Source organism: Canis lupus, chromosome 17 (genome assembly GCF_048164855.1).
Source record: "Canis lupus baileyi chromosome 17, mCanLup2.hap1, whole genome shotgun sequence".
Classification (NCBI taxonomy): domain Eukaryota; kingdom Metazoa; phylum Chordata; class Mammalia; order Carnivora; family Canidae; genus Canis; species Canis lupus.
This window is the reverse complement of record NC_132854.1, coordinates 24,648,148-24,720,236: the sequence shown is the minus strand read 5'-3', so window position 1 is coordinate 24,720,236 and position 72,089 is coordinate 24,648,148.

The window sequence follows — 72,089 nt, the reverse complement described above, 5'->3', positions numbered from 1 at the left end:
GATGACTTTATCTAATGTAAAATAGAAAACCCTAAAGACTCTACAAAAAAACTACAAGAACTGATAACTGAATTCATTAAGGTCGCAGGATAGAAAATCAACACACAGAAATCATTTGCATTTCTATATACTAATGTGAAGTAAGCAAAAAGAGAAATTAAGGAAACAGTCCCATTTACAATTGCACCAAAAATAAAATACCTAGAATAAATTTATCCAAAGAAGTGAAAGACCTGTACTCTGAAAGCTACAAAACATTAATGAAAGAAATTGAAGATAATATAAACAAATTGAAAGACATTCCGTCTTCCATGGATTGGAAGAACAAATATTGTTAAAATGTCCATACTACCCAAAGAAGATTTAATGCAATCTCTATCAAAATACTAATAGCATTTTTCACAGAACTAGAACAAACAATCCTAAAATTTGTATGGAACACAGAAGACCCTGAAGATCCAAACAATCTTGAAAAAGAAAAACAAAACTGGAGGCATCACAACTCCAGATTTCAAATTATACCATAAGGCTGTAGTAATTAAGGGGCAAATGGGTGGCTCAGCAGTTGAGTGTCTGCCTTTGGCTCAGGTCATGACCCCAGGGTCCTGGGACTGAGTCCCACATCGGGATCCCAGCAGAGAGCCTGATTCTCCCTTTGCCTATGTCTCTGCCTCTCTCTCTCTCATGAATAAATAAAATCTTAAAAAAAAAAGCTGCAGTAATTAAAACAGAGTGGTACTGACACAAAAATAGGTACATAGCTCAGTGGAACAGGATAGAAAGCCTGGAAACAAACCCATGATTATATGGTCAATTAATCTTTGATAAAAGAAGAAAGAATATGCGATGGGAAAAAGTCTCTTTAACAAATGGTTTTAGGAAAACTGGACAGCTACATGAAAAACAATGGAATTGTACCACTTCCTTATACCATGCACAAAAATAAACTCATAATGGATTAAAGATCCAACTGTGAGACCTGAAACCATAAAAATTCTGAAAGAGAGCACAAGTAGTAATTTTTTCTGACACTGGCCGTAGCAATATTTTACTAGTAGGTAAAACAGAAGCAAAAACAAACTATTGGGACTACATAAAATAAAACTTCTGCACAGCAAAAGAAATAGTCATCAAAACTAAAAGACAACCTACTGAATGGGGGACGGTATTTGCAAATGACATATCCAATAAAAGATTAGTACCCAAAATACATAAAGAACTGATACATCTCAACACCAAAAAACCCAGATAATCCAATTAAAAATGAACAGATGACATGAACTGACATTTCTCTAAAGAAGATGTACAAATGGCTAACAGACATGAAACGATGATGCTTAACATCAGTAATCATCAAGGAAATGCCAAATCAAAACTACAAGTTATAATCTCATACTTGTAAGAATGGCCACCTGAGTTGTGCATTTGGTTAAGCATCTGACTCTTGGTTTTGGCTCAGGTTATGATGTCAAAGTTCTGAGATAGAGCCCCATGTCAGGTCCATACTCAGTGCAGCTTCTGTTAAGTTTTTTACTTCCTGTCCCCCTAGCCCTCCCCCTCTGGTCACTCTCTCTCTTTCTCTCCAAAATAAATAAGTAAATAAATGTTAAAATAAAAGAATGGCTAAAATCCAAAACACAAACAAAAAGTGTTGGTGAGGATGTGGGAAAAAGGAGCCCTGATGCACTGTTGTTAGGAATGCAAACTGATGCAGCCACTGTGGAAAACACTATGGAGGTTCCTCAAATATTAAAACTAGAATCACATCATATGATTTAGTAATTACATTACTGGCCATTTACCCAGAGAATGAAAAAACACTAATTTGAAAGGATATATGCACTCTTATGTTTATTGCATTATTATTTACAATAGCCAAATTATGGAAGCAGCCCAAATGCCCATCAATAGATGAATGGATAACGAAAAGGTGGTATACACACACACACACACACACTCACTCACATATACAGAAAGGAATATTACTAAGCCATAAAAAGAATGAAAGCTTACCATTTGTAACAATTTGGCTGGATCTAGAGAGTATAATGCTAAGTTAAATAAGTCAGAGAAAGACAAACACATTATGATTTCCCTGATATGTGGAATTTAAGAAACACATGGACAAAGAAAAGGAGGACAAACAAAAATTCAGACTCTTAGCTATAGAGAACAAACTGATGGTTACCAGAGGACAGGTAGGGAGGGAGGTATGAGTGAAATAGATGGAGATTGAGTACACTTTCCATGACGAACACTGAGTAATGTACAGAATTACTGAACAAGTAATAGTTTCAGTACACCTGAAACTAAAATAGCACTGTCAGTTAACAACACTAGAATTAAAATTTATTTTTTTAAGTTTTTATTTAAATTCTAGTAAGTTAACATACAGTGTAATATTAGTTTTGGGTATACGATATAGTGATTCAACACTTCCATATAGTACCTGGTGTTCCTGACAAGTACACTCCTTAATAGTGGAATTAAAATTTAAAAAAATGTGTTTTATAAATCTTTGATGTTTTACTTTTTGTGTATTATTGATTGTAGCTTTCTTCCTTTCCAACTGAGTTTTTTCTTAATGATATATTATTTATGTATATTATGTATTACACTTTTGCCATTTTTTTACGTTACTGGGATTCAAGTTTTTTTTTTTAGGTTTAATATTTTAAAATTAAATTTCTATATTTCAATAAGCTTAGATTTAAAGAAAAGTACAGAATGTTCCTATGTAACCCTCATCCAGTCAACCCATTTTTAACATCTTACATTACTATAGTGTACTTGTCAAACTAGAAAACTAATATTTATGTATCACTATATCATACATTATTTGGAATTCACTAGTTTTTCTATGATTTGGATTTCACCAGTTTTTCCATCCATACCCTCTTTCTGCATCAAGATCCAATCCAGAGTACCACCTTTATATTTCATTGTATCTCCCCAGTCTCCTCTGGTCTGTGAAAGTTTCTGTCTTTCTTTTTAGCTTCTGACTTAAACAGTTTTGAGGAGAACTGATTAGGTATATGTAGAATGTTCCTCAATATTGGTTTGTCTGTTTTTCTCATGATTAGACTGAGTTATGGACTTTCACAAAGACATGAAGTACACTTCTCACCACAAGATATCAGGTATATATGATATCACATTATACGGGTGTTAACTATAGTAATTTGATTTAGTAGCATTTGCCAAATTCCTCCATTGCAGAGTTATTAATATTTCTTTTCCTTTAGCTATTCATATGGAAGTCATTAATCTAGTCTATCCTCAAGGAAGATGAGTGATTGGAAATTAAACTTCACCTCATACACAAGGGAGTACATATACATAATATTTGGAATTATTACCTTTCTCTTCATTTATTAGCTCAATTATTTATTTATATCATTATAGACATGCATATTTATTTTCTACTTTGGGTAATGATCTAACACTATGTTATTTTTTTAGTGTATGCAAGTTCTTCCAGCTTTGCCCACTGATAGCTTTTCCAAGTTGGTTCTTGTGTCTCTGGCATCATTACTTCTTCTCTGGCTTTTACAAGTTGGTTCCTTATGTCCCATGAACACTTCTCTAATGTCTGGTTTTACAAGATACTCCAAGGTGCCATTGTGTACCTTTCTTATTCCAGTACTAGATTCAGCTGTTTTCCAAGTTTTTTTTTTTTTACTAGAAATGGTATTTAGAAATAAAAAGCTTAATAATGTTGTGCTCATTTCCACTGCATTGCTTCTAGATCCTCTCAGCAGAATTAGTAATATATGTTTGTATACAATCCCATGAATATGCATTTGTATGTTTATTTCTTTAGCTATCTGTCTGTAAATGCATTTAGTTAGACATTTCAGATTTATTTCTCCAACCCAGTACCACAGGGATCATTCTAGAATGTCTCTCTTGTTTATCTAAATTCTCTCCCCAACAGTGAGAAATCTGATGCCAGAGATTAAATTTTACTTATTTCTAAAATGATAGCCAGCAGTTGCCATTATTTTCAAGTGTATTATATGCCAAGTTTCAATATATGATAGAGTCTGCTCCTAGACTCCCTATTTTATTCCTTTGGTTTGTTTGTCCTTTTGCCAATGCCACACTGTTTTGCTTACTATAACTTTATAAAATAACTATATAATATAATAATTTGTGACATCTTACATTGCAAAGTTTATGCTTTGCTATGCTTTTCTATAAATATCTAATCTTGGTCATTTGAAACTATGAATTTTATAAGTAGCTCATCTAGTTCTCTGAAAAAAATCTCCTCACAATTTGTATATTTGAATACAATGGAGATGCTTACTATATTGAGTTTTTCTATTCATAAATGTATCTCTCCTTTATTTGGGCATTCTTTAATCTTATTTAATATCATTACATTTATTCATAAATTGTATGCTTATCTATTGTTGGCTTTATTGCTAAGTACCCTATTTTGTGTGATAAATAACAACTACTTATGTATTTTCTAACTTTTGCTAGTTTATGACAAAGATTGATTTTTTAATCCATCATCATGCATCCAAAAACCTTGCTAAACTTTTTATTTTTTCTACATAGATTATTTTATATTATAAAATAGTATATTAAAATAGTAACTAGTTTGGATTATAATAATGGCTACAACTTTCAGTAGAATGTTGAACAGAAAATAATATAGAATGCTGGGTTTCATTTCTGGTTTTCTAAAGTATACTTGAAATGTCATCATTAAATATTAAAATAAGTGTGTGCATACATTTTTAATTCATGCATAGTGTAAAAACCCACAAGGATTATGCATATTCTTTATTAGATAACTGCATAGATAATATTAGATAACTGCATTATCTATATATTGTGTTTTGCTAATCAGCCTTTTAAAAAATAATGGTATTAATTTATATAGAAATATTATATTGACATGATCATATAGATTTTCTCCCTTACACTGTTGTTTTGAAAAATCACATATGCAGGTTTTATCATTATATTAATCAACTTTCTTCCATTACTGAAAAACTCACAACATATTTATAAAGCATAGTTATTTTATATAGTTGTGTATTCAGTTTGCTTATTTTTAGGACTTCTTATCTAAGCATATAACTTATATGGTAAAATTTATCTTGTACTCATTTTCTGATTTAAGTAATAAAAAATATATTCTAGTTTCAAAAATGCATTGTAAACTACTTCTTTTTGTTCTATTTTCTGAAATAATTTAAATTAAAAAAGTTATTCATGAGAGACACAGAGAGGCAGAAATATAGATAGAGGGAGAAGCAGGCTCCCTGCCCTTAGCCTGATACAGGACTCAATCTCAGGACCCCAGGATCACAATCTGAGTCAAAGGCAGATGCTCAACCACTGAGCCACCCAGGTGCCCCAATTTAAAAAATTTTAATCATTGTTACCCGTTTTTTGAATGTCTGATAAACTCTTAATAACATCTGTTCTCAGTGAATTTGATAGATGGATTTTAAACTAAAGATTAAATTTCTATGAATCACAAGACAATTTAGGGTTTCTATTTTTATACTATTATTAACTACTTACATTTTTCTAAAAGATGTTTGATTTTTCTTAATTTTCAAATGTATCATTTCATTGATTATATTTTAATATTTGTGTTATGTAATATTTAGGCTCCTATCTTAGTATTGTTGTTACTTATATTAATTTGTCTCAATATTCCTTTTTGTTTTTTAAAGATTTTATTTATTTGAGGGAAAGAGAGAGCAAGAGCACAAGCAGGGGGAGGAGTAAAGGGAAAGGAAGAAGCAGACTGCCTACTGAGCCAGGAGCCCAATGCAGGGCTCCATCCCAGGACCCTGCGATCATGACCCAAGCTGAAGGCAGCCGTTCAACTGACTGAGCCACCCAGGCACACCATATCTCAATTTCTTGATCAGTATTGCTGATGGTTTGTCTATTCAATTAGTTTTTTCCTCCAAAGGTCCAACTTTTTATGTTTTAACTTTCTATTTTCTTTGCATTATACTACAATTAGTATCTGCATTTTTAAAAGTACTCTTCTCCCCCATTTTGCATCTATTATGTAGAATCAACACAGACAAAAAAAAAAACAAAACCCTTACTCTTTAATAGTTAGCTGATTAATTTTATCCTTTCTCAAATGTTAGTAAAGATATCCTGATGATTTTAATCTCTTTCCTACTGCAATGTTGACCACATATTTTATGTTTGGTAATACTGTAAAACCTCTTATGCCTAGTGATTTTGATGAATAGCTTTTAAACTACTGTGTATATTGCATTATAATCTTTCCTAAATATTTAAGAAATCATTTATCATTTATTTTTTACTCACAAGCTATTTAAAAGTAAGTTTTTATATTTCTAAATATATTTGTTTGTATTTTTGTTGTCACCATTATGGTCTATTTATTTGCACTGTGAGAAAAAACAGTATGATTCTTTAAAATTTATTGAGACATGCCTAGTAAGTAGTTAATTCTTTTCATTTCAACCTCCATAGTGGAAATGGAAGTACTCTACATGCCTTCCAAACCAAGTTCTTTTCATTTGATTTTTCAAATCCTTTATGTATTCACTGGTTTTGTATCTGCTTGATCTCTAAATTACTCAGAAATATATTTTTAAAATTCCTAATAAGATTGTGACTATTAGAATTTCCACTTGTGTTAACCATCAGTTTTTGCTTTGTATATATTTTAATTTTCATTAGAGTAAAACAAAGTATATACTTCATATGTGTATACTTAATTAAATATGAAAAAGTTGTTAATCATAACCATAGAAAGGAATAGAATATACCATTACCACAGAAACCCACTCAGTCGTTTTAGAAAGTAACCACTATCCTTACTTCCATTCTCAGAGATTATTTTTATTTGTTTAATTAAAAGCATAGGTTATATGTTGTCTTCTGTTGCAATATAACATTGTTTGTGTGACTCATTCATGTAAGGTATACCAATAATTTATTTTAATTCTGCATATTATTCCAACAGTAAAACAGATTAATATATCACAGTGCATTTATCTATTCTTTTGTCGAGGATAACAGCTTTTGCCTTGTATATATTATAATGCTGCTATAAACATTTTAAGTGTCCTTTTGTGCACATATAAATACATTTCTGTTCAGTTTCTTTTTAGGTAGTTACTGGGGCATTGGTTATTAAAAAGTTAAAATTTAATAAATAGTGACAATCAGCTTCTGAAAGTGATTTTACCAAATTATATTCCTATCAGTAATATATGGGAATTCTCATTATTCTCCATCTTCACTGATAGTTGGCACCATCAATCTTTTAATTTCAACCTTTTGATGAGTGATTTTTGATTTCCTGTCATTTTTCTTCTTTATTTCCCTGAAGATTGATGATGATGAGCATTTTTCAAATACATATTAGCTTCTCATATATTACATTTAAATTTTTCTTTTATATTTCAATTTTTTCAATTTTCACTGATTTAAAGTTCTTGATATATTTTTATTAAAAATTTTTATTAAGTGTGCTACAAATAACATATTATTTCATGCCATTTTATGATGCTCTTAGTGAAATATTTGATGAATTAATATTTCAAATAATATTTTTCTATAGTGTCCCATATATTATAAATCAAGTTCCTTATGTTTGTGCTTTTGTTTCTGGAAACTAATCTGTATGCATTATTTAAAACTATGCTAAATGGTGCATATATGTTTGAAATTATCATTTTATAATAATGATAATATAATAAGAATTTAAAAAGTTATTTTAATAATTTTATGTTATTTCTTAACTTCTACTCTTATATCACAGCGCCCTTTACATTGCCATGAATATTTTGCCATGAGGGTATAGACATCTAGGTTAAAAAACACTTTAAAAATACTTCTATATTTTAAAAAATTGTTTAAAACATTTAGATGCACCTAACATAGGAATATCTAAATATATAAAGCAAATATTTACAGGCCTAAAAGGATAAATAGACAGTAACACAATAATAATAGGAGACTTCAAGACCCCACTTCCAATAATGAATAAGTCATCCAGACATGAAATCAATAAGAAAAAACTAGACATACCAGAACTTACAGTATGCAGCATGGCAGTTTTAATAGAAAAGTTTAGAGTGATAAACACTTGCATTAAGAAACTAGCAAGAGCTCAAATAGTTTAAGTTTGTTTTGTTCATTTATTTATTTGTTTGTTTGTTTATTTATTTATTTATTTATTTATTTATTTATTTATTTAACAGTTTAACTTTATACTTCAAGGAACTAGAAAAAGAATGACAAACAAAGCCAAAAGTTAGTAGGGGAAGGAAATGACAAAAACTAGAATGGAAATAATGAAATAATGACTAGAAAGACAATGGAAAAGATCAATAAAACTAAGAGCTCATTGTTTGAAAATATGATAAAAAACCAACAAATCTTTAACAAGAAAAAAAAAGAAATTCGAAATCATAAAGGAAAGGAGACATTATAATTGTATCATAGAAATACGAAGGAACATGAGATGTCTATGAACTATTATATGCCTACAAATTAGACAAGAAGAAAGGGATAAATTTCTAGAAAGATACAACCTACCAAGAGTTAATCATGAAGAAATAGCAAATATGTTCAAATTACTAGTAATGAGATGGAATTAGTAAACAATCACCTCTCATTTAATGAGGCCAGCATTACCTTAATCCTGCTACCAAAACCAGACAAAAAAACCGTACAAAAAGAAAATTAATTACAGGCCAATATTCCTGATGAACATAGATGCAAAAATCCTCAAAAAATATTAGCAAACTGAATTAAAAAATACATTTAAAGAATCATACACTATTATGAAGTGGGATTTATTCTAGGGATCAAAAAGTGGTTCAATATCCTCAAATCAACCAATGTGATACACTACATTAACAAAGTAAAATATAAAAATATGATCTATCAATAGCAAAAAAAAAAAAGTAATTGACAAAGTCAACATCCAGCCATAATAAAATCTCTGAATGAATGAATACAGAGGGAACACACTTCAAAATAATAAAGATCACATGATAAACCCAGAGTTAACATCATACTCAGTGGTGAAAAGAAGATAGTATATATATATTCTATAATCTATTATATATATATATATACACACACATACACACACATTTGTACATACATACACACACACAATGAAATATTGTTCAGCTATGAGAAAGGAAATCCTGCCATTTGGGACAACATGAATGGGACCTTGGGAGTCTTATGACTTCCAGCCATTTTGTATTTTATGTCTTTTTTTCTAAAACCAGTTTTTTTAAAATTCTTACTCTATTGATGATATATGATTTTAGTTAATTCATTATTTCTGAAAACACCTTTGTCTCACTCTCATACCTAAATGATTTTTAACCTAGGTGTAGAGTTTTAAGCTTATAGCTATTTTCTCTGAACACTTGGAAGATTTTATTTTAGCATTTTCTATTGATATTCCAAAGTCTCATGTTACAATAACTACTGTTCATTTGTATATAATGATTTCCCTGCTTTTAAGATGTTTATTTTTAATTCATTTTGTGCAGTTTTAAGATGCACTTTGTTGAAGATTTCTTTTTATATATTCTTCCTAGGTTTTTGTATGCTTTCTTAATGTGAGGATTAATGATTTATCAGTTGTGGAAAGTTCTTAGAAAGTTTCTCACTGACCATACTTCTCTATTTTCATCTATTCTCTGGCAATCAAATTAGACCCATGACAAATATTGTCATTTGGTACTCTATACTTCTTTATTCTTCTTAAATATTTTCCTTCTTTCTGTTTATTGAATTCCTAGTTGAATTTTTCGCGTTGGTCTTTTCTGTTGACTAGTTTTCTCTTTAGCTCTCTTTAGGTTGTATTAACTCCATCTGTTGAACTTTTCTTTCCCTTTTTTATCTCTCTCCCTCATACATAACAATTTGCAGAAACACCATGGTAATTTTATAAATCTTGTTTGATCCTGTTAATAGTCTTTTATCTCTGGATCTTATTTTTATATATTTTTTACATTTTATATATGAATATTTTAAAATCAATTTTTCACTAATTTCTCTGCAGCCCACTAGAATTTAATTTAATTTTTTGGAATTTTGAGGTGCTGGATTTAAGGCCAATTATTCTAGGCAGAATTTGTATTTGTTTTAGATAGCACTCTTAAGTTGTATCAGTCAAGGATTACTTTAAATTTATATTTATATTAAGGTATCTTGCCCAGGCACGTAGGCCGAATTTGTAGTTTGAGAACCTACTTACATTTACCAATTACAAGATAGAATTCTTTTATTCTATTTAGAATGTAAAACAATAATTTAACAGATTGGCTTTGTGTAGAGCTGATTTTTTTCTCTCCTCTAGCTTATAGTTTCACAGGTGACAGAAGTTCTACAAGGCTCTGGCTTTATGTGAAAATCTGGGTACCTGGTTCCTAGTTCCCTTTTGATAAGGCTTAATTCCTTTTCTGATACCCCCCACAGGACATAAAAATCCATGACTTTCAGTTTTACAATTATGGAATGTCCTTAGGGCAGCTCAGGATTTGTTCACACTTATCACAGTGATTTCCATTTTATTTGAGTCTGCACAAGATTTCCTTCATTTATTTATTTATTTTTTTAGACGTTTAGCCAGTATTTAAGGATATTTTCCCCTAGTGTGAATGATTATATTTGATAAAGCAGGAAAGCTGCTCATAACATTCTTACAATAATATTTCTATGTTCCAAAGATATTTTATATGTAGGAAATTTGTAATTTCATATGGTATTTTAGCTTAGGGAAAACATGGAGCTGGACTGGGAAGTAGTCATGTCTTTTCTGTCTCCTTGTTTAATTTTTTAAAACGTTTTATTTATTTGAGAAAGAGAGAAAGAGAGCACAGGGCAGGGTGGTGGTAAAGGACAAGCTTGGTGTTGAGCTTAAGGCCCAATGCAGGGCTGGATCCCATGAGACCATGACTCTAAGATCATGACCTGAGCCAAAATCAAGAGTCTGCCATTTAACTGACTGAGCCACCCGTGTGCCTCTTAATTTTTTATTATAAGAAAAAAACGTAAACATATATAAAAATAGGCAGAACTTTATTACAAATGTCTGTTTACCTGTTATCCAGTTGCAACAATTATCTTATTGCTAATTTTGTTTTCTCTACCCTCACCTAGTCCTACTGTGCTTAAGTATATGAAGGAAATCCACATATATTTCAGTATGCATCTCTATGAAAGAAGTATTCTCTTTAAAAAAGAAAACGCAAACATACACATAGTATCATTATGCACTCTTTGTAAACTGGAACTAGAGAGATTCAATCTGTATGCTGCAACATGGACCAAATAGCAATAATGATATATAATCAGATATGCCATGACTCTAAAGGAATATTTTCTCATAATTAGAATTTTTCCAGAATTAAATGTGCTACACTGTAAGTTTGTAGGTTTTTGATTATTGGATTTCCACCTGTCAGCATTACGTGAATAGCGATTAATTCTGTATCCAGTATTCTTTACTTGATACTCTACTGTCTTCACAGGGTAACCTAATGAGCCATGTTGATGATAAAGGTGAGATTATATACTCCACATGTGAAGAATGTTCTTGAAAATTTTAAACTAGAAATCATTTGTACCAATTTATAATATTTTCTGATTTTGACTTTTAGCTATTTCATGTAGGAATTAAAGGGTCATGGTTAGGATTTTGAATTTGAAAAATAACCCATAAGGATGTTCTTACATTCTACAATAAGCATATTCTAATTCCAAGAAATTAGTCCTATGCCCATGTATATCTGCTTTACTAACAATTGTCATGTGTAGTTTGGATGAAATCTTCTGCCCTGAGCAAATTTGCCTCAATTGGTGCTCTCAATTACTATATAAGTTTTAATGTAATTTATAACATCAAAACAGATTCTATCCTTCCCCCCATTTTAGTTCATTTTTTTGGTGACTATTCACTGTCTTTAAAGGAATGTCTGTTGAATGAGGAATGAGTGATATGTAATTACTCTATTATGCTGCTATGCCACAAAATTCATGTGATCTTTGTAAGTTTAACATTCTAAACACTAGTCCAGCAATCTAGCTTTATTATTATAAATGCATATCTATATAAGTAATATATAGATCCTGTTGCATCCTTCAGATGTCACATTTTGCTGAACAGTTACACCTTTTAGTAATTTTGTTCCATCCAAATTTCCCTTTCCTTAAGTATCAGGAGAGTCTCAATGCCTATCGTTTCAATCATTCCTCATCTTATTTGAGCATTTTAACTATTTACCATTTATAAAATGTCAAATTTATTACTATTTGCTATGTGTCACTAGCCATACTCAAAGCTCATCACTGACTCATGTAACTCCTAACCCAAATCTCATTCATATTCTACCTATCTTTCATTATCTGGGTATGGTCCCTTTTACTCCAAGAAATTGACATCTATCCATTCCCAAATCCCTATTTTCTGAATTCTTATTAGCTCTTTTTGAGCTTTCTATTATTTTTTAGATGATATATGTCTATATCTAAAACTTTTAAAGGAACTGTAAGCTTGTTAGAAAATATATTATCTGTTTTCTTACCTATACCTCCTACCAATATTCTTACAAGTGATTTGAAAGTGCTCTGTAAGATAGATAGTAATAAATACTTGTTGAATTACATTAGCCTAAGTGGTTAATACCTTTATCAATAATAAAACCATTTTTTACCAACTTAATTTTGTTGACACAGGTAAAGTTTTAGTTTTCCTATTTAGATAATGGAATTTTACTTGAATATATGCCAATTAACTTGCAGTGATCAATATAGATTTAATTGAAGTGAGAAAGGGAATTTGAAAAACAGAAATAACTAAATTGAATAAAATTTTTGGCAGTACTCCTAACAGTTGTTCCTCGTAATTCCCTTTAAAATTACTAAATTAGAATTTTTTTGTTACAGTAAACTTCACAGCATCCACAAACATTCAGAAATGTGTATTCTTATTTGAACCTGAAATTAAGCTAAACTCTTTACCATTTTGTATATGCAAAACACATATTGGACCCATTAAGATTAGTAATGAGAATTGATTTTACAGGGTATAATTTGAATTTTATGCATGTCATTCTAACTGGGCTAATGAAATTATTTTGGTTGCCAGAAGCATTTCAGTCTGGCTATCTAGAGTGCAGCATCTTACATGAGCTGCCAGAAATAAAAGCATTCATTTGCACTTCTAGACAGAAAATGTGGGTGTCTACAGGCTGCCATACAGAACTAGAGAAACCAATTGGACAATAAAAACCTTTAAAGTATCTCTCCAGATGGCTAAGCTGCTGTTCCTTCACGTGGAACTGCAACACCCTACTTTAGGTGATGGCATTTTTGCCTGTGCATGAAAATTATGAAGAAACGTTTAGAATTCAAAGAACTGTATCCAGCATTGCTGGTAATCAATATTTTTAGCATGATTTTTGGAGGTGTAATATTTATCATACCACTGATGATAGGAATATACAAGTTTCTTCAAATAACTGTGTAAACATGAGCTTTCTTTACAAACAGAAACAAGTATCAGTGTCACACAAAGGAAGAAAAATGGCAAAGAGACATTAACATTAACAAGCTTGATATTCTATTGAAAAACAGTCAATAGCTTTTTTTTTAACACAAGGAATGAATCAAAGGCACATCTCGTTTTGCATGATAAAAATCATTTGGATGTCATTATAGCTTTTATGAAAAATGACTAAATGTGTATACAAACGTTATTCTCAGAGACTGTTGTGAAATGGCAGCCAATAGCTTTTGGATATATTAGACTTTATTGGTATTGTACAGATGTGTATAATTACTGTTTTGCTTTCCTTGAATAGAAGCCATCTGTTTATCTTAAAATGATTAGAAAATTTAACATATTTAGTTAAATTAGTAGCAAAACTCTGAAGTGCATTTCATCTATCTTTCTCTCCATCCTTCCATCCATCCATCCATCCATCCATTTCATGATATTTAACAAACTCTATGAATGGTTGTCCCTGGACAACTAAACTGAAAAAGCTTGAACTATGCAGAATACTGACATTGATAGCCAAAATCCTTTTTCTAAAAAAAGGCTGCATTAAATCCATTTTGCTAACATTTTAGATTAGAAAGGAATTTCTTCTACTTATAAATTGAACAGATCAATTTATTCAAAGTTATTATACATTAATGGGTCATTTTACTGATTTTTTGGTATCTGTTGAGGCAAGAATTTGTCTTGTTTTAATATCTTAATACAGCAGGCTCCATTAGTCAATTTTTCCAATACTGATTCTTAAATTTGTAAAATATATGTGTATATTTACACTATATATAGTTTGATATATGCTTTCTATTTTTCATTTATTTTTTTTTCAAGATTTTATTTATTTATTCATGAGACACACACACACACACACACACAGAGAGAGAGAGAGAGAGAGAGAGGCAGAGACACAGGCAGAGGGAGAAGCAGGCTCCGTGCAGGGAGTGTGACGTGGGACTCGATCCTGCCTCTCCAGGATCAGGCCCTGAGCTGAAGACGGCACTAAACCACTGAGCCACCCGGGCTGCCCTTTTATTTCTTTCTTTAAAGGTTTATTTATTTGAGAGAGAGAGAATGATCAGGAGGGGCAGATGGAGAGGGAGAGAGAACATCAAGCAGACTCCATACTGGGTGGAACCCCACAGGAGGCTTGATCTCATGACGTTGAGATCATGACCTGGCCCTGAGATCATGACCTGAACCAAAACTGAGAGTCTGGTGCTTAACTGACTGAGCCACTCAGGCACCTGATACGTGCTTTTAAAAACATTGCTTGTTCTCAATATCTATTGTTCCATAACAAAAAAGCCCACAAAATTAAACAAAAAAATATTTTTTTTACTGTATTTTGGGGCAGCCCCAGTGGCCCAGCGGTTTAGCGCCTGCCTTTGGCCCAGGGCGCGATCCTGGAGACCCAAATCGAGTCTGACGTCGGGCACCCTGCATGGCGCCTGCTTCTCCCTCTGCCTGTGTCTCTGCCTCTCTTTCTCTCTCTCTGTGTGCCTCTCATGAATAAATAAATAAAATCTTTAAAAAATATATTTTACTGTATTTTAAAATTTTGCATGTTAAGAATTTGTGGAATATCCTACTTACTAATTCTTCTACTCTAAGACATGTCAACAAACACCTTGGTCTGTAAGTTGAAGTCTATCACAATCACATTCTGGCCTCTGGTAGAGATAATTACAAAGTTGGCATTCCATTGAGGCACATATCCTTAGTCCTCTGTGTCTTGTCCTTCATCAGAGCAGGGTAACTTCAGGATAGTTGGACTTCTTATATGGCAGTTCAAGGACCAAAAAGAGCAATAGTAGAAACTGTTAGTGTTTTTAGAGACTAGGCTAATAACTACCTCAGATCACTTGATGATACTCTTTAGTCAACCAACTCATTAAAACTAAGCCATTTTCTTTTTTTTAAAAACTAAGCCATTTTCAAGAGAGATTAATAAGATTCCACTTTGAGTGTGAGAAATTGCAATTAATTTATAGCCATTGTTTATCCTCCTTAGAATTGAAAGCAGATTGCCTATATTTTTGTGCATTTTTTGCATGTATTTTAACAAGTGAGTTTGGTTTCTCCTCCATGATCATTTTAAACATGTATTGAATAGCTCTTCTATATACGTCTATTTGATTGGAATTATATATTTTTTATATCTGCCTCAACAGTTTACATATTTATGGAAGCATATTAAGATGTCCATTATGATTGTGGCTTTATACTTGAGTTTTCTGTTATGCATTTTTGGGCCTTGCTTTGTGTATATAAAACTTCATGATTTTTAAAATCTTCCTGTGGAGTGCTTCTTTTATCATTATTATCCATTTTATTATCTTTTAATATTTTACTTAAATTTTTTATAATTTTCATTTGGAAAATTCTACTCTCTTTTGCTTGCCATTTGGCATACATGCTTTTTCAATATCTATTTAACTGTATTAAAAGATGTAAATAAGTATAATAGTTTATAGTTTGTATATTATAATCTATATATAATGTATATATTAGTTTACTTCTAGTTGTTTATTAATCATATTTAATCATTCTGAACATATACCTTAAAATATATTTATATTTAACATCCTTTAACCTAATTTTATCTTTTTCATTGAAAACTTTTATTGCATTCTAAAGTTTTCTATATGCTATCCTAGTTTTTTCTATGCATTTGGAAGACATGTGATTTTTAATTTTTTTTGGATATACATAAATATTTAATATCACTACTGAATTGTAACTACTTCTAACAAGCTCTGACTTTCTTCAACATATTGATTTCTGTCTCTTGGAATAAGACAAACTCCTTGGCATCTTTATTCACTCCACAACACCTTTCTCCCATTCCTCTTATCTTCTTTGTTGGGATTTTCTAAACATTAATTTCACCTTTTCTAGAATACAACACTTACTCATATTTATTTTTTTTCTTTTACATTCACTGGTTAAATTCACCAAGATTTCCTGTCAATATCTGAGTTTAGCATTTTTTGTATCTCATTCCTTCCTTTGTATGTATTTTTTCTTGTGAAATTATATCACTTAGTTTTTTTTTCAGTAAATATCTGTGTCATCACAAAGATTCTTTATTTCCTTTAATAATGAATAATTTACCTCAATTTAGAATTCTAGACTGACAATTATTTTTCCTTCTTCACTTTTATGTTTATTTTTATTCTATTTTGCCATTTGGATTTGATTAAAGAAAGATCTTTCAGGATAACCGTCATCCTCTGTATATATTCTGTGTTTTGCTTGCACTATTTTTAACATTCCTTTTTATCCTTGAACAGTCACCTTTCACTCACATGTATCAAGATGAGAATTAATTTTCCTTGTTTAGCACTTAAAATGTATCTTTGAGGACCTAAAATACCAAGTTTTGGTTGTCTTTTTTTTAGAAATTTCTATTAAACATTTAAAGATACCTCTTCATCTGCATTAGTAGATTTTAATTTGACTTTGACTTTCTTAACAAATACCTCTTCTGTCTTGCATCTTAATTTTCCAACATCATGTCATTCTCATTTGGAACATCTTAATTGTTCTTATTGATAGTCAACTGATTTTTTTTGCATGTGTTTCTATCTTTTTTGCAGATATTAATTTCTATCTCTGTAATCTCTTTTTGCAGAAATCAAAAATACTCAAGTATATTTCAGACTAATATTTGAAATTTATGTGGAAGTATATATATTTTGGTCCATCTGATTTAAAATTAGGTATCTTTATATACTAACCACTGTTGAATTTCTTTGTGTGAAATTGTGTTTTGATCATTTTTTCATTACTCTCTGTCTCTCTGTATACGTTTATCCCATCCAGCATTTTTTTTTTCAGTTGGTTCTTCCTTTGTGGCCTCCTGTCCAAAAAATGGGTCTTTAATCTTGATATGGGCTGATGCTATGTGCTTATTTTGGGGATGTAGCAAATCTATTCTTTAGAACAGCAGGTGGCCTGGCTCACTCTCTGGTCAAGGGTTTGTGAATTTCTCTTCCCATCTGCCTGGACTATAGTTTCATAAAAGCTCTAGTTTTGGACAAAGGTCAGCATCAGCTTTATGAAGCCCTCTTTTTGAAGCTGGAGAGAGATATGACCTACACACTTGACCTCTAGTTTCCATCTATGAGCCTGACTCTAGTCATTTTCAAGTTTTCAATGAAGGTCTTTTTTTTTTTTTTCCCCCATGGTTGTCTTGCAGGAACAGAACTTCTGGCAACTCCCACCTGCTTCCAGATCAAGAGTACAATAGGCTGTGGTTTCAGCCCTGCTCTTTGCTCTGCTCTCTATTTTCACTTTGGTTTTGATACTGAGAGGTCTCATTTGTGAGATAGGACTTTTTCATTATTATTTTCTTTTTTAATCTACAACTTCTATGATTTAGAGTAAGAAATGGGGTGCTTAAAAGTTACAATGTTGTCATCAATGGGACTTGAAATTTAAATTACATAAATTACCCAATTATTAATTAAAATGCTTCATTCCCAAGCTTTATGTAGTTTGCTTCATAGTGTTATAGAGAAGATAACTGATAAAATGCTGCGTAATACTTTTTATTTTTAGATATCACAAAAAAGTACATTTTACCTTGTTTTAAATTTCTAGCAAAGTAATCCAAGTTTGAGTAAACGTATACATAAACTATGTACATATATATATATAATCCAAAGACACAATGCTGAGGGAAATAATTAGAAATGTAATTAAGTTTTATATGACACAGTGGTTCAGTTTCAGTCAAGAAGAAAAAGGTTGATGCTAACTATCTGAGTACAGCCATTGGACCCTGGAAGATGATTAAACAGTGAAGAGCATACACATAGATAGCTACTATCCAAGATAGACTTTGGCCAATTGTGCTAGATTTGTAAGGTAACCCATATCACTCATTTACTGAGTATTTTCCAATCCAAAGAAACCATAGGTCCATGGAATCATGGGGGGGTCTCATTAAAATGCCAGAGCCTTATCAAACTAGATCTCTGAATGGCTGCATATAAGACAAAACACTATGTTTACTTACCAAATGCTTTTATGTGAGCAAGAAATAAACTTTGAGACATTTTGCACATCTATGTTATTTGCTAGAGCAGTTAGTCTGCATTAATATTTTACTCTATAATACCAATCATAATTAACATATAGAACACAATATTAAGCATTTGTTTAAACTACCATTTATATATAACTTTTAATAGACTTTACTTGTTACAACTATTTTAGGTAGCAGCAAAATTGAGAAGGTACAGAGATAAAAAGCCCTTTAAAAAAAAAAAAGAATCAATTATATTATGTGCAGTATCCCTAATCATGTCAATTATCCATTTTCAATAAATTTACATTAAAAACACAAAATTAATTAAACAGAAGCAGTTTATGTTCAGGTACATTCTATTTCCAAAAAGCATTAAAATGAACATAATATAACATATATAAATATATAAATAACAGGTCACTATAGACTAAATCAAGACCAATGCCTCTTTAGTACTAAGAGCATGTCTTGTGGGTTTCCTCCAACTGATTTATACATATGCCTAACTTACAACTTTGATGGCTGTAAAAGTAACTTATGAATATGCATACATTTAGGGAGTGGCACAAGTTAGGAAAAGGTTTTAAAAAGTAACATGTGAGGTTTATTAACTCATCTACACATTCAATAAAGTAAACTAACTATGATCTAGATACTGAAATATGAATGACAGTAGGAACATAAAGGTGAAGAATGACTTCAGTGATAATCACATAAAAACATTCAACTGGTTGTCAAAACTGCTTAAGACTAGGCAGTTATAATAAGGTTTCAGGTCTGATGTTTTTTAAAACATTTCCAGGTAATTTTTGTTTCCAATATAAGGGTCCAATTTTGTTAATTTGCTTATAGATACACAGTCTTCCCAGCACCAGGTTTTAAAGAGACTATCCCTTGTCTATTGTATGTTCTTGGTTCCTTTTTCAAAGGTTGGCCAACTGTGTATATGTGAGTTTATTTCTGAATTCTCTATTCTGTTCCATTGGTCTATGTTTTTGTTTTTATGCCAGTACTATACTGTTTTGATTACTACAGCTGTGTAATACAGTGAAACAAAGTGTGAAGCCTCCAGCTTTGTTTCTCAAGATTGCTTTGGTTATTTGAAGTCTTTGTGATACCATAGGAACAACAACAAAAAGTAGCTGTAAGGTGATGGATGTGTTAACTTGATTTCATAATGTATATTAAATCATGTTGCACACCCTATTTAAATGTTCAGATAACTTCAGATTTAGAAGTTCAGTAACTAGGAGGATGTCTTCAAGATGAATAAGGAAGATGTTAGAATGGGATTTTTTTCTTCAATTTGTCATTTAATATCTAGTATCTGTTAAATGGCTCTTTTACATCTCTGGGAACATATAGGGTAATAAACTTAAGTTAAAACACTGGAAACGATTTCCTCATGTAAAATTTTCATAAAACCATTGTATTAAAATAAAATTTAGGGGCACCTGGGTGGTTTAGTCAGGTAAGTGTCCGACTCTGGATTTCAGCTCAGGTCCTGGTCTCAGGGTAGAGACAACAAGCCTGGTGTGGGGCTCCATGCTTGCCTAGAACCTCTTTAAGACTTTCTCTCTCCCTCTGCCTGTGCCCCTCCCCCTACTTGTGTTCTCTTTCTCTCTCTCTCTTTCTGTCTCTTGAAATAAATAAATACAAGCTTTCAAAAACTAAGTAAAAAATAAAATTTAGAGTAAGACAGTCTCTTCTAAAAAAGTATGTTTCAATTTGCACATACTGCATATCTTAAAAGGAAGAGGGAAGTAACATAGAACTCCTGAGGAGAAAGACTCTAGATTTATCTTAGAGGTGGTGGTTAAAGCAAATTAGATTTGGTCAATTATGGAGTATACAAATAACAAAAGAAAATGGAACATGAAGCCACTAATCCATGTATAAATTTATGCTCTGGCTATATCTCTTATTCCATACAAACAAAAATATTTCTTCTTTTATTCAAAATATTCTGTTTAAGAACCAGAGCAAAAAGCAAGTTTATTATAGGGGTGCCTGGGTGGCTTTTGGTTGAGCCTCTGCCTTTGGCTCAGTTCATGACTTCAACATCCTGGGATGGAGCCCAGCATCAGGCTCCCTGCTGAATGGGGAGGCTGCTTCTCCTTCCCCCAACTCTTGCACTTTTGCTCTCTCTCTTTCTCTCTCTCTCTTCTCCTTCTCAAATAAATCCTTTTTTTTTAAAGAAGCAATTTTATTAAACTGCATGGTTTGGAAAGGAAAGTCATCTCCCTTTGACTAGGATCAGTTGAATGGATATCAGAGAATTCTATAGTGGAAGTATATTCAGGAATTCTTAAAGAATGGGCATGAACTTGTTAGACCACAAATATCAGGGACATGTTAGAACAGGGAAGAAGGAAAGAAATTCACATGTTTTGTGAGTGGCAATAGTTTGACATTGCTCAAAATAAGTTCATGAGTTAAGGAGAGTGATTGTATCTTGCAAGATCAGACAAATAGGCATTCATAACAAATATTGACTTTATCATAGAAATGTGATTTGAGGAAAACTGGAATTGATTTGCTTATACATCCCTGGGAGGTTGTCATTTCCTCCTTCCTCAATTTTTAAGGAAATGTGTTTTATTACCTATCGTTACATAAAATGACTCCAAAACACAGTGGCCCAAAACAAGAATCATTTTTATTTGCTCATGATTCTTGGCGTCAGAAATATAGGCAGGACTCAGCCTAGTGGTTCATGACTAGAAGGCATTTACTTGACTGGCTTTGTAGAGAATCCAAAGTCCTTACTCAAAAGCCTGGCACCGCAATGTTTTTCCACAGGGCCTGTTTCTTTCTGTTTTAGACTTTCTCACAACATGGAGGTCTCAAGATTGGTGGATTTCTTACATGGTATCTGGCTTCTAAGAGGCATTTTACTAAACACTGATATTGGGAAGCTTTACATATCTTAAAGTCAGTGTCTTTCATAATTTATATCCATTGATTAGAATTTTGTCCTTTGGAAAATACAGATTGAGTCATACTGATAATGACTATAGATTTTGGGTGGGGTCAAGGTTCTGTATAAACAATTCAGGTGATGTTGATGCTTCTGGTTCACAAATCACACTTTGAATGGCAAGGTCCTACACTCCCTGCTTACCTCAACTTTCCACATTTTAGTTCTATGTTGTACTTATTAAACAGTGATACTTGGAACTCTATACAGTGGAATCCAGAAGGCTTTAGTGAGTAGTTTAGTATCTATTATCCATATTATATCCAAATCTGCTAGAGTGATAAGTTTTCAATTCCTTGTTGATAACCTAACTCAGAAGATTTGAAGGAATCCCCAAAAGCGTGTGTGTGTATACATGCATTCTGAGAATATCTGTGTGTGTGTGTATATACATATACATATATATATATGTGTGTGTGTGTGTGTATATTTATATATATATAAATTCATTCTGAGAATATAGATGTATATATGGTAGAGATTGGTATTAATTACTGATATTTGAAAATGGTATCATTGCAACTTAATTTGTAAGCAATGGGGCTTTCTTAACAACTTTCTCCCAAATAAGACAAAATCCTCTGAGAAGGTGATAAAGAATGGTAATATCAGAAAACAAACCAGATGTTTGCCTCTCCCCTGATATAAATTCAAGTACCTGCAACCCTCTCTATTAAGACTCTCCAGAAAATAAAAGACTGACTCTGGATAACAAGGATCATCCATTATCGAGTACCCATATTTTTTAAAGTCCTCATCTGATCTCCTAACAGATTGCAACCATTTCCTACAGCATTCTTCCCTAATCATGTATCTGCTAGTTTCCCCTTCCCTTTGTGCACTTGAACTATTGCTATAAATTCTTTTCTGTTGCTGAGCCTTAGATTCTCAACTTAGATCATCCACATTTTGCGAACAACCTCACTCAATCTCTATCGTGGCTAAAGTCTCCAATGGCTTTTCACACTTTCGTATCAGCAGCTGTCACAATTATCTCCAGAATATGAGTTCTTGTATCCTATAGCTTCCTTCCGCTTATGAGAAATGTCAAAAGTAAAAGGCAAACATTTATAAGATCCTGATTCTAGAAAATGAAAGATCAAGAAAAAATAGTGGTAGTTAAATTCTTCATAGTGCTCAAAGTTTCACAACATATTTCCTTTATTATGTACAGACTTTTTGGTTCGTTAGTAACCTGCATTAGGAGCACAGAGTCTATATTTTCCATCTCTATTGAAATTTTATTTTAGCCTTCTGCCCTTGTGTTTCCTTTATTTTGCACCTTACAATCTGCTCTGCTATGTAACATTCCCTTTCTTGATATTTTTATTTTTTTCTGAGCAACCCAGTTTTCAAAATCATGCACTGATATTTTTTTCTAACTCTGAGTTCATAAAAATATTAATAGACTCCACTGGAATTTGAAAGTAGAAGTATGCTTTTTTATATACATTGTTTGGCACTCTCACCTGTGACTTCCATCTGGCATGTAGCTATTCTACAAATATTTCACTATAAAACATAGCAGTTGCTTATATGAGTGGACAGTGTCATAATATTCTTAAGTGGTACAAAAGTGAGAACAAAGACAAGGGGCAGGGTAAGAAAAATTATTATAGATGACTGTTTTAAAGTTGTTTTCAAAATTTAAAACTCAAACTATCAATAACTTCTATAACATCCAATATATATATGCACATTATTTTTAAATAACACTAATATATTTAGAAATATACTAAATGCATACCTGTTATGCTTGTAAATAATTCTATAACTAATAAACCCTCAGGATATTACTGGCTAATGAAGAGGGTAGTGCAGCAGAGAATAATAATGTCTATGAGATATTTATAGCTAGTTTGACGGTATGTCACTAAAATTTTGAGGAATCATTGATTAAGGCAATAACAAATCTGACACTAAGAAGCTAAGTAAACAATGTGGCTTAACTTTGCTAGATCTTAATTTGTTTGAAATTGTGTTCACTACTACTCTAGTTTATCCTGCTTCAATATTTGCATTGATGAAAGGTATCTGGTTCACTGGCTAAGTGAAAGGTATCAACACTGGCTAAGTGTTTAGCTTAGATATAAAGCTAAACAAATACCTGCCACTCACCTACCTTCCTTACCTCTAAAGTAAAGGATTCTGTTCTTTAGATGCCTGAGAGTTCATGGTGATTGCAATGATTTGATTAGTATTGGGCAATATTTTCCCACCTATTATACAATTAAACAAGAATTTAGAAATATTTTAACATATGGTTATATGCGTTCCCAGTGGTAAACTTCTTGCAGGAAAAGTGGTCTTCCTACTATGATGTGTTCTATTGCCTATGTCTTTATTTCTCCATCTTCCTGCTAACTCAAGTGTTGAATCTATTTTCCATTTCCTCAGAGTATTGCTCTGCAAGAACTCTGTAGCTAGCTGCCCCACTTTCATATATTTTTAGAGGTGATATTTCAGAAGCATTAATGATTAGAAAATTATTTTTTAATTGATTATCTCTCCTTTTTCTTTCCTTCACTCCTTCACTACTTTTTTTTTTTTTTTTTTTTTGGTGATGGTGGTGGTTCTGCTGGGGAAAGATGTTAGAAGGTAACTTTGGAGATATTAAAGTATGTTGTCAAGTCATTAACAGCCCAATTAGTGTTTGTAAGGCTTTTAAATCTGAACCTCCAGTTGTAATCTGATCTTGATAGACATCTTGTCTCATTCAATCTTCAAAAAAGCCCCATGATCCAGGCATCACTGTTATCATACAATGTAAATGTAATAGCCCCACACCACCAAGTAGGCTAGGTTGAGCCCAGATTCTAATCCTACTCTGCATCCTGACACTCCTCTATTTCCTCACTCTGCCCAAGTCACTTCACATCAAGTGGTAACACGCAAGTGTACATTTCTTAATGTGACGACTTCCTTACCAACTCAGAGACTCCATTTTTTGATGTTAATGGATTTCACAAACTTAAAATATTTGATCCAGAATTTCTTACTGGATATATGCAGCAACCTAATCTTTTTATTTTGGAATATGACAGCTTCATTTATCCAGTTGTTCAAAGCAAAGATGGCAGAGTATTTTCTTTCTCTTCTTCCTCATGTAAAAACTACCAGCAAATCCTCTCAACTTCCTGTTTAAAATATAACCATAGTCCAATCATTTCTCATTACCATCTATAACTTAAAGTACTATAAATTCAAGATATCTGAAGATATTTTATTTTGCTTCATACATCTAGACAGTGGAATTCCACTTAACTGAATGGAAAATTTTGTATTGAATATACAAGAATATACCTGGGTACATTGCTTAATTTTATGTAGTAGCTGTCATCTGAGAGGATTAGTAATTTCTGTGAGGGGGAGAAAAAGTAAATCCAGAGACATTTTCTGTCACACTTATAAAATAAAATATCTTCTGAAATTTTCTCTCTTAAGATGGGACTTGGGATGTATTATATTCTTGGAAAAAAGTTTATAGTTAGGGAGTCATTTTTACCTTTAAAATTAAGTTGCAGCACAGAATAAGATCATACACTGATGATATAAAGGTAACTTCCACTTAAGGGTGACTGATGAAAAAAAACTTTGTTTTTCCCTACCCTTCAATATAAGTAGTTTTGAAAAATCCGCTGCCTTAACTTTTCTGTGATTTTCTTTTTGTGTGGATCTCAAGTTAACACTTTGAAGCTTATTTATTAAACTGCATATCCATAATACAATAACTGTATATGTTTATCACTTGATGAAGTAAAATAAAAAATAAAGTTCTATGTAACCACCACCTAAGCTAATAAATAGAAAATTGCTGGTGCAATGGAAGCCCATCTACTGAACCCTTTCAATGACTACCAACTCCCTTCTTTCCCAAGCAACCACCATGCAGAATAGTAACACAGCATTATTTTCCTTGTGTTAGACTTTGTCTAATTGAAATATATGTGAAGTATTTTGTGTCATGTTACTTTTGCTCAGTACAGGAAATCTGAGTCTAAACATTTGTAAATTACGAACAAATAAAGAAGCAACAGCTGAACCAGATACCTTTCATCAATGCAAATATTGAAGCAGGATAAACTAGAGTAGTAGTGAACACAATTTCAAACAAATTAAGATCTAGCAAAGTTAAGCCACATTGTTTACTTAGCTTCTTAATGTCAGATTTGTTATTGCCTTAATCAATGATTCCTCAAAATTTTAGTGACATACCGTCAAACTAGCTATAAATATCTCATAGACATTATTATTCTCTGCTGCACTACCCTCTTCATTACCTCTATATTGGCATTTATTTACTAATTCTGCTTATTTTTGTAAATCACTAGATTATACAATTTTTAAGGACAAGTATTATTTTAATAATGTGAACATCTAACATAGTGCTTGGCATTTTGTAACTACTCAAATGCTATTTGTATTATTGGATTGACTAGTTATTCTTTGCCAATCACTTGTATATTTCCAGTTGTTAATATCTTGTTGCAAGACTTAGTCAATATATATATTTTTACAGCAATAAAACAATGTTTTCTTTAGTGACCTTGTTATTTGAAGCATAACATATAAACAGAAAAGTGAACATATTATGAGTGTATAGTTCAAATTTTCAGAAAGAGAACTGATCTATGTAACTGGCATTCAGATTAAGAAATAGACTATAACAAACACTTTAGGAGCCCCTCATATCCTTTCCACCCCCACCTTTCACAGGTAACCACTATCCTGCCACCTAATACCATAATTTTGTCAACTGAATTTTATAGAGAAAAAAATGCTTAATTTTAGACAAGTGACTTATGAAAGTTAGGGCTAGTGGATGGCACGGTAAACAAGGCTAAGGACAATGCCCCTAGCTGGATATATTTTTATCACCTAAGAGTCTCAGTGTTCCAGTGGAGTGTGAAGGTACCACAACTTGCTGCAGATGGAAGGGGGTGGTGAGGATAAAAGCAGAAGAGAGTTTGGGAAATACAGGAGACAGGCCAGTTGGTACCCAAGAGATGGAGTGGAAAAGAAGATGTAACCATGTGGGAACTAGAGAAGGACTGGAACAGTTTCCCAATGCTTTATACATGGATCCTTGAGTAAATTCCAAGGATTTTCTTCCTGGGCCATTTCCCCACACCACCTCCATTCTCTTCAGCTAATTTTAGACTTGAGGACTAGAGATGTAGATGGTAGAAGTACAGTGATTGAGAGGATTTCAATGTATTAAAATGTGTGATTTACAGTTAGAAGTGGTTACAGTTTATTCTTTTTTTTTTTTTTTTTTTTTTGCCTTATACTACTTGCATTGTGTGATTCATCTGTTTTATTGCTGACAATGTTACGGGTGTTTCTCATTGTTTGCTATTAGGATGATGACATACATGCTATGAACCCACGTTTATGTACATATTTTGCATGCATTCAATTAATTCTGTTTGGTATACTATACTATCCTTAGGAATAAAATTGCTGGGTTGCAAAGGATGAGCATGCTTAGTTTTAGTAGATCCTGCCGAACAGCTTTCCAACGTGAGTTATAGCATTTTATACCTCTATCATCAGTGTATGAGAATTCTCATTTTTCCATGTCATTTTGTCAGTTTCTAATTTAAATCATTATTAAGGATGTAAGTATCAAATTTTGGCTCCAATTTGTATTTTTATGACATAGATTTAAACACCATTTATGTTTCTTGACAATTTTGCTATCACTGGTATAATGCACTTCTAATATTTTGCCCTTTTTTCTTTCATTTTGAAAATTTTACCTGTTATTTGTACAATCTAGAAAAATTCTTTATGATATGAGTTGTAAATATTTCTAGCATTCAGTACACTACCTTTAATTCTTTGAAGGACTCACATACTCTTGTCTGATGTAGTTGTTTGCCAAACTTTGCCGTTATGATAGCATATCATATGTCCCGCTATAGAAATGGTTTCCTACCTCAAGATCATGTTTCTCTTACATTGTTTTCTAGAAGTTTTATTTTACTTTCATACTAAGATCTTTAACTGAAATAGATACATGTGTACAGTTAGAAATAGGGGTTCATTTAGTTTCACACAGATATTTATCTTAAGGAACACCAGTCATTGAATATAATTTTAAATTTTCTATATGCCATCTTCATAATTCCATGACCCTTTACATGTTGTCTATTTCTGAACACTGTTTCACTGATCTAATTATTTATCCTTGTGTCAATACTACCATGTATTCAGTACTGTTGTGTCATAAAAAAACACATTTGGTGTATACATCCTCCTGGATTTTCCTCTTCCTCATCCTCCCCTTCTCATTACCATTGTACTTTTTCCTGGTCTTCAAGATTATCTTGGCTATTTTTAAACTACTAATTTTTAAATGTTGTATACATTTATATACATTTTAGAGAAAGCTTTTGAAGGCGGTAACCACACCAATCCTCAAAGGTGATTATGATTTTGATAAAGATTTCATTGTATCTACACATCAATTGAGAAAAATGACATTTTTAACATGAAGCCTTCATTCCTAGAACATAATATATTCTTCTCCATATGTTAAATTTTGAAATAACTATCAATTATGCGTATAGATGGGGCACCTGGGGGCTCAATCAGTTAAGCATCTGCCTTTGGCCCAGGTCATGATCTCAGGGTTCTGGCATTGAGCCCCATGTCAGGCCCCCTGCTTAGCAGGGAGCCTGCTTCTCACTCTCCTCCCTGCTATGTTCTCTGTTGCTATCTCTTGTCTCTCTCAAATAAATAAAAAATCTTAAAAAAATGCTTATATTTTTCTGTGTTAAGGTCTCCAACATTTTACTAGGCAAATGATTACCTGTGTATTTGATTTTTTTAGTGGTACCGTATTTTTTTTTCTTTTTTTACATTTTATTCTTTGCTTGCTGCTGGCAATATACATGGCTACATCAAAGCACTCTTCATAAACTTATTAATTTTAATCTACCTTTAAATTCTGTAGTTTCATCATGCAAAATAAAACTATGCCATCTGCAATTAATTATTTTTTTCCTTTACACTTCTTGTATATTTCACTTATTATTATTTTTTTGGCAGTGGTAAGGACCCTTCAGCTTTATAGGAGTGCTGATGCTGGCAATGTACATCTTCTTTCCAATCTTAGTAGAAAACTTCTATTATTTTACAATAAGTATGATATTTGCTACAAGGTTTTTCTATGATTCACATCTTGAATTTCATAATTTGTTTTAGGATGTATTGAAATATCATATAATTGATCATTTTTTAAAATCCCAAATATTAAACTAACTGTACCAACTAGGTTAAGTATAATATACATTGTTTAATTGCATTTGCTAATATTTTCGTTAGAATGTTTGCAACTATTTCATTGTGTTTTTCTATAAATTTTCCAGTTTTAAATTTTAAAATTTCTGGGATGAAATATTTTATAATATTCTGATATTAATTTTTAATGTGTATGAAGTCTACAGTGAAATCTTGTTTTTCATTCCTGAATTTGGCAAGTGGTACCTTCTCTAATTTTTCTTTAATCAGTCTTGCCAGAGATTTAGCACCTTTGTTACCAAACTGAGAGAATAAATTGAGTTTTGTCATTGTTAATATTCTCTATTGCGTCTTTGTTTCCTATATTTATTCATTTGTATTTTTGTTTCTTTTTTCATTGAAATTAATTTGATGCTGTAATTTTGAGATGGATGCTTTAATCACTAATTCAGGCTTTATTTTCTATAATATGCATTTATGTTTATAACATGTATGTATATATATAAATATTAAGTGCAGCTTTACCTACATGTGTTTCATAAGTTGTATTTTATTTAAAATGTTCAAAATACTTAAACTTTGGGACCCCTGGGTGGCTCAGAAGTAGAGTGTCTGCCTTTAGCTCAGGTCGTGATCCCAGCATCTAGGATCGGGTCCCACATTGGGCTCCCTGCGAGAGGAGCCGGCTTCTCCCTCTGCCTATGTCTCTGCCCCTCTCTCTCTCTCTCTCTCTCTGTCTCTGTCTCTCATGAATAAATAAATAAAATCTTAAAAAAAATACTTAAACTTTAAGAATGGAATTTAGATGTATAGATCTTCATTTCCAGTTGTGTAAAAATTTCTCTTCTAGTTCTTTTAAAAATGATTTAGAGATGTATTTCCCTATGAAAAGAATATCTATTCTGTAATTTTTTACATTTATTGAGACTGGCTTTGTGACAAGAATTCTTTACAAAATGAACTCAGCAGTTCTGGATATTGTTTGTGTGTAGTCATTTAGCATTTAGTTTAGTTTTCTTTTTCTTTTTTTTTAAAGATTTTATTTATTTATACAGAGAGAGAGAGAGAGAGAGAGAGGCAGAGATACAGGCAGAGGGAGAAGCAGGCTCCATGCCGGGAGCCTGACACGGGACTTGATCCTGGGACTCCAGGATCATGCCCTGGGCCAAAGGCAGGCGCTGAACCACTGAGCCACCCAGGGATCCCCAGTTTAGTTTTCCTTATCATGTTTTCTTAATTTCTATGTTTTTTAATTATTTGTTAAGCATATTAAAATATAAATATTTTATTACTTTTAGTTTTCCTTTACATATTTTAATATTTAGTTATTTGTGGAATTTTATCTGAATATTTTCTTCTTTGTCAATTTATTAATTTCCTTGTAATTTCTATGTAATCATTTATTAAACCTATTGAATTTTTTTAATCTCAGGGATTTTATTTACTTCTGCAATATTACCTAGCTCTCTGCTGAAAAATTTCAGCTTGTCTTTTAATCTCTTGATCATACTAGCCAGTTGTTTTAAAATATTTTTCTAATATCTTGGACCCTCTGTGGGTCTAATACTACCCAATTATATTTTTTGTGTTGTTTGGTTATTTTAAATAAGTATGGGGTATTTTGTATTAAGAATTCTATGGTTAATCTGAAGCACTCATTGTATATTCTTTCTACACAGACAATTCCTGAAAGAAATTAAGGGAACAGTGCCTTAATCAAATAAGAACCTACACTGATGTTATGCTGAATTTCAGAACTTGTGAGGGCTATATTATTTCCATTTCACTTTTCTTTTAGCATGTAATTTAATAGAGATCACAACTGGTAGCATATGGCATTTACAAGAGCTTCTCAAACTTTCCAGGCCTGATGTCAAATTTTGTCTTCTATATTTTGTGACTGGCAACTATTTGGTTTGGCTTCTCACCCTCTCAGGTGCCAGTTCTTGATCAGCAAATGCCTCAAAATGAAAAGAGATAACAATGAGCATGTCATATTTCTGGGGTTCTTTCCCCTAAAGTGATCGATGACTCCTCAAATCATTTCTGCCTTGGTTGCTTTCCAAAATCTTACACAAATCAACTTCATAATCACATTTTTCTGAATTTTTAGTTTTTCATAGAGCTATACCTGTCCAAAACAGCAAATGTTGACCACTAGTGGAAGAGAAGTCTTTGTGAATATTTTAAGTCACAGTATAAATATATACATGTGCACTTTTTTACATAATTATGTAGTAATAAACATTTTAAGGTTGCCATTAAAAGAAGTTGTTTTTCTTCTTGGATTAGAAGTTCTCCATAAATATATCTAGTTAACCTGAATTAAAATAGAAAGTATTGTCTATTTAGCATCTGTTATAATGTGGCAGGTATTTCACAAAATAGAGGAGTTAAGAGTTACTGAGTAGTTACTATGAACCAAACATGTGTTATAATCTGTATTTAATTCCTTCTACCACAACTGATCACTTTGAGTAGAAATCCATTTATCTAGTATATCTGGTCTAACTATTTCAGGTTAAGAACCTTATAAAAGATCAAACAACTTTAGTAAGTCATAGAACTAGTACTTATAGTTGAACGCAGCTCTAATCCAGGGTCTTCATTCAAATTCTTTTTTTTTTTTAAGATTTTATTTATTTATTCATGAGAGAGAAAGAGAGAGAGAGAGAGAGAGAGAGAGAGAGAGGCAGAAACACAGGCAGAGGGAGAAGCAGGCTCCATGACGGGGAGGCCGACCTGGGACTCGATCCGGGGTCCCCAGGATCAGGCCCTGGGCATAAGGTGGCGCTAAACCTCTGAGCCACCGGGCTGCCCTTTGCTCAAAATCTTTTGTTTCAAATGAGATATTTTATAAATTAAGACTATAAAATTATTTAGTTATTTTTTTAAAGATTTATTTACTTATTTATTTATGGACACACACAGAGGCAGAGACAGAGGCAGAGGGAAAAGCAGGCTTCCTGCGGGGAGCCCCATGTGGGACTCAATCCCTGGTATCCTGGGATCACACCCCAAACTGAAGGCAGACACTCAACCACTGAGTCACCCAGGTGTCCTAAAATTATTTAAAAATACAAGCTATCTAGTAATTATCTTCAAGTTAATCAAAACATGGTGCAATCCATTCACTCTAATCCTCTGACAATCCAGAGAGCTTGTATTATAAATTTCAATGTAGAGTTGAGAAATGTTTGTTACAATGTTTATTTTTAGATGTCACTTCAGAATTACCTAATCAAATTCTCTGGCACTGTGGTATAGGAATTTGAATTTTTAATACTGTTGATTTATATGCACGTTTAATTTTAAGGGACACTTTATGAAAAATATTTCTAAAAAATGTGCCATTCTATATACTTTATTATATTTAAACCATAATTGAAAGGGAAGAGCTAAATCCCTGGATGACTATTATGTAAAACAAGCAGCCCTTACTGATTTTATCACTACCGAGATTTTAAAGACAGTTGCTCAACCTGATTTTTATGACTCTAGAGGGATTGATTTAAATACAACCTTCTGCCTCTTATAAAAGAACAAAACTATCTATTTTCTCAGAAATATTTCATCAACCTCCATGGACTTTGGTTCATCCAAAATGGCTGCCCAGAATCACAGAAATCAAGACTTTGGGAGCTCATGTTACATAAAGGAACCATAGTGTCAAGTTAATCCAAACTTTAAAAAAATGTATTGGTAGAAAAATTTTATCTGAGGGACTCAGAATATGGCCAAAATTTGCCTTATTTGTAATTACAACTAGGGAGAACTATAAAGGAGAGCAAGATTCAAAACAATCATCCAGAAGAAATTTGAATTTATAAATGGATTTCATCCATCTATACTAATCTCAAAGTTATCAATATGCCTTAGTAATAGTATGAAAATTTCCTGGTTAGATTGATGCATTTCCTTATCTTTAACTTGCTAAATGATTCAACAATTTGTTTTTCCTTGGGAAATACTTTCAATACATGTTGATGTGACAGAAACTTACTTTATGAATTTAATAACCAAGGACTTATACAAATTCTCATTAAAAGATAAAGTTCCATCCTTTACTATCCTAAAGGTTTCATCAAAAGGTTAAACTAATATATTTTAAAACCAAAGCTGTCCAAATTGATAATAGGAATTAATCTTGACCTAAAGTTCTATCCCTAGCTCTAATGATGTTTTATCTACATACTGTAAATTTTAATTATATGAGATGTCTTGTGAGTCTTATATTGACCACCCCATTGTCAGACTCCTTTACATACTGATCTTCAAACTAAATTTCTCACATACACATATACATATACTACAAAAACATTTCCAACAGAGATTTACCAGGTATACAGTTAGAATATTGATTTTTATTGAAAAAAAAGCATGAAAGCAAGCCACAGAACTGCATTGAAAAGCATAATTTCTTTAACCCCATGCCATGCTCTTATACTCCAGAACACTCCCCCAATGATTAATGCTACCCAGTTATAAATGTGCTAAAAAATTTAGAACTTGAACATGCATTCACACAAAAGATTTAATCCTGAAATCCAGTAAAGTATCTCAAAAAGCAACACATTTCCAAAAGCAGGTTATCAACTGCAAAAACTTCTGAATCAACAATATGAGAGTAGGTTCTTTTTTTTTTTTTTTTTTAAACAAACGTATAGTCCTGCGAAGTAGATAGTTTTTTTGTTTGTTTCTTTGTTTTTTTATTCATAGAGACAGAGAAAGGCAGAAACACAGGCAGAGGGAGAAGCAGGCATCATACAGAGAGCCTGATATGGGACTCGATCCAGGGTCTCCAGGATCACACCCTGGGCTGCAGGCAGTGCTAAACCGCTGCGCCACTGGGGCTGCCCATGACAGTAGGTTCTAAACAGCTTCTTCCCAAGATCTTTAGTTGATTTTTATAAGGTACATCTAGTTCTGTTTTTTTCCCTCCCTTATCCTTAATTTTGTTTGTGTTATTTCTAAATATTTAGACTATAAAAATTACCACTGTAATTATTCTTCCCTTCTCTCAACTTTTTTGCCACTTTAAAGTTTTGGACATCTCTGATTTACCATTCTCAAATAATTCCAATAGCTGTCATACTTTCCAACTGCTGACTCTATTCCAGACCCTTCTGATAGTCATTCGGTAAACCCTAGGCTCCCACAGTTAACAAGACTAATTTTTTTCCAACCTCAAAGGAACTGAAAGGGCACTAAAGAGCAGAACATAGGGCTAATAATAGAAGCTATGACCAAATTATTTTCTTAGAGAACATGAAATTGTCTTTTACAATAAGACTGACAAATCGAGATAGTAATTTGAACCAATATTTTTATCTTATTATATTTCATTATAGTCCATAAGATTATATTTTTTTGTGTTATCAGATGGTCCTAACGGGTTAGCTTACCTCATCAAAGCATCGAATATACTTTTATATGGCCATCTTGCCTTTCAAAAATTCACACAAATTCTCTATTTATTCATACGTTATTAAGAGCCTAATGTGGTGATTTATGAGTGGGTTTCACTAATTTATAAGGCTTTCTCACCTAGACTAAAACATTTGATCTATAATTTCTGATTATTGTTCAAATAACATAAAAAAACATCTCGAGGTTTAATATGTATAATGAATTATCCCATAAAATAAAAAATTGAGTAAACACTTTACAAAAGTGGATCAATCAAGTATTCATTACAAAACAAGGCTTGTTGGTTATTAAAATTTGGCCAAATGAATCCATGTAATTAATTCTTTTAGGAAGGTTTAAGCCAATAAAAACAAAAACTGGTGAAGAGGGAGTTTCCACGTTACCTAAGTTGTTTTTGATTGTGTAAATAATTCTTCCTCTGGTGTCTGATGTACAGTTGCTTAAACATTAATTTCCAGTGATAATTCTGAGCTGTCATTCAACAAATGACATGTCAAAAAGAGATAGTAGCCTTCATAGTCAATTTGCTTTCTCTGGGAACTATGTTTAACTCAAAAGGAAGACAGGAATTGGTCTCAGAGAAATGGTGTTATCTTTGTTTAACTAGTGGAGATGTTAACATAAGTGTACTAATTGCCATGACCCAGGGATGAAAAGAACATGCACCATTTATAGTTGAAATCACAAGTTTAAGAAACACCCAGAGATAATTTGAAAACATTTTTCCTAATAACTGCATCAATCTGCTTTAGGGCCGACTCTTATCCCTCATGGTTTCAGCCAATCATTTTGCCCAAGAATAAGAAATAAAAACAAACCTAAAAACACAATAGAACACACTTCATTATAAACCAAAAATAGTTTATAGATTCTGTTTTGCCTTTGCTCAGTTGTTACATAAATGATGAATTTATATTATGTATGAATTCAGCTTACTTCCTAATAAAAACATTCTGACTTAGTCTTTGAAAAGTTGAATCTGCACTTGTCAAGCATCTAAAGTTAATCTCTATTAACAAGAAACACAAAAGGTAAGGAATCATTTAAATGACAACAGAAAAAAAGAAAAATATAAATATAAAATATGGGACATTCTAAAAGATTTACCTAGCTTTTACAATAATCAATAGTAGAAAGCAAAAACAATATAGGAGACTTAACTCCGATTCCACATCAAAAGACTTGGCTCATATAATGACCAAATAATGTGGCTACCTTATAAGGGGTCTAATTTAAAAAACCCATAGAAAGATCATTACTGAGGCTAATCAGGTACCCTTAATTATGATTTGGGTATCAATTGCCAGCAAAGACGTATAGTTAATTTTTAAGTGTTTTATAATTGTTGTACTCGTGTTATAGATATATTGGGAGTTAACAGTCTGCTCTTGAATATATTAGATAATTTTCATGATTATTTTATTTTAATTTTTTTGTTTGTTTTGTAAATTTATTTTTATTGGTGTTCAATTTGTCAACATATAGAATAACACCCAGTGCTCATCCCATCAAGTGCCCCGTCAGTGCCTGTTACTCAGTCACCCCCACCCCCGCCCAACTCCCCTCCACCCACCCCTAGTTTGTTTCCCAGAGTTAGGAGTCTCTCATGTTCTGTCTCTCTTTCTGATATTTCCCACTCATTTTTTCTCATTTCCCCTTTATTCCCTGTCACTATTTTTTATATTACCCAAATGAATGAGACCATATAATGTTTGTCCTTCTCCAATTGACTTACTTCACTCAGCATAATACCCTCTTGTTCTATCCACGTTGAAGCAAATGGTGGGCATTTGTCTTTTCCAATGGCTGAGTAATATTCCATTGTATACATAAACCACATCTTCTTTATCCATTCATCTTTCGATGGACGCCAAGGCTACTTCCAGAGTTTAGCTATTGTGGACACTGCTGCTGAAACATCAGGGTGCAGGTGTCCTGGCATTTCATTGTATCTGTATCTTTGGGGTAAATCCCAGCAGTGTAATTGCTGGGTCGTAGGGCAGATCTATTTTTTTCTTTAATTTTATTATTTATTTATGATAGTCACACAGACAGAGAGAGAGAGAGGCAGAGACACAGGCAGAGGGAGAAGCAGGCTCCATGCACCAGGAGCCCAATGTGGGATTCGATCTCAGGTCTCTAGGATCGCGCCCTGGGCCAAAGGCAGGCGCAAAACCGCTGCGCCACCCAGGGATCCCAGCAGATCTCTTTTTAACTCTTTGAGGAACCTCCACACAATTTTCCAGAGTGGCTGCACCAGTTCACATTCCCACAAACAGTGCAGGAGGGTTCCTCTTTCTCCACATCCTCTCCAACATTTGTGGTTTCCTGCCTTGTTAATTTTCCCCATTCTCACTGGTGTGAGGTGGTATCTCATTGTGGTTTTATTTGTATTTCCCTGATGGCAAGTGATGCAGAGCATTTTCACATGTGCTTGTTTGCCATGTCTATGTCTTCCTCTGAGAGTTTTCTGTTCATGTCTTTTGCCCATTTCATGATTGGATTGTTTGTTTTTTTGGTGTTGAGTTTAATAAGTTCTTTATAGATCTTGGATATTAGCCCTTTATCTGATACATCATTTGCAAATATCTTCTCCCATTCTGTAGGTTGTCTTTTAGTTTTGTTGACTGTATCTACTTTGCTGTGCAAAAGCTTCTTATCTTGATGAAGTCCCAATAGTTCATTTTTGCTTTTGTTTCTCTTGCCTCCATGGATGTATCCTGCAAGAAGTTACTGTGGCCAAGTTCAAAAAAGGTGTTGCAGTGTTCTCCTCTAGGATTTTGATGGAATCTTGCCTCACATTTAGATCTTTCATCCATTTTGAGTTTATCTATGTGTATGGTGCAAGAGAGTGGTCTAGTTACATTCTTCTGCATGTGGATGTCCAATTTTCCCAGCACCATTTATTGAAGAGACTGTCTTTTTTCCAGTGGATAGTCTTTCCCCCTTTGTCGAATATTAGTTGACCATAGAGTTGAGGGTCCACTTCTAGATTCTGTATTCTGTTCCATTGATCTATGTGTCTGTTTTTGTGCCAGAACCACACTGTCTTGATGACCACAGCTTTGTAGTACAACCTGAAATCTGGCATTGTGATGCCCCCACCTATGGTTTTCTTTTTTAATATTCCCCTGGCTATTCGGGATCTTTTCTGATTCCACACAAATCTTAATATAATTTGTTCCAACTCTCTGAAGAAAGTCCATGGTATTTTGATAGGGATTGCCTTAAACGTGTAAATTGCCCTGGGTAACATTGACATTTTCACAGTATTAATTCTTCCAATCCATGAGCATGGAATATTTTTCCATCTCTTTGTGTCTTCCTCAATTTCTTTCAGAAGTGTTCTGTAGTTTTTAGGGTATAGATCTTTTACATCTTTGGTTAGGTTTATTCCTAGGTATCTTATGCTTTTGGGTGCAATTGTAAATGGGACTGACTCCTTAATTTCTCTTTCTTCAGTGTAATTGTTAGTGTATAGAAATGCCAGATTTTTGGGCATTGATTTTGAAACCTGCCACATTGCCAAATTGCTGTATGAGTTCTAGCAATCTTGGGGTGGAGGCTTTTGGGTTTTGTATGTAGAGTATCATGTCATCGGCGAAAAGGGAGAGTGTGACTTCTTTGCCAATTTGAAAGCCTTTAATGTCTTTTTGTTGTCTGATTGCTGAGGCTAGGACCTCCAGTACTATGTTGAATAGCAGTGGTGAGAGTGGACATCCTGTCTTGTTCCTGATCTTAGGGGAAAGGCGCCCAGTGTTTCCACATTGAGAATGATATTTGCTGTGGGCTTTTCGTAGATGGCTTTTAAGATGTTGAGGAATGTTCCCTCTATCCCTACACTCTGAAGAGTTTTGATCAGGAATGGATGCTGTATATTGTCAAATGCTTTCTCTGCATCTATTGAGGGGATCATATGGTTCTTGTATTTGTCTTGCTGATATGATGAATCACATTGGTTGTTTTATGAGTGTTGAACCAGCCTTGCATACCGGGGGTAAATCCTACTTGGTCCTGGTGAATAATCTTCTTTAGGTATTGTTGTATCCTATTGGCTAGTATCTTGTTGAGAATTTTTGTATCCATGTTCATCAGGGATATTGGTCTGTAATTCTCCTTTTTGGTGGGGTCTTTGTCTGGAATTAAGGTGATGCTGGACTCATAGAACAAGTTTGGAAGTATTCCATCTGTATCTTTCTAAACAGCTTTAGTAGAATAGGTATGGTTTCTTCTTTAAATGTTTGATAGAATTCCCCAGGGAAGCCATCTGGCCCTGGACTTTTGTGTCTTGGGAAGGTTTTGATGACTGCTTCAATTTCCTCCCTGGTTATTGGCCTGTTCAGGTTTTCTCTTTCTTCCTGATCCAGTTTTGGAGTTTGTGGCTTTCCAGAAATGTGTCCATTTCTTCTAGATTGCCTAATTTATTGGCGTATAGCTGTTCATAATATGTTTTTAAAATCATTTGTATTTCCTTGGTGTTGGTAGTGATCTCTCCTTTCTCATTCATGATTTTATTAATTTGAGTCTTCTCTCTCTTCTTTTTAATAAGGCTGGCTAAGGGTTTATCTATCTTATTAATTCTTTCAAAGAACCAACTCCTGGTTTTGTTGATCTGTTCCACAGTTCTTCTGGTCTCGATTTCATTGAGTTCTGCTCGAATCTTTATTAATTCTCTTCTTCTGCTGGGTGTAGGATCTATTTGCTGTTTTTTCTCTAGCTCCTTTAGGTGTAAGGTTGGCTTTGTATTTGAGTTCTTTCCAGTTTTTGGATGGCTGCTTGTATTGTGATGCATTTCCCTCTCAGGACTGCTTTTGATGTATCCCAAAGATTTTGAATGGTTGTATCTTCATTCTCTTTAGTTTCCATGAATCTTTTTAATTCTTCCTTAATTTCCTGGTTGACTCTTTCATCTTTTATCCTTAACCTCCATGTGTTTGAAATCCTTCCAAACTTCTTGTGATTTAGTTCTAATTTCAAAGCATTATTATCTGAGAATATGCAGGGGACAATCCCAATCTTTTGGTACTGGTTAGGACCTGATTTGTGACGCAGTATGTGGTCTATTCTATTCTCTATTTCTATGGAGAAAGTTCCATGTGCACTTGAGAAGAATGTGTATTCAGTTAAGTTTGCATGTAAAGTTCTGTAGATATCTGTGAAATCCATCTGGTCCAGTGTATCATTTAAAGCTCTTGTTTCTTTGGAGATGTTGTGCTTAGAAGACTATCGAGTATAGAAAGCACTATAATGAAGTCACCAAGTATAAGTGTATTATTATCTAAGTATGTCTTAACTTTGGTTATTAATTGATTGATATATTTGGCAGATCCCACATTCGGGGCATATATATTGATGATGGTTAAGTCCTCTTGTTGGATAGATCCTTTAAGTATGATATAGTGTCCCTCTTCATCTCTCACTACAGTCTTCGGGGTAAATTTTAGTTTATCTGATATAAGGATAGCTACTTCTGCTTTCTTTTGAGGACCATTTGAATGGTAAATGGTTCCCCAACTTTTTATTTTCAGGCTGTAGGTGTCCTTCTGTCTAAAATGAGTCTCTTGTAGACAGCAAATAGATGGGTCCTGCTTTTTTATCCAGTCTGAAACCCTGCGCCTTTTGATGGGGTCATTAAGCCCGTTCACGTTCTGAGTTACTATTGAAAGATATGAGTTTAGTGTCATCATGATACCTATTCAGTCCCTGTTTTTGTGGATTGTTCCATTGGACTTCCTCTTAAAGTGGAATTTTAAGAGTCCCCCTTAAAATTTCTTGCAGAGTTGGTTTGGTGGTCACATATTCTTTCAGTTCCTGCCTGTCTTGGAAGCTCTTTATTTCACCTTCTATTCTGAATGAGAGCCTTGCTGGATAAAGTATTCTTGGCTGCATGTTCTTCTCATTTAGGACCCTGAATATATCCTGCCAGCCCTTTCTGGCCTGCCAGGTCTCTGTGGAGAGGTCTGCTGTTAATCTGATATTTCTCCCCATATAAGTTAGGAATCTCTTGTCTCTTAGTGCTTAAGTATCTTCTCTTTATCTTTGGAATTTTCAAGCTTCACAATTAAATGTCGAGGTGTTTAACAGTTTTTATTGATTTTAGGGGGGAATCTCTCTATTTCCTGGATCTGAATGCCTGTTTCCCTTCCTAGATTAGGAAAGTTTTCAGCAATGATTTGTTCAAATACATATTCTGGACCTCTGTCCCTTTCAGCACCATAGAGAACCCCAATTAAACGTAGATTTTTATTCCTCAGGCTGTCATTTAATTCCCTTAATCTATCCTCATGATCTTTTGTTTGCCTCTTTTTTCCTCAGTTTCCCTCTTTGCCATCAACTTGTCTTCTATGTCACTCACTCGTTATTCCACCTTGTTAATAACCCTCATTGTTAGGACCTCTAGTTTGGATTGCGTCTCATTCAATTGATTTTAATTTCTACCTGATTAGATCTAAATTCTGCAGTCATGAAGTCTCTTGAGTCCTTTATGCTTTTTTCTAGAGCCACCAGTAGGTTTATAATAGTGCTTATGAATTGGCTTTCTGACAATTATAATCCAAATTTTGTAACTCTGTGGGAGAGAGGACTGTTTCTGATTCTTTCTTTTGAGGTGAGGTTTTCCTTCTAGTCATTTTGCTCAGTGCAGAGTGGCCAAAAACAAGTTGTATTGAGAAAAGGCGAAAAAGAGAGAAGAAAAAGAAGAAAAGAAAAAGCAGAAGAAAAGAAAAAGAAATAAAAAGGAGAAAAAAAAAGAGAAGAAAAGAAAAAAAAGGGGGGGTAAGCAAACAAATCAAAAAACAAAAAACAAGGGGGAGTATCCTCTGATTCTGTGTAGTGTAAATCCCTTGACTTCCCCTGGAACTTTCCAGTGTGGCTTGGTCAATAATTTGTTTTTCCCCTGTCCGTCTAGCTTGTCTTTTGGGGGAAAGGCCTGATGTGCTGAGTCTCAGGTGTGAGCACTTGAGAGAGCTACTCAGCCCCCAGCCTGGTGCAGGGCTCGGTGAAAGATGTTTAACCTGTTTATCCGGCGAGGCCACTGTGAGGCTCCGTGGGGGTTGTTTACCCCGTGAGGCCCCAGGAGGAACCACCGCAGTGGCGGGGCCAGCCCTGGAGCCCTGGAGTCAGCTCCCGCAGTAACTCCGGAGCTCTCGGTCTGCAGGGCCTGGAGGCTCCGGGGCGGGGCCGCTGATCTGCTCAGCTCGGGGCAGGAGCGTCCTCGCTGTCCTGGGCCCTCCCGGCCTCTGCCTGTCCCGGGGGAGGCCGGATCCTGCGCTGTTGGATTCCCGCTCACGCCCCGCAGCCCCCTCCGCGGAGCCGCCCCCGAGCCCCTCCGAGCACCCCGAGCTGCTCCGCCCTTTAGGGAGCTCGGCCGCGGGGTGTGGGGCTCTCCCGGGGCGCAGGTGTCTGTTAGTGTCCCCGGGAGCCCGAGGGCATCCCCGCCCTCCTGGGTCCTGCTCCACCTCCCTGCGAGCCCCTTTCCCCCGGGAAGGTCGGTGCAGCTCCTGCTCCTCCGGGACGGGGCTCTCCTGTCCTGGGGACACTCGCCCCGGCCTCAGCCCGGCTCCTCGCGGGGCCCCTCCCCCTTGGAGGCCTTTTGTTTCATTTCTTTTTCCCCCGTCTTCCTACCTTGGTAGAAGTGTGAACTCTTCTCACTGTAGCATTCCAGCTGTTCTCTCTTTAAATCTCAAGCCGAAATCCTAGGTTTTTGGGATGATTTGAAAGTTATCATAGGCTAGGTCCCACGAAAGTCTCTATAGCCTAGTGCAGAACTCTGGAATCAAATTTGAGTTCAAATCCCATCTCCATCATTTTGTGACTGTGTGTCTCCTGGTGTAAGACTTTCCTAAGCTTCAGTTTCTTCATCTGTAATATGGAGATCAATTTTCTTGATTATTTTAACTAAAAAAGACGCACATAATTGTCTCCTTCCTCTTAAAATTATTCAATAGCTCTTTATGAACTATAGTGAAAAATTTCAAACTTCCTTATTTTCAAATAAAGAACTTCATCAACTAGAATTCTTTCTTTTCTAAATTCACTACTTACCCTTAGTCACACAACTCAAACCAAATTACTTGAAGTTTTATACACAATCATATTACCACTATTTGCCTTTGCACTATTAACTGTCTGGCATGCCTTCATCTACTATTGAGAAAAAAATACTGACCAAGAGCATGTTCAGGACTACTATAGTCTTACTGGAGGGAAGTGGTCTCTTACAAGGTAATTGAAAACTTAATTCTTGGTATAGAAAAAGAATGTTAGATAATCATTACAGGAAATTTTTTTTAAATGTCTGGTTAAAGACTTTAGATAAGGTGAGGCATGACAGCTGGGCAGATGAGTGAAGGCAACTATTACCTATATTTATGTATACTTTTTCATTTACTTATGTTAACTTAATTAGCAAACTCTTAACCTAACCAAGATTTCCACTGACCTAAGATGTTTGCTTCCTCTCTGCCCCCACCCACCATCAATTTGATAGGTATTTTCTTCATGTTCCCATAGCGTTTTGCTTGTCACAGGATACCTTATTTGTTAATTTCTTTATTCTCTTTTGTGAGATTATTTGACATTTTGGATAATTTCCAATGATGATTTATAACATTGTACCGAGCACAATATCTGGCTTACTGTACCTACTAAATAAGCATATGGGGAATTTGTTTTAAATTAAAGAATTGTTTGGAGGAGAGTAAGAGTATGAAATATATAAAAATTTTAAGCAGAATCTGGGTTTATTAAAATGTTAATTTTCAGTAAATTAATTGGTGGTTAAGATATTTTTTAATTGTACTTTTCCAAGTAAGAAGTGAACTTGCTACTCTTCTTTTAAAACATGCTTTTTAAAAAATATCTTACTTATTTATATGAGAGATAGAGCACGAGAGACAGAGAGAGCATGAGCAGAGGGGAGGGATAAAAGGAGAGGGAAAGCAGACTCCCTGCTGAGCAGGGAGGGGCTCAATCCCAGGACTCTGAGATCATGACCTGAGCCAAAGGAAGATGCTTAACCAACTAAGCCACTCAGGTACCCTTAAATATGTTTTCAAAATATTTATTTATTTGTTTGAGAGAGATGGGTAGGGCGACTGAGAGAAAGAAAGAGAGGGACCAGGGGGAGGGGCAGAGGGAAAGGAAGACACACAGACTTCCTGCTCAGCAAGGGAGGCCATTGTGGGGCTCATCCCATGACCCTGAGATCATGGCCTGAGCTGAAATCAAGAGTCAGATGCTTAACCAACGGAAACACCCAGGTGCCCCTGCTATTCTTTTAAAGATAATCAAGACTAATTGACTCCAAAAACTGGTCCTAGGTTTTGGGATATTTTATTCCTTAAACAATTCAAAAGTACAGTCATTAGTACACATCAGTTCTTGGTTTCTTTATCAAAGTCTTTGATAATGCATAAGCCTTTGAGTTGTAAAATTTCCCCAGGAGATTGGAAATATATTCTTATGATGGCTTCATGATCTTTTACTCAATCCTCAAGCAAAGACCAAAAAGGAGATTGAATAGAAATAGAGCCTATCAGAGAGAGTACGTTACTTCATTGATAATGGTAATGTTAGACAGAATTGAACAGAATCTACAACTCTTGTCCATCTGACTAGTAGGCTCAGAGCAATTAATTTCAAACCAATCAGATACCACATTTTCAAAGCTAAGGGACTGTAAAGGAAACTGTTTATGATTTCCATCAAGAGAATTTTTTAGAAGGAATAGAAAGTAATTGTTTATCAAGTATCAGAAAAAATCTTCAGAGTAATTGATAACAGAAAAAAATAGTGTACACTTTTTTTCTGTCTTATGTACTATCTATGGGATTTTTAAGGTTTATATGACTGAATACAGCAATCATGTGATACAAGAAATAGCAGCAGCTTTTTTTTTTAGGCAGGGAAACTGAGGTACATAGAGACTAAGTAACTTGTTCAAGTGAGTAACTGATGGGTTTGAGTTTCAAACCAAGCATTCATATTCTAGATCCTTTCATCTAAATTGCTATATTATATAATATAGACTGTCAATTAATCTCCATAATTGTGAACAAAGTCCATAAAACTCAATTATAAGTGTTTAGCTTGAGAGTGATATAGAAAGAATTAATTTTCCTTAATTATGACCATAAAAATTCTCAGAGGATGTTGATATATCCACATTATATTTACTTATCTCTTCTTCTACTTACAGTTCAAATTTTATCCAAATTTCAATATGCAACCTAAATGCTGTATCATAATTTGTTACACATATGTCCTCTCTCTTCTTTATACTATTATAGCATTTTTTTTAAAAATGATTTTATATATTTATTTGAGAGAGAGAACACGCACATGTGTGCCTGAGCTGGGAGAGGGGCAGAGGGGAAGAATATCAAGCAGACTCCATGCTAAGTGTGGAGCCCTAGCAGAGCTTGATCTCACAACCCTGAGATGATTACCTGAGCCAAAACCAAAAATCAGACACTTAACCAACTGAGCCACCCAGGAACCCTGTGTAGCACTTTCTCCATAACATTTTTTATGAAACATAATACCTTCTGTGGCATTTACATATCCAAATCCCCACTCTTCAATGTGCTAGAAGTGTAAACATTGTCTTGGCACCTCTGAGTCTCATTTTTCTAATTTTTACATGAAAGTATATAGCCTAAAAAAAAAAAAGCATATAGCCTGATCACGTAAGATTAGTAAATATGAAGTTTATAAAGAGTACACTACACAGAGTCCAAACCACCAAAGCAACTGAATAAATGATGTTTTCCTTTTGTTATTCATTAATTTAAGAAACAAGAGACTTGTTTTTGATCTTTGTCAAAGCTATTAGAACTTGGGCATTCACATGTATTCATATACCTTATCTCATACCTTTATGCATTCAATCAATATCTATTAGAGCTCTTTAATGTACAAGACTAATAAAAACTAGAGAAATACTTGTATACAAATGAGATAAGGATACAATTACATACAAACATTCATGGAACATGAGTTCTTTTTAGGTTGAGATTCAGTTCAAATGAATTATGATAGCCTACCAAAATGTATATTGGGCAAACAGTACAAAGTGAAGAAATAAAAGTATTTGAAAAATAATACCAAATCATAATAACAACCAGGAAACACCCTGGTATAGAGGATACAAATTGAAATTCTCTATCCATTATATGGATAAGCATTAAGTGTTTTAGCTCAGATGGCTGCAACAAAATATCACAAATATCTCTTGCTTAAGCCACACAGTCTATTTCTTACAGTTTTAGAAGCTAAAGAGTCTTAAGGATCAATCAAAGTATCAGCAGATTTAGTTCTAGGTCAGGACTCTTTTCCTGGCTTGTAGGCAGTAACTCACCCTGTGTGCTCACATAGCCTTTTCCTGGTGTGAGCACAAGAAGAGTGAGAACTCCTGTCTCTTTGTTTTTTGTTTTTGTTTTGTAAGGGCATTAATGCTAGCATGAGAGTCCCACTCTTATAACCTACTTTCATCCTAATTACTCTTCCAAAGTCTCAGAGTCTCCAAATACTATCACATTAAGGATTAGGGCCTCAATAAATTAATTTTAGGTGGGACATGAATATTCAGAATATAGCATTAAGTTCCTTAATAATAGTTCCAGAAGCTGACCAAAAGAGAAATTCAATCATTTACATATCTGACATTTAAAAAAAGCAAAACAAAAGCAAAAGCTGCTCAGACTGATTATTTTGATACTGACTAAAGTTAAATACCTTTTGTGCTCACTCATAAAAAGAATGAAGTGGTATGCAGTGAACAATGACCTCAAAACATCAGTACAGTCAATATAATAATAGATTTCATTAGGAAATTTTTACAAGTTTCCTTAAAATAAGCTATGACATAATGTGTGATGAAAGTTTAATAACTCCAATTCTATGCTGAACCAGTCTTAACCTCAGGTAAATTACTTTCTTTCTGTGACTCATTTCCCCCATCTTTAAAAGGAAAAAGTTGGGCTAGATAATATTTTAGGCCTCTTCAGCTCAAAATAAATTGAATAAATTTTGTGTAATTAACTTTCTCTAGTTGCTACCCTCTGTCAACATGTATTCAATGAAGAGGGTCCTGGTAGTTTGGCATTACGCTACTATTTTTAAGTATTTTGGCAGAGCTGAAAATCACTTCCTCAAAATAAATTTAATTCATATCACAGGGAAATAGATGGAGAGATAGGAGGGCTGGTCTGGTTGTAAGTGTAGTGGAAATCCCAGTATTCAGTTTCTCCCACTGCCTAGTTCTGCACAGCTGCTTCTAAATGAGTTCTTCTGAACAGTTGGACTCCAGAAACAAAGCTAGGAAATAATTGTACTGAAGGAAGCACAAAGATTTTGAAACTAGCCATTCCCAGTTACAAATTCTGGTGGTAACATTCATCCAGTATTTGTGATGCCTCACAGTCTGGGAAATTCTTTTTTAGAAAAAGAATACAGAATGAACCATAAGTACAGTTTATGGATCTCAGAAGGGGTTGGATATGAAAGGAATCCTGAAGCTTGGCTGAATGACTGAAGACAATTTGCTCAATGAATCTAAACCTCAGTTTCTTTATTTGCCAAGTGAATTGAATAAATTAACACTCCTTGAAGGTAGCTGTGAGAATAGATTAAATAATGTTTGCAAAGCTTCTAGAAAAGAGGTAGGAAAAACAATAAATATGAACTATACCATATTTATGTTAAGGTTATATTAAAAACCAATTGTACCAGACAACATTAAACAGGCAGATAATTTGGTCAAGACCATAGAAATAGCTGAGAAGGACTGAACTCAACTCTACTGAAACCAAAAGCAGGAGGGTTAAAAAAAAAAAAAAAAAAAAAGCAGGAGGGTTTTTAAGTTTTTAAGGGTTGGGCTAGTGGAAAAATAATAGAGAACATGATAGAGGAGATTAAGCTGTGTTTGCTAACTAGTACTAACTAAAGTTAGGCTTCTACTTCCCACAGAAGATAAGGAATAAGAGTGTTTTAGGATTCCCACTGAACAATTCAGATTTTATGACTAATACTGTTATACTACTGTCTAATGCAAGCAAAGCAAACTAGGACCTATCATTTTGTTTGTTTGTTTTAATAATAAATTTATTTTTTATTGTTGTTCAATTTGCCAACATACAGAATAACACCCAGTGCTCAACCTGTCAAGTGCCCACCTCAGTGCCCGCTACCCAGTCACTAGGACCTATCTTAAACAGCATAGGCATTGACAAATTTTAACTTCAACATTTCTGAAATATTTATTTATTTATTTATTTATTTATTTATTTATTTTTGAAATATTTATATTAATATTTTAACCATACAAATAATCTATGGAAGGTTAAGCATCACTTACTTAACAATGCTTTTAGTTCAATCCAATGTATCAAATAAACCTAATTATTTTAATGACTCTCCTTTTACAAAGTAAAAGAATAAATCTTTTTTGATTTACCAAGGACTCTCAAGAATTTCAAAGTTAGTTTGGATCAAGAAAATTTCATTTAGAAATCTATTTTGTGGGCAGCCCAGGTGGCTCAGTGGTTTAGCACCGCCTTCAGCCCAGGGCCTGATCCTGGAGACCTGGGATCGAGTCCCACATCAGGCTCCCTGCATGCAGCCTGCTTCTCCCTCTGCCTGTGTTTCTGCCTCTCTCTCTCTGTGTCTCTCATGAATAAATAAATAAAATTTTAGAAAAAAAAAAAAGAAATCTATTTTGAAAAGACAAATATCAGAGGTTATCAAAAAGGTCAAAAGCTTTGGACAATTGGCTACAATGGATCATGTGTCACTAAGAAACAATATTTAGCTACCTATTTAACCAAAGGGTCAAAGGATTATATAGGTGGTAACATAATTGAAACAACTTTCACTCTTTCAAAGGTGAGAAGACCTTGTTGACTTAAATAATCAAATTCATGGTAAGGTCAACACAGAACACAATAAGTTATTCTGGTAAGTCACAACCCATACGTTCTAGGAAAATTACTCAGAATGTTAAAAAAAAAAATCTTTTCAATTTCTTATTGAGAGCAAACCTATAACCTAAGAAAATTTTGTCATTTTGATAGAAAACAAAATTCTAGTTTTCCATTAATATACTAGTGATGCTAAAGGTAAAGAAATTAACCCACCAAATCTTAATTAGCTTTGAAAACACAAAATAAGATAACATTTCTGCCAACCTATGACTATCTCTATCCATCATGTTTTGTCCTACATTTTTTTTTTTTCTTTTTACGGTGGAATGCCAGTCAGTTTGCTTTAGGGTAAAATTATCTTTTTTTCCCCTTAACAAAAACACATCCTATATATCTTGCATGCTTTTCTTTAATAGATCCTATACTCCTAATATAGTTTGCATACAAAATTGTTTCTCTTTGCTCCACTTTAGTAGTTTCATTTATATTGATTATAATTTTAACTACCTATAGCTTATGTTTTACAGAGAAAAAAGTAGAAAATTGTGAACAGTTTTATCAGGATTCTGTAGTGGACTAGTGAAGTTTATGAATATACTACCTCACAATTTTTATAGGTAAAGTGCATGCTTCCTTATGGTACAATTTCTCAATATTGCAACAATATATTTATTAACAGATGCAATACAATAAGACTTTCTGTATGATAAAAATAAGAAAATACTATTACAGTAGATCATGTTACTTAGAAATGATCTAGGTATTTAATGGATATACTTAATTTAGCATACATCTAATTCTATGTTAAGATCTTAAAAACAGGGATATAATGCATAATGATTGAATTAAAGTTGCTCAGAATTACTAAATTCAACTAAAATCAAGTTTATAAGTTTTATAATCTTATATATCTAGTAAGTATATCAGTTTATTTGACTAGTAAACCCTAGTAGAATAGAAATGTATGTTTTTATTACACTTAATGCTGATAACTCAAAACTTAACAATATTAGATTCTCATTGCCAAAGTTAATCTAATTTATGTGAACTTGAGTTTTAAATTATTTGGGATTTTTTTTTAAGAGAGAGGGGAAGAGATAGAGAGAGAGAGAGAGAGAGAGAGAAGAGGGAAGGCGCAGAGAGATATAATTGAAGCAGGCTCCATGCCCATTGGGAGGCTCAATCCCACTCCCCTGAGATCATGACCCAAGCTGAAACCAAGGGTCAGATGCCCAAATGACTGAGCCACCCATGTGCTCCTCTGGTTAAATTTTAAGAATATATTTTATAAATTATAAGAATCATAAGTTCAGTGTATTTTTTAGTTTGAGAATTTCAGTAATATATATATAAACACTTATTTAATCTCTAAGCCCATAAGAATAGAGCTCCTTTAACAGGTATTATAATTTGATAATTATATCAGTGGCAGGAAAACATATATGTATATACATATAATATACATAAACATGCAGATTTCACAAATAGAGATCTTCTAGCTTTCATTTTAATTTTTAGTTATGAGTCAGGTATAAACACAGTAATCTAAAACTCACTAGTTAATTAAATGTTCCTTTCTTTGCCCTATTTTATGCTTTTATCAGAGCTCTGTTTCTAATAGATCAGTGAAGTTGAGATGACCTGCTCAATGTGAGGGCTACAGATTCCCAACAGTTAGTATGGAGGAGACTTTGAAGACTGTCTTTTACCCTGATATGTAATCTTAATGGAGACTGTAGACTGAATTTTGGGTATGGGAACAAGAATGTACCAAGTAGACGTCTGGGTGTCTCCAAAGCCTATCTGAGTGAATAAAACATCCAGTCTGCTTCCAAGAGCCTTTTAAATCTCAGATAGTTTCTTTTGGAGTCTCTGTCACAGGGAACAGGGGGGCTAAAGCTCAAGTAAGTCTAGGAAATTGGGGTGATGAAATGGGAAGGGAAATATTTAGCAGGGGTAGATTGAGGGATAAAGAAGATAAGGATTTTGAAGGGGGACATATCAAAAGATTTAAGGGAGCTGAAGGGAAGATCAAAGGAGGGGTGGAGGTGATAGAAATTTAGAAGAGTTAGTTTGTGAAATCTCAAGTGTTCCATAAAGACCAATGAAGTTCTAAATTATGTTTAGCAAGATGCTAAAAATGAAAACAATAGCACTATAATGGCTGAACGTATAGTCACCAGGAGTCTTCCAAAGAGGAGAATCAGAATAAGTATTTCCCACGGGGGAGAGAGGCAACAAAGAAACAAATCAAAGATCAAACAAAAATCTCAACACATGGAAACCAAAGAACCAAAGTTCAACCAGATGAAATCTTACTACCAATAGTAACACTCTGTCAGAATGGCTAAAGTTTATACAGGAAACAACAGGTATTGGTGAGTATTTAGGGAAAGAGGAACCCTCTTTCACTGTTAGTGGTAATGCAAACTAGTGCAGCCACTGTGGAAAACAGTATGGAGTAGAACTATCCTCTGACCCAGCAATTATACTACAGGTATCAGTACCCAAAGGATGCAAAATACTGATTTGAAGGGGCACATGCACACCAATATTTACAGTAGCATCATCTATAACAGCCAAATTATGGAAAGAGCCCAAATGTCAATGGACTGATGAATGGATAAAGAAGATATGGTATATGGTATATATAACAATGGAATATTACTCAGCCATCAAAAAGAACAAAATCTTGCCATGTGCAATGATGTGGATGGTGCTAGGATATATTATATTAAGCAAAATAAGTCAGTCAGAGAAAGACAAATACCATATGATTTTACTCATATACAGAATTTAAGAAATGAAACAGATAAACATAAGGGAAGAAAAAAAAAGAGAAGCAAACCATAAAAGACTCCTTTTAAAAGAGATTTTACTTACTTACTTACTTGCTTATTTATTTGAGAGAGAGAGAGAGTGTGTGTGTGTGTGTGTGTAAGTAGGGGAAGGAGCAGAAGGGGATAGAGTGGGCTAGGGAAAGAATCTCTAGTGGACTCCATGCTGAGTGTGGAGCCCAATTATGCATGGCTTGATTTCAATACCTTGAGATCATGACCTGAGCTGAAACCAAGAGTCACGTACTCAGTCGACTGAGCCACCCCCAGGGATTCTTAATGAGGGTTGCTGGAAGGGATGTGGGGAGGGATGGGATAAATGGGTGAAGGATATTAAAGAGGGCACTTATGTTGAGCAATGGGTTTATATGTAAGTGGAGAATCACCAAATTTTACTCCTGAAACCAATATTACACTATATATTAACTAACTAGAAGAAAAAAATTGAAGAAAAATAACAATAAACAAAGACACACACACACACACACACACACACACACACATACACAAATGAAAAACAAGCAAAAGAATTAAAGTTAATTACTTACCATGCTTTAATATCTGGATGTCCAGAACACTGGATCAGAAAATTTACTAATGGTTCCTGAATCAATCAGTCACAAGTGAAGAAAAAGCTTTAACATTGTACATCATTACATACAATGAGTCCTAGATGAGAGTCCCGGGGGTGGGGATGGGATTGGTTTCCAAAGATGAATTCAATCCAAGCTACAGCATCGGAAATACCAAAGAAAATATTCATCAAAATTAAATAGACAAAGTAATGGAGGAGAAATTTTGAACTATACTTCATTGAAACAAATGGCCAGAGGTTTTAGTTTTGTTTGTTTTTTAGGGGTGGGGGTTAAAAATTTGACACAGAGAAAGAGAGAGAGAGTGAGCAGGGAGCCTGATGTAGGACTCAATCCTGGGAGGGACTCAATCTCAGGACCCCAGGACCATGACACAAGCATAGGCAGATATTTAACCTACTCAGCCACCCAGGTGCCCCTGCCAGAAAATGTTTAAGTCCTGGGGTGAGCTAGTGGGAATGTACTGAAGGGCATTAGTGGGGAGATTGGTCAATGTGATTAGGCCATTTGTGTTTGCTAATTGGCATTTATTGAAGTTAGATTCCTACACTCTTACAGCCTGGGAGATAGAGTCGCAATCTTCTTGGATAATAATTCAAAGGATGTGGCCCAGATTCTAAAGATACCCCTGGATCTGACAAGAATCTCTGAGATCTATATACAGTTTAAGGGTCAGAGAAAGAGTTTACAATTATAAGTTTTATACAGTAAGTGCTCTAGGAAACAGATGATCAGAGCCTAGAGTCAGGATGATATGTATCTAAAGTTTAGTCAAGCTGAGGGGAATGCTAAGGCTGTTTTGATCACTTAATCTGAATCATCCACAGCAACAAAAGTAAGCATGTCATAAACCAACATTAACTGAAGCAAATACAGTTTCTTAAAAAAAAAATCACTCATGTTGTCTATCTTCCTTTTTCTAATTATAGATCATAAATGCTCAAAAATATTTTATCAAACGAAAGAACAAGTCTCATATCATCAAGAACTCAGAACATGGGCCGTCCCGGTGGCCCAGTGGTTTAGCGCCGCCTTCCGCCCAGGGTGTGATCCTGGTGACCCGGGATTGAGTCCCCCATCGGGCTTCCTGTATGGAGCCTGCTTCTCTCTTTGCCTGTGTCTCTGCCTCTCTCTGTGTGTGTGTCTCTCATGAATAAATAAAAAAAATATAAAAAAAAAAAGAACTCAGAACACAGATTCATATACTGAGGGAAATCAATATAGCTAAAGACACAAGATTATAAAATACAGAAAAGGAGAAAGGCTTTTAGTAAAGATTAAAGAGAAAAGAAACAGGAGAGCACCATTATTCAGGCTCACTGTTCATACACATCCAGAACCAAACAAAATAAAGCAGAAGACATAATACTTGAGGAGCTTCAACTTTTGCATGAGCTTAGTAAAGAAAAAGAAGAAATGGTTCATGTCCATTTCCCTCCAGCTTCCCTTGGACCTAAGTAAACTATGTGTACCAAAAACTTTAAATTGTTCCAATTTAACAGATTTAAACATTTTTATGAAAGTTCTCATATGAATGAATTAAGATGGCATTTTGTCCAATTGCTGAGACCGTAATTTTTCAAACGCTGTATTAAACCACCCAGTTTTTCATTAGTTCACACTTGTAAACCAAGTAACTTTATAACTCATTAAGTATCTTGTTAAATTCTTATATTTATGTATATTAAAACCACAAATTTAATTTTCTAGAGGAAAACAATGCATATAATTATTGAATCATGACAGTTGATTTGTCGATTATTATATTTTGCTCTGAAAGATCTTTATATATACACATTATCTGTATTCAGTTGATTAGCATTTTTATATTAAAATAATTTTAAAGGATTAGAGAATATAATGGGGCAAGGAAACCTCACAATGTGGCATACATGCTGAAGCTTATTTGAGTCTATTGTTAATAAATTATTTCTAGGCCATGAAAGGTTTTCATATTAAGAAAAGTTGTCATCTATTATGTATAAATAATGAGTACAGCTCATCTCGCCTTTGATTTATTTTTGAAAATCTTAGAGAAATGTCCATAATCTGCTGAAACACAACCATAAAACTTCAGAAACTGAAAAAGTAAAATTGAAAATTTAGTTATTTGGTGTTTGTAATGTTTCATGTAACATATCAAATAGTTCCCTTTTTTAAATAAGTGTTTCCAAAATATTCCTTTTATAAGTATGCATTAATACTTGAAAAGAATTGACAAGTATATTAGTATATTAATATAAAAATGACCATTAAAACATATCAGACATAAGAGAAAGGTACAATTATCAGATCAATATAAACAGTCTAGAGTGCCAGGCTGAATACAGTCAGCTACAGGCTTTCCTATGAGAATATTTGATATTATCTGTGCTATAACTCCACATTTCTCTACCTCACAGCCTGAGAACAGAGAACATTCAGAGGCTTCTCTGAGGGACAAGAAAGTGTATCTTTAAAGATTTTTTCATCCCTACTTGGAAACTTGCTGTGATCTACACTACCAGGGGTTATTTGTCTATACTGTCTTTACTTTTCTTTGCACACACAGATAATTCATCTTTAAGTGTTAGTGATCCAAATTAATTTTTAATGTGGGTACTTGTTTCAGTTGGAGTTCTCTTATTTCTTTGACATCTTTTCCAAAATCATCCATCACTACCACCACCAATATGCATAAAGTATGTGTATTTGGCAACTGAATGCATTAAAAATGTTGAAAACAAATTAGCATGGTGGGGCAGATCTATAATTGATATATATTTTTAATGCTTTGTTTCTGATAGTTACATTAGTAATTAAGTTTTGTAAAATTATTTCCCCATTGAGTCTCCTCAGTGAGGCTGACTTTTTCACTGAACACTGTCATATCCTGTGAGGACTGGTTTCTTTTGTGATAGGCAGTATCAAAGGTGGTGGAAGCTGGTAAAGGCCCAAAGCAGTTCTGTGTTCTATGGAAATCAGGGCAGGAAGAATAACCCCTTAGAGGATCACCAGAGCAGTAACACCTTAAAGAGATATTATTGAAAAAATATTTTTTTCATTGGTGTTTCCTTATTCCCTGGGTCAGAGATGTAAGTCTACTAGAGCAGGAGCTATGGATAAATGCAAGTTATAGATAATTGCTTCTTCCAAAAATCACACTAATAAATCACTTACTGGTTATTATTTGTTTTTATTTGTTTCCCTGATTTTCTCTTAGAATGTATTCTCTGTAGGTAAGCTCCCCGGTTTTTCATGCAAACTGATGCACATCATCACTAGGCCATCAGTGAGGTTCATATACACTACATTTTTCCCTGTGGAACCAACCTAGGCTCAAGCTGAAAGACGCTTACTGAAATTTTTTAAAATTTTGCACAGGTTAACTTCTGATTAAAATGACTCATCTTATAGAATAGCACTCAGAATTCCTATACTTAAATATGGGTAGTAAACTTTTGTCTTTACTCATTAACTTTCTTCCTTTATTTTCTTTCCATACACTGATTGTGGATGTAACCAACACCTACCTTTCAGCCCTCCCCCCAAATGAAAGAAATTATTCTATATTATTCATATTTGCATTCTAAAGCTATATGTAAATCATTACTCACTCAGGTAGGGAATAAACAGAATTAGCTCTAGGTGAAATCATTTCCCTTTCTATGCTCTGAGTGCTATGCAAATATGAATTTCTTGGCTTTTTATGTAAATTGAACTTGGGATTCACTGATGGCTGCCTAATAATATGTGGTAGAATCCTGTCTGAACCCAGGCAGTTTAACTCCAGAGACTGCTTTACCACTGCACTATGCTACCTTGTTCTTCCTTTCAGCTAGCCTAGAAATTAAGAACTTCCTTGAAGTGCTGGTGGAAAGTTTTTTTCTTTCCCTATGCATACTGCTAGGTCCTCCCTTCATGAAGAATGGCGATTATGTTATTAATATAGGACAAAAGTGGACATATATTAGTCTCCTAATGAAACAGAATAGAGCACCCAGAAATAAATTCATTTATATATATTTAGTTTATGACAAATAAACCAAAAAACATAAAATGAGGAGAAAAAAAAAGTCTCTTTAGTAAATAGTGTCAGGAAAACTGGATAGCCACATGTAAAAGAATGAAACGTTACCACTATCTTACATCATACACAAAAAGTTAACCAGAAATGAGTTAAAGACATGAACATAAAATTAAACAAGACTTGAACTGAATTAAGACATGAAACCATAAAATTTGTGCAAGAAAATAGAGGTGCCAATGTCCTTGACATTGGTCTTGGTGATGATTTTCTGAATTTGACACCAGAAGCAAAAACCACAAAAGCAAAAATAAACAAGTGGAACTATATCAAAATAAAAACTTCTACAAAGTGAAGAAAACCATTAACAAAATGAAAAGGTGGGGTGCAGCCCAGTCAATAGAGCATATGACTCCTTATTTTGGAGTTGTAAGTTCAAGCCTCATGTTGTGTGTAGTGATTAAAAAAATCTTTAAAAGAAATGAAAAGGCAATTTTTTGAATAGGAGAAAGATCCAAAGTCTATAAATAGGGCAGCGCAGGTGGCTCAGCGGTTTAGCTCCGCCTTCAGCCTAGGGCGTTATCCTGGAGACCTGGCATGAGTCCCACATCAGGCACCCGGCATGGAGCCTGCTTCCCCCTCTGCCTGTGTCTCTGCCTCTCTCTCTCTCTCTGTGTGTGTGTGTCTCTCGTGAATAAATAAATAAAATCTTTAAAAAAGGCTATAAATATACAGAATTCCAGAATAAGTTTTTTTTTTTTAAAAAAAAAACTCTCATATAGCTCAGTAGCAAAGAGAGAAAGAAGACAAAGAAAAAAAGAGAAAAAATCATATTTTAAAAATGGGCAGAGAATCTGAATAGACATTTTTTCCAAAGAATACATACAGATGGCCAACAAGTAAATGAAAAGATGTTCAACATTCATCAGAAAAATGCAAACTAAAGTCTCAAAGAGATATTGCCTCATGCTTTTCAGAATGAGTATTATTAAAAAGATAAGACAAAAGTGTTGGTGAGAATGTAGAGAAAAGGAAACCACTGTGTACTGTGGGTGGAAATGTCAACTGGAGCAGCCATTTTGGAAAACAGTATGAAGGATCCTAAAAAAAAAAAAAAAATAGAACTACCATATCATCCAACAATTTTACATTTGGGTATTCATCTGAAGGAAGCAAAATTGGGGATCCCTGGGTGGCTCAGCAGTTTAGCGCCTGCCTTCAGCCCAGGGCATGAACCTGGAGTCCCAGGATCAAGTCCCACATTGGGCTCCCTGCATGCAGCCTCCTTCTCCCTCTGCTTGTGTCTCTGCCTCTCATGAATAAATAAATAAAATATTTTTTAAAAAGGTTTACAAAATGGAATAAAATCACTAATATGAGAAGAAATATGCACCCCCCCCCGTCGATGGCAGCATCACTTACAATACCCTAATTCTTAGGGAAATAATCTAAGTGTCCACCAATGAATGAATGGATAAAGAAAATGTGGTATATATGCACAATAGAATTTTATTTAGCCATTAAAAAGAAGAAGAAATGTCCACCATCTTGCCATTTGTGACATTTGGACTTTAGGATCATTATGCTAAATAAGTCGAAGAAAGACAAATACTGTAATGGTCCCACTTATGTGAAATCTAAAAAGATAAAACAAAAACAACAACAACAATGATAACAATAACAACACAAACTCATAGATATAGACTGGTGATTGCCAGAGGCAGTCCAGTGTGAAAATAAATAAGTCATGGGGATGTAATTTACAGCATGGTGACTAGAGTTAAGAACACTAGATTGCATACTTGAAGGGTGCCAAGTAAGAAGATCTTAAAAGTTCTTATCACAAGAAGAAAAATTAAGTATGTAAGGTGATGAATAATAAGTAGACATTATGATCACATCACAATGTATACAACTATCAAATCATTATTTTATACACTTGAAACTAATACATTAGTGTCAATTATACCTCAGTTAAAAAACAAAACAAAACAAAACAAAACTTTACCAGATGATTCTGTTATTTTAAATTCCAGTTAGGAATAGTGTTCTAAAGCCCAAGTAAACTCCACTCTGATGCAGCTTATACTCTTTCTTAGAGATTGATATCAGATTTTGGAAAGCAAAGTTCACTAGTGAATAAACTAGGATATTGGTTTTTGAGTCGCGTAAATAAAGGTTTGATTCTGACCCCACTATTGAGCACCAGCGTGGCTCTGAGTATTTTAACTAAACTTGTAAACATTCTTTTCATTAAAATTGAGATCAAGATACCTGGATATATTCTGATTATTAATTTAAGTAGACATAAAATAGGTAAATTTGGGTGCTGAAGAATGTAACTTATAAATATTGCTTAACTTTTTTATTGTGTAAAATAATTAGGATTGCATCTTTTTTTTTTAAACTACAAAAATTGAGAAGTTTTATCCACACAACCAATGAACATATACATTTGAACAGAGTCCCAGTTCTGTGTAAAGGACACAGAATGCCTACTTTTACATGTCTGTAGAAATGGCAATTATGCTATCAACACAACTTTGCCAACAGTTTTAATATTGTATCAAGTTACTTTGTTTTAAGTACAGTCTGGAAAAAATAGTTTCATGGTGAATCAACGTCATAGTGACTATCTCCTAATTCCTAAATTTGCCTTCTACCATTCTCAAAGCATACCCTAGTTTTATTCCATCTCAGTAATATAGGAAGTCAGCTGTTAGGGCACCCCTAAGTATACCCCTAAAATAAAAAAAACATTGTTTTTCATTTTTTTTTATCTCCATTAGAATGCATTGTGTAAGGGTATAGAGCTTGAGATCAAATAGCTTCGACTTGTATTATTTGTATTACTTTAATGCTTTAATGCTTTATGTCTCATTAGTTTTAGTTTTGGAGAACTAAAGTGACACATCTTGAAAGACAGGGTGGTGACACCTACCTAAATATGTAATTTGAAGGCACCTTGGATATCAAATTCTGATCGAACAAATAGAGCATAAATTATTTATTTCACGAGTAGCTCGAAACAACTGTTTTTCTCATGGTTTCTCAGGCTTAGCTTTGAGCAGTCATAAGATAATTGTGTAGGCATTCATGTAATGTGACAGAACTTTCCACCTCTGATAGTGATATATGGAGATGACAACAATATTGCAGAGAAATGTCTTTATGTTTCTAACCCCTAATAAACCATTCAATACAACCCCCCCGTTGTTCTCTTTCAATATTAGTTTTCTTTTAATATCACAGTAGTTGCTAGTTCAATTACAAAAGTTCCTTTTTAATATAGCAAATATGTTTTATTTCCCTAGATATCATAATATAGAGGCATAAATAATTTCAGCATTAATACAAAACATTTATTGAGCCTCACGATGGGCAATGCTTATATGTGACAGGTGCTTAACAGTGATGGATTTGATCCCACAGGAAGTTAATTAAGTTATTCGGGCACTGGGTTTCTATTTGGAAAGTTTCCCTAAAAGCTCTCTTGTAATAGCTAATTGCGCTTCTATTTTATATTACTTGACAGCCATGGCTGATGTTTATTCTGCACCTGGTTTTCCACCACATGTATCACAATAATAATTCTTGTGACTTATAGCAAATATATCTTTATAATTGCTAGTAGGATAAGACAGCATTCTTATGAGGAGAGAAATCCAATGTTTTTCAGAGAAATAAATTCAAGTTATTTCTACATTAATAGTTTGGGAAGTAGAATAAGAAGCCATAGATTTATCTAACAATTTGGGGTTACAGAGTAGATTTAAACTCTTTGGCAGATCAAATGTAAATAAATACAACTTTTCCCCTACCTAACAAGGAAGCTCACAGGGACCTGAATATTTCAGAGCTCTTTTTTTGAATATTCTGGACTTATTTTGATTAAAATAAAATCTCTGTCCTATTGTATAGTGGTGGCATTTCACTTGGTTGTCACATAAGTGGTGTAGAAAGCACTGAGACAAATTTCTAGGAAAGTAGATACTTGGAAAAGTAAACAGAGTTCTTCAATCAGTAACTATGCCAGCTGCAGCACTAAATAGTCACTTACTACAGACACTCAACTTCATAAGTAAACTACAGAATGTTAAGTTCTGTACAGCTGTTTCCCCACTCTCCTCATTCAGAAAGGAATATTTGACTATTTCATATTATTTTTCTTTAAATTTAAAACTTCTATGACACAGCATGGAATTTTACTTTATACTGTTTCATTTAACATTCACATTCCATTAGCATGTTTTATAATTTCTATTATTTTTATTGTGAATTGGGTATAAAATGAGAAATAATTCTTCTGTATAATAGATTTTAATATACACTATTATTACAGTAATTATTTTGCTATAATAAAAATAGTTTCATTTTAGATCATGTTAACCATAGTTCTGAGGAGTCCTTACTTCCTACAATGTTCTTTTAACTGAAAGGCGGCTTTCTAATACAACATTGTAAATCTGTATTGTACTCTCAATATGATTTTACTTTACTCTTCATAGTTTTTAAGTTATCTCCATTAGCATATTTCTTAAATCATGGAATAAAATTGCTGGAACTCTACTGAAATAACTTTTGTACAATATTTTCCATACGGAATGCTGACAGTTTATTCACTATTAGGTATTTTTCACTATAATCAGATTGCATCTCTTCATCCACATGTATCTGGATATCTTTAACCCCAGGGAATATAAAATGGCAGCTTTGATGTAGAAACATCCCTTCACGGGATCCCTGGGTGGCGCAGCGGTTTGGCGCCTGCCTTTGGCCCGGGGCGCGATCCTGGAGACTCGGGATCGAATCCCACGTCGGGCTCCCGGTGCATGGAGCCTGCTTCTCCCTCTGCCTGTGTCTCTGCCTCTCTCTCTCTCTCTGTGTGACTATCATGAATAAATAAATAAAATCTTAAAAAAAAAAAAAAAAGAAAAGAAACATCCCTTCAGCAGAATTGAACCTTTCACTTTTTCTATCTATACCTTCTCCCTTGGTAACCTCATTCCACCTCCTGGAATAAATGCTGAAACTAACCCATGTGCTGACATCATTTAAGTTTATATCATTATCCCAGGTCTTTCTCCCAAACCCAGACCTAAGTTGGAGCAGCCTACTTACTACTCTCTACTCACAGGAGACAAGACATCTCAAACTCTGTGTGCCCATTCTGAACCTGCTCTTCTTGCCAAACCTTCTTCACTTTTAATCTGTCTCATTTTCAGGCAATGGCAATACTTTTAGTTGCTTAAGCTGAAATTGATACCATTTTAACTCCTCTCTTTCACACTGCACGGTTAGTTTCAGTAAAACCAATTTGCTCAAACTTCAAAATGCTATGTAACCAGGAACTGATCATTTTAGCACTACTACTGCTTCTACCAAATTTTACATATTTAAGATTAATGGAAGAAACTTCAAAGAGTTTTTCCTGCTTCTACTATTGCCCCTACATTCTAGTCTTTATTAGCTATTCAAAAGACCTATTGAAATGAAAGCCATGACAGATCACTCCTTTGCCCCAAATCCTGAAGTGGCTCCCCATTTAATTTAATTGTATGGCCTATGAGGCTCTCCACACCAAGGTCCCTATTCTCTTACCACTCATCTCATCCTCCTCTCTAGTATACAAACATGGGCTTCCTTGATACTCCAGGAACATGCTGGGCTTATGCCCACCTGCCTGAAAGACTGCCCTAGCTATTTCCCCCTGCATAGATCACTTTTCCCCCAGATATGGATACGGCTGACAGTCCCATCTCAGTATTTTCTCATCCATTACTTTCTCCATGAGGCCTACCCTGACCATCCTATTTAATAAAGCAACATCCGTACTTTCCTCAGTCATGTGCCTTTCCTATAACTCATTACAAATCCCTGATCCTTACCTGGCTCTTTTTATAGTGCTTATCATTCTCTGGTATTCTATGTTATACCTATCTTCTTTTGTTAATTCTGCCATCTGCACTAAAATTGAAGCTACTGAAGTTCACTAACAACAAATAACATTTGCTATCTTCCTTTGTTCTTTAATGAATCTCTAAGGCATCCAAAGTGCCTTGTCAAGTGCTTGGTAGCTTGCAGTGCATAGCAAATCTTTTTTTGAATGAATAGGTTTCCAATTTACCTCAAAACTGCCTGAGATTAGCCTGTAGCTAAATATTACACTTAATTTGTTCATGATATTAAATAGGTATTTTAACACTCCCAATTTATACAAAAATCAAGAATGATTTAGATACTCTGAAAATTCAAGTCTTGTGTACATCATAAGATGAGGTAATAATACCTCATTTATATTAATTTTTTTAATTCCCCTTCAGCAAAAGTGAACACTCAGTATCTTCTTTTCACTGCAGTCATAGTCAAAATTTATTCATGACATAATCTTTCCTTTTTTCCACTTTTAAAGTTTTTATTTAAATTCCACTTACTTAACTCACAGTGTAATATTAGTGTCAGGTGTACAATATAGCTATAATCTTTCTTGAAAGCACTTCCTCCCCATCTTTAGTTTTTTTGTGTGTGTATTTAACCTTATACTCTATTTCTCCCTAATTGCTCCAGAAAATTACATGACTTATCTCTGCATTAATATTTTTCTGCTTTAATTCTGTTTTAATTCCTTTTAGAATATGAAAGTATCATTTCTTTTCCTATGTTTATCTTGTATAGCTACTTTAATTTATGGTTAAACATAAATAATCAGTTCATAAGTGTGAATGGCTTCTTTCAATAAATTATTCTAGTTATAGAAACATCTGGTTAGAACTCAGTAGAATCAATTTTCAGCATCGCATTCCCAAAGTTATGGGTGTGATTCCCTGATTCATTCTGTGTTAAAAATATGCCCTTGAGTGCGGTTATGGAAGACAAAGTACTGGTGTCAGTGGTATCCTTGCAGAATGTCATTATAATCAGCAGCTATGACACAATGAAAGTGTAACTGGCAGTAAACCATGAGCCATATCAATTACATTTGAAAGTAAAATATTTCCAGTAATGAAATATATTAGTTTGCAGTGGAGTTATTGAAGTATTTGGAAGAGGAGATTCCTCCCCCTAGTCTGGTGCATCTCAGGAATTTCTGTATTCCTGCTATTAGTATATTTGTTTTATGGCTCAAATATTTTGTTCTCTAAAAATGATGGCAACCCTGACAGTTCTCTCTTCATTCTTTGCTTTAAAGATATCTCAGATAATGGATATGAGGTTCCTAACTAACATTTCACACTAGCATTTCATTTGTGGACAAGGATCTGTCAGTTATGAGTCTAATAAGACATTCAAATAGAGATGTGTTCCAACTGTAACCAATACCTTCAGGTTGTAGAACTTTCATACAAGCAATTTCAATCTTATCTAAACATAAGTTTAACATCTTCATGAATTTGAAGGTTATATTATGTGAGTAAAGGAATTTCTCTATATATAGATTTGTGTAACAGGAATCTGATAGAAGAGATAGTATGCTACAAAATTTAGTGCTTTTTAGCTATGGTAATGTTGAACTAGCTTCATGATAATTAAGTAGACCTTTTTCTTTTCAAATAGAACTTTTGACAGGGGGTTACATATAACCATTTTTCTGGTTAAAATTTTAAGTTAAATAGGATCATTTTATTAATCTAATTAGCTTATTACAATATTTAATAATTTCTATGAATTAAAGTGGAGAGAAATATATTATAATTAGGGCTATTTTTAGGCAAAATTATAACATAACTACTGTGTTTTTGTCAATGTAGTATTTCGCTGTATTTTTTATCTCTTTCTCCAAATGTGGCTAAACTTGTGACTCAAACCATTATCCAACCTATTCTAGTGTCATTGCATGTATGTACTGAATAAAGTCTTGTTAAAATAAACTTCTATCTTTTTCTATATCTATGATTTTATACATTACTTTTTTCCTCCCTATCCTTTTCTGTACCAATAAATTAAAACTAACTTACCAGAAATATCCTGATACAAATAAGTACACTTAGTATACTGAAACTTTGGTATAAAAATTGGTTGAAATAATATCCAAAAGATCAATTTCTAAACGACTGACTTTTCTTCTTTATTGACGTGGGTTGATACAAGAGACTGTAAGTTTACAGATTGTTATTACTATAGAATTTATCCAGGACACATACCCATTCAAAACCCTGCTCTTCTTACAGCTCCATGAGGGAGCAAATATGTACAGTGAAACAAGAAAATACAGGCTCAGCATTATATTTCTTTGTTAGAAATGAGTCCAATGTGAAATTTCAGGATGCAATATAAAATCAGGTAGGGTCTTTTATTTTCTAATGCAAGAAAGTTCTAAGATTCCAAGACCAACGCAAACCCATAGAATGTGGAAAACAAACAAAAGGTCTGGGATTGTGCAAAGCACAATGGGAAAAAGGATCACATTTGTCAGATTCATAGAAGGAGTGATAAAGAAAAGTAGCAGTTCTAATGCCCATGGAATGTGGGAACAGCTCAAGTGTGGTCACTGTCTGCTTCTTCCTCTACTCCATGCTATGATAGAAGAAAGCATCCAGAAAAGTTGGGGTGGAGTATAGGAGGGTGAGGACACTGGAAAGCCTAGAAAAAAACACCACTGTCCTAACCACTGAATTTGTATATTATCATGGATATTTTAATGAAACTAAACAATATTATTGATCTTTTATCTGTGCTATTTCTAGTTCATAATTTCAACATTTTTCAATTGGGTTAACTGCCAAAGTTTCATAATGGACTCCAGTGTGCCCTCCATCACACTGACATCAAATTAATTTCATTCTTATTTTTAACTCCTGCTACTTTTTCCTCTAACCAAAGGCATTTATTCTTATAGTAAATCTCACTGTACCTAAATATGATAAAAGAAAGAAAACATGGTAAAACAATTTTAAATTCTGATGTAATTAGTGGTGGCATTTTTGACATATTCGAGAGTACTATACATATTTTGGCACAATTGATATCTGACCATATAATTGTGCACTGTTTTTTCTGCAAATATTTACTTTGCTCTTAGAATGTGCCAGATATTGTTCTTGACACAAAGAATACAGCACTGCAAAAACAAATTTCCTGTTTTGATGGATACTGTACTCCAGTGTGTGAGAGACATGCAATAAACAATAAATGAATGAATATACCACAACAGAATGTTAAGAAAATAAAGCCAGCATAACATGAAAGAGAGGTAGGGATTGTAGTACGTGGAGCAAAGAAGGTTCTATGTTAGTATTGTTGAGGAAGATATCATGATAATGGGACATAAGTTTGGAGAACCTATGGGGAACATTTTTCATGTTGTAAATATTGGGAATATTTTTCATGTTATCAAAACTCCAATGCCTATTTTAATGGTTGCACAGTATTCCTTCATCTGTACTTGATGTCACATTTAACTGGACCCTACTGTTTAAATTTCAGGTTAGCTTTTCTATAATATAAATGGACTGCAGCCAGCATAAATAATGTAAGACTTGCTCACATTTCTACTCTTTCCATAAGAACAGACATTTAAATGTAGAATTGCCATAACAAAGTCTAATATTTTTAATGATGTAATAGCTAATGTTGGTCTGCTTTTCAGAATTCATGTAATAGATTGTTTCCAGAAGTATATACCATTGTTCAACTCCCTAAGTGCAAGCCAATACTACTTATTACTATTCCATGCTTACTAATTGGATAGAAAAAAGAGCAGGTTTTTGCCCTTTTAATTGCTGTTTCCCTGATTTACTAGTTTAGGTAACCATGTGAAGCAACTTTTCTTCCCTCTGTTTTGTAGTTTCTACTCAGGTTTTCAAGTGCCAGTGGATCAATCAGTTATTTTACTCTTTACTCTTACACTTCTGTTCACTTGCTCCCAGTAGCCTGTCATTAATTTACATTAGTTCAGAATTTTTTTCTTCAGGAAAAATAAGCTCTGCTAATAAAATTCTATACCTCAAGGGTATAAATAACTTCGGTGTGGTTGAAAGGGCACAAGGATAAATGATTCTACTTCTTGCCTGGTCACCTAATGTTTAGTGAACTTAATGAGTTCCCCTAAATATTTTTTAAGTGGTTCACGGGCAAAAGTGTGCACTTCTTGAAAATTTGTATAGTTTTGTTAACTATAAAACTCATTTCTTACCATTTGTCTCCTAAACTCTAGCCATAGACATCAAATTGCAATTTTCTCATATATATCATAACCTCACACGTATTTTCCTTGCCTTTTCCTTCTATGTAGAAAGCTCTCTTCCTGCATGGTCCACTTTAGCTCCAAAACTGCTTTGAATCATTTAAATCTCAAAGCAAAATGACCTGCTCTCAACCCCCTTCCAATCTGGGTTGGGCATCTGTGCTCCATTTTCATAGTAGAGTACAGTGTTCTCAGTGTATTTCTATCATAGCCATGTGTTCACTTTATGTCTTACATTAAATTCCTTGAGGATGCAGATGAAGTTGCATTCATTGCATTTGCTTTTAGCCTTCAGTGGATGATCTTCGGTGGTTCTTAAACAAATGGAAACAGGCAGTTCTCTACCTTTCATTCATTCTGATATCTTCCTAGAACCTCCAGTAACATTAAAACAATTTATCTCTCACATCAATGCCTGATTATCTTTAGACCAAACTTCAATCTAGTTACAATATATTGATAAACATATTCAATATTTTCCCATTGCCTACCAAGCTAAGTCAAAATGCTAAAACTTGATTTCAAAAACATTCTACACCATAGTCCCAATCTGATATTTTAGCCTGATATGAAGATGACCTGTCTTGCAAAATCTCTGAACTTCTTAGTATTTCTACCACTATTTCCCCAGTATCTGTCAGAAATCTGAGTTGCCTTCCCTGTTCTCTCCTAATTGGAGGGGAACTCTACTTTCTCTGAACTCTTATATGACTTTATAACTCTTTTTTTAAAGATTTTATTTATTTATTTGACAGAGAGAGAGAGAAAGAGAGAACACAATCAGAGGGAGCTACAGAGAGAGAAGAAGCAGGCTCCTCACTGAGCAGAGAGCTCCCATGGGGCTTGATCCCAGAACCCTGGGATCATGACCTGAGCTGAAGGCAGACACTTAACCACTTGAGCCATCAAGGCACCCCTGATGTTGTAATTCTCCTACAGCACCAATTACGTGCTGTCTTTTAAAATTAGTATTTGTTTTTATTACGTGTACCTCGACATTCTTCTCTTCTGTGTCCCACAATATCATGTTTCTATTTCTGTCACAGTAATACCATGTGTTCTTAAAATTTTGAGTTTATACATTTATTATTTGCCTTTGGGGCCTCAGGAGTCAATACAACACCTTATATAATAGACATTCAATGACCCCTAAATACATACCCATACAGTTGTTATGGGCATCTTGGACATGATTGTAAGCTCCTTGAAGAAAAAATAAAAATAAAAAAAGAGCTCCTAATACATCCAGTATAGTGTTTTAAATATAGAAGGTGGTCCACACCTATTTATGGAACTGAACTAACAAACCTTTGATCTTAGAATGAGAAGACACCACCATATCATTACTAGTTGAGCTTAATATGTATTTAGTTTAACATGTATACTCTTTCTGAGTAAGTATTCTTTTACCACTGTATTTGACAGTCATTAAATCTTTTATTTCTTAACCTCATGGATGTTATCCATATCTGGTTACCATTAACACATTAAGAAGATGAAACTTCTGTTTTGTTAGATAATATTTCTATATCAATCAAAGATTAATATTGAATAATTGTTCTCTTATGCCTATAATTTTTAGAAGGTTAAAAAATCCTTTAAAATACAAGATGAACCTGAATATTTAATGGTTCTAGTTAATAAGTGAAAAAAAGATGGGGGCAGATAAAAAAGAAACAAGAACCAAACTAAAGGAACGTTCCATGGTCAAAACTGGTACAAATTGAATCAATTTTTTTGAATGATAATATTGCCTTATAAAACATAAGACTAGCATTCATGAGGACATATAAATATGAATAAATAATCAAATATATGAAGAGATAACTCTTCCTTGAAGAAAAAAATTAACATACATAGAAGAAATTAATAAAACCTCAAATCATCATTAGACAAACACTACACTAATAATTTTTCAGGTACAGTCAACCAAGGGATGCTAAATTCAATGGAAATAACTGTCTAGAGATTTAATGCATAGCATAGTGACTATAATACTGTATTGAATACTGCACATTTTCTGAGAATAGAACTCAGGTACTTTTGCTACCATCCATAAAAATTGTAATTATACGGTAGATTGACTAATAATTATTTTATTATGTACATCATATGATTGTGTTATATGTCTTAAATGTATACAACTTTTATTTAAAAATTAATAAAAATTAAATTAAAAATAAAACAAGACCAATGGAGAAAATGTGATTAGAAATTTGATATTAAAATTTGATATTAGCATTACCTCTATTACAAAATAAAAATAGTTACTATAGAGTAGAGAAACCTATCAGACATCAGCTTAATCAAGTTCTCAAGGTTAACACCACAAGTAATAAAACACATTGACATCTTGAATGTCTAATATGTATGAAAATGACAATAGCAATTCCATGGAATTCTCACCAAAAATGCATAAAATGAATCTAATTATGGAAAATTAAAATCAAACAAACTTATGGAGAGACATTCTGCAGAATAACTATTTGGTACATATCAAAAGTATCAAGGAGAATCATGAAAGACAAGGATAGAATGAGAAACTGTTCACATATTACAGGAGATTAAGGAGAAATAAATGCAACATAGGGTTTAAAAAGGATATTGGGGGAAACTGATAAAACTTGAATAACTATGATTTATTTGCATCAGTGTTAATCCTGCTATTTGTAACATGGTAATGTAAATTACTAACATTATGGGAAGATGATTAAAAGTGTAACTGAACTATCAGTAATATTTTGCAAATATTCTATAGGCTTAAAATTATCTCAAAATAAAATGTTTAAAAAGTTTTTCATGGCTACATCTTATTTAGCTTGGTAATAGTTCATTGGGTTGTTTGGTCAAAGATGTTATAGGATCAAATGCCTACATTTTCATTCTGTCTTCAAAGTAATTATAAATGGACAAAATGAATTCATACATAATTTATTAAGAAATACATTGAGATAATATATAAAATTTAAAAACTAAGTTTGCATTTGATGCTTTGTATTCTTTTTTTTTTATTTTTTTAAATTTGTTTATAATAGTCACACACAGAGAGAGAGAGAGAGGCAGAGACATAGGCAGAGGGAGAAGCAGGCTCCATACACCGGGAGCCCGACGTGGGATTCGATCTCAGGTCTCCAGGATCATGCCCTGGGCCAAAGGCAGGTGCCAAACCGCTGCACCACCCAGGGATCCCCTGATGCTTTGTATTCAATATTTTTAAATAGATTCAAATTACATTGCTGAAAATAAAATCAGTAATTAGACAGTTATTCAGTGTTTTGGGGGTATTTCATATTACACACATTTTAGTTGGTTTTCTTTTGTGTAGCACGGCGTTAGCAGGATAAGAATCTGCTTGGCATGTCTTATTGTTATTTATTAAACTAATAAACATGTCATCTGATGTATACTAACCTTGTACTAACATCTGTTTGTGAATAAATACTCTTTTCCAACAAGATAAATGACTAAATCCTCTTTCATATTATAAGTAATAATCCATAGTGCAGCAAGTGAGGTCAATCAGAATCTTAAAACTAAGGCAATTTAGCAACCCTTTTAAGATATCAAACCTGCAAGAAAAAATTCCCAGAGTTGCTGGGTATTTATTAAATGCAATTGGTGATTCTCTGGGGCAGATTCCTTCACAGATGGTACATGTTTAGCTACTGTTTCTGAAATTTATTGCCCCAGGACAGATGTCCTACAAATAATTGCATGCCTTTATGATTCACTATCTTATTTGTGAGGAACTATTCGAAAACTGAAACAAAATGTCCTAATTTTTTGATCATACACTTTGGCCACCTAACAGTCTTGCCACAATTCTAAAAATTTCCCAAGAGGAAAACAGAAAACTACTTAAGTATATTAAAACTAATATTAGAACTAAAATCCTTTAAATCCTTAATCAAACAATTTAGAAGTTTAAAAGGATAATGATTAAATATACAAGTAAATTCATGACTATTTCATTGGTCAGTTACCCTCATTACTATTCCCTGAATTATGATCCCTCTTCTTTTTGCATATTTTAATATATTTAACTATTTTTCTTTATGCTTTCAAGAAAATGAAATAAAAACCCTTATCAAAAATTTTCACCATATGTTAAAGGAGATTTTAACCTGCTACTTAGACAGATTTTTAACAGTGGATTTATGCCAGCACAATAATACATATTATTTGAATTTACATGTGGGTATAGAGGAAAAATGACTCTTTAAAATACATAATTTCTATTAAATAAAAGCTTATAATTAAATTTTGTACCTCTCCCTGTCTCTTTGTGCTCTGCTATCCTATCCTGGTGATAGGGAGTAGAAATATGTTGGTATTGCCTATGTCCTTACATCTAGAGTCAGAAGAGAGGCAAGAGCCATTTCCTGCAAGAGTGCTTCCCCATGGGCTTCCCTATGGAGGCTGGGGTAGGGGAGAGTTGGTGGTAAGCCAGATACTAAGCCACATTTATCGAGGGACATGTTAAAGTTCTGTACTACAGGGAATGGTTCCATTTTACGTTCTTCACACAAAGTTAGAATAAATTATATGTGAGGAAAGAATAAAGGATTAATGAAATGCCACCATATTTGGGAATGAGTCTTTTGATGTGTCTATTTCATCCTCCTACATAAAATAGGTGGAGAGTAGTATATTAGAAATATCTGAGATTCTTTTGCTTTATAAACAAATCACAAGCAATCACCATCTTTTGCTTCTATATATACTCAGAAAACACATTCACCCACCATATTCCAATCTGCCTTAATCAGAAACCATAAAATTCTTCTGTTTGAATCTGTTAGCCAAATACCATGTTTTCACTATGAATTCCATGACAATTGATTTCAGAATATATATATGACATATTACCCTCTAGAGGTTTATAGAATTTTATGCTTGAAGGGCTCATAAAGATCATCTGGTCACATTCACAGATTTCAAATAAAAATTAGAATTTTTTTTTTTTTTAAGTAGGCTCCACACCCAGCCTGGAACCCAACACAGGGCTTGAACTCAGGACCCTGAGATCAAGACTTGAGCTGAGATCAGAGGCTTAACAAACTGAGCCACCCAGGCACCCCTAGGTAGAATTTTTAGTTGCATACTTCCTTTACGTGAGGAAGATATAATTCAATATTCAGTGTTTAGGGAGGGGGAGGGGTTCTTTTGTGATGTTATCATTTGTACTTTATGATCCTCTTAGTATTTAATGTGTTTTATATTCATAAAGCTGCATAGTATAAAATAAAATCTTATTATGGAAGTTTTCAAAGTTTCAAATAGTTCATGTTTTTATTTTTTTCAGGATTAATGCATTTACTAATGCAATGATTAATCCCTAGTATCTGTAAAACAATAATATATGGTTGAGTTCATGCACACTCATTAGAAAAAGTTACCTTTCCTAACAGTCTCATGACCTCCATGTAAGTATATGCACAAATGAAATGCATCAACCTTGAACATGACCTTTAAATAATATTTAGAAATCCAAAGAAGAAAATTTCAAATATGTTAGATGTAAACCCAATCTTTAAAGGTTCAAAGATTTTATTACCTCTAAACTAGAGAACATTATCAGTTTGGATAACATGTCAACCAGGGCAATATTAAAGTTATTGGAATTATTAGGGAAGAAAAATTAAGAAGAGATAATATAATTATTTTTAAATACTTGAAAAACTGCTTTCAGTCAGGTTAGATAGATAAGGTTGCATAAAAGCTACCTGAAAGATCTCACTACCTTGAAAATCCACCCTCCAACCACCACCCACCACCACCTACTACCACCTTCTCCTCATTTTTCTTGCTGCCAATCTCAGATAATTAATAGTTCTCTCTGAAGTATTGTTTTTCAGGGATCCAAGATGATAGATATCCTGCCAGGTGTAATACTGCCAGTCAAAATAACCATGAATAAACAACATGGCACCAGCTATTCATAATATCTGCCCCTACAACTTATGCCCTCTCACATTTCATTGCACAAAGTCACAAGACCATATACGACTTAAAGAGGCATGGAACTGTTATCCTAAGATGTGCCCATAGAGGGAAGAGCAAGAAATGTTTAAACAAATAAACAAAAAAGCGAAAAACAAAAACAAAACAACCAGCAGTAATACCACAGCCACCATGCAGAAGATTGATACCTTTCTCATTACTTCCCAAAACAGGTGAGTTGATGTATATATGGGTATAAAACTCCTAGAAGTACATACAGATTCTTACGTATAACCCCAAATTGTGTGTGGAACTAAGATAAGTAGTTTTATTCTAAATATTCTTTAAATAAGTACT